Source organism: Crassostrea angulata, chromosome 2 (assembly GCF_025612915.1).
Source record: "Crassostrea angulata isolate pt1a10 chromosome 2, ASM2561291v2, whole genome shotgun sequence".
NCBI classification, from domain to species: Eukaryota; Metazoa; Mollusca; class Bivalvia; order Ostreida; family Ostreidae; genus Magallana; species Magallana angulata.
In genome coordinates, this window is record NC_069112.1 from 22,909,215 (window position 1) to 22,981,303 (window position 72,089).

Genomic DNA, 72,089 nt, shown 5'->3' on the forward strand with positions numbered 1-72,089 from the left:
AGATGACAGTTTCATCTAGATTTTTTTCTAAGTTTATACTATGAAAGAAAGAGATTTTATTATTTTCATAAAATTTGCATTGAAAAATAAAATGTTTTTCATCTTCGATCGAATTGCTTTTACAAAGAACACAATTATGTTCTTGAAGAGGTTCATTTCGATAACGACCAGTTTCGACTCTGAGAGAAAGAATACCACATCTAAATTGTGCCATTAAAGACCGTTCATGTTTGGTTATGTTCATCGTTACACAGGGTTCTAATTGGACGTTTTGTTTAAACGTTACACATGTCCTAAGTTTCGGTAGAGACCTTGTTTTCAATTGCCATTCGTCTTCATAGTATTTAAATAATTTAGATTTCACTTCGTTTATATCACAAATACGGATAAAATCAAAATAGGAACACAAATCTAATTCATATAGAATTTCTTTCACTTGTGAGCACCATGTGCTGTTGTTACGATAACTCCACAGGAAAACTTTTTTGGTAAGACGGTCATCATTTATTTGGATTATTCTGTTCCATCTCTTTAACATGCATATCCAGCGCCTCTGTGTCGGTGCTAACCATCCTACTTCACTATTTAATGTAATTGTCAATGCGTATCTGTGTAAACCTAAGAAATATCGGATAGCACAGTTTTGAACAATTTCTATGGAGTGGAATGTTTTGAATCCCCAAACTCCTGAACAATAATCTAAAATGGGTACAACACAAGAATGAAATAGTTTTTCATAGGTATTAAATCCAACATCTTTATAGTTTAGAATTTTAGAAATCATCGCCCCTAATGCTCGCCCTCCGGATTTACCTAAAACCTCCGCCGCTGTATTGAAGTCCATCTTCTCGTGGAAAATAACACCAAGATATCGATACTGGTAAACGTACTGTAACTCTTCATTTCCTATTCTAAAATTGAATTTACTTCGGGGAATGTTTCGTTTTCTAAAATGCATTATATTTGATTTGGCACAGATAACATTTAACCTCCATCGCATACACCAATCTGTAAGAATATCGAGACATCTTTGCATTTCAAGTTCATTTTCACTAAGAATGGCAATGTCTTCGGCATATAATAGAATACCAATTTTTCGTCATCAATAAGAATTCCAACATTTAGTTGTGAAATTTCAGATGCTAAATCATTGATTAATAAAGAAAATAAGGTAGGAGATAAGTTGTCTCCTTGGCGTACACCATTTGAACAAAGAAACCAGTTAGTACGGAGGTCGTTTACACATACATACGAGAATGTTTCTTCATAAAAACTGGAGATGGCATCATATATTGGACCATTGATTCCATTAAGTTGAAGTTTGTAACGTAAAAGGTCTCTGTTAACAAGATCAAAGGCTTTTTGGAGATCAAAAAATGCAACAAATGTAGACTTGCGATTTTGAGTAAGTGAGGGTGAATATATGGTCATCACATGATCTATCGCGTCGGAATCCATTCTGTGCATCGGAGAGTATTTCATTTTCTTCTAGGTATTGTTGAACTCTATTATTCAAAACAGAACTATAACATTTTGCAACGACAGATAACAAGCTGATTCCTCTGTAATTTAAAGGTATTCTTGTGTCAATTGTAGCACCTTTTGGAATTGGACAAATTAAGGCTTTCCTCCATATGGTAGGAATTTTTCCTGTTTCAAAACAAAACACATGTAGAACTTCAATAACAGGGTTATTTCTTAGGACTTCGTTATATATAAGGTAGATTCCGGGGCTCTTTCCGTTCTTTAAATTGGAGATAACTTTACGCACCTCTTCTATGGAAATAGATTTGTTTAACGTATCGTTTGGTATAAATAAAGGATCCATTGAATTATTTTCCAGGATTTTCTTATGAAGGATAGTTTGATTATAGAAAATGTCATCAAAGTTTCCATTTGGAGTGATATACAAATTCTTGAAAGCAGACTCCCAATGCTGTAAAATTTTATCTTCATCGTAAAAAATATATCCGTCATCATCTTCATACTCCATAGGAATGTTAACGTTTCGTCTCGGTCCTAGTTTCTGCAGTTACTTCCAGAAGGCGCTTGGATTCTCTGTGTTCAATGTTTCAATGTTTAAGGCTAAATCACGTCTGTATTTCCTCTCATAAAATCTAAGCTGTTTATCAAAATGTCTCTTGTGTAGCTAGAAATTGTATTCGTGCTTTTTGTCTGCCAGTTCGGCCTACAACTTTAATTTTTTTCGGTTTTGTGCAACTTCATCCATAGGTCTGAGAGTTCTTGATTCCAGTAGGGTTTGTGTACTTCATACGTTTTCGAGTATTTTTGGATGCATCATAAAAAGGTATAACGTCTTCCATTTCAGTAGTTATTACATTGCAAAGTTTGTCATAGATTGTATCAATTTCACTTTGTTTTTCCCTGCATAATTTAATTTGTCTTATAATTTCACTCAACGCTTTTTTAACGGTTTCAGAACACATGAAATTTGTCGGTATTTGCTTAAACTTTTTTTTCTAGGGGGTACATGAGAGTTTTTCTTTGTATCTGTGTGAGTTTCCTAAATTTCCTCTGGGTATTCAATTTTGCATTTGTAGTCAAACATCAAAATATCATGGTCTGGAATACGACATCTTGATCCAAAAAGGTTTTGCAATTTCCCAAACTTTATCACATCACTGTAAGGTTTTATTCTAAAGTTATAACAATTTCCCAGCTGATCATGTGGAACACAAACGTAATCGACAGCAGCCTTTCCTTTCACAGAAACGAAAGTGAATTTATTTGAGTTTTCCCCATATCGCCCATTCAAAACACAAAATTTAGAGTCCAATAAAAATTCAGAAAATGATTGTCCATGTAGATTTTGCGTATGGTCAATTATGTCCCATGATCTGATGTTGTCAATATCAACACAAAAATATCTCAGTGAGCCCAGACGAGAATTGAAATCACCTAGCAAGAGTATTGCATCTGATTTACTGTTGAGATAGATTTGTGAAAGCAAGTGCATCTCTACCCCATGGTGAGTATTCTGGTGGTAGATTACAAACAAATGCAATACATTTAAAATCTGTGAATTTGTCGTTAAACTGAATTCCCAATATACCATCAATGCATTTTTCCATTATGTTCACAACATACTGCTTCATTATATCAGTTCTGATAAGAAAACCCATACCCCCAGACGCTTTGGGGGCGTCTTTGTGAATGTGTGTTCGGTTAAACCCATACCATTCATATTCCAAGTCCTTTAAATCAAGTCCCATAACTCCTGACAAGTGCGTCTCGCAAACACTTACAATATCTTCCCGCATATATCTTATCAACTCACGCCTAAGATCGTGATTGTTTATAGTCCATCCACCCACATTCAAATGACAAACGGATTGTGAATGTTCAATGAACCGGCGCGAGTCCTATCCATCACTGTTGTCGCAATGCTCCGACTGTGGTCTCTCTAGTGTTTTCTTTACAATCCGCCCGTTTGCCGTAATGCGAAAGTCTTTTCCATGCGGCAATTCATTCTGCAGAGTATGCGCATTTAGCTCCAACAATCTTTCTGGGTGAGTTTTACTTCCACGCAAAAACACATTTTTGTATTTTCCTACCATTTTCAGTTGTTTTTTTTTTCTCTCAGAATCTTTATTTTATCCTGCACTGACGCAAAACTAATTTTAACTAAAGCTGGCTTTCCAAATTTCCGATTTCCCAATCTAGCGGCAGCAACCACATCCACAGATTCGTTTAAGGTGTTGATAAGTTCTTTAGATATTTCCAGTATGTTTTCTTCAGGTTCCTGTGGGATGTTTGAAGCAATGATTGTTATATCCGCGTTCTTCAGAGGGTTCCTATTGTTTTCCAAGATCGTGTTCGATTCGCCTGGTGACCTGTATATTGAATGTAGGTGTTTTCCATTTTCAACCACCTGTAGCCTTTCGAGTATGGACGCAATAGACTGTGACAATGACTCACTTTGTGATTGTTGTTTTCCTATTTCAAGGTCAAGGTCAGTACGGATGGCTTTCAGTTTTTCGTCAATGGACGACATAACTCGTTTTAAAACGTGTCTTGTTTGCTGTTAAACGCTGATTTTAACTAATTCTGTCCATCTTGAAGGTTTTCTATTTCTTTTGCAATTATAGTCATTTAGTCGATCATTTTAATTTCAAACCTTTCGGACTCACCGTTTGATGCAAAAAAGTCGGCCATTTTGAACATTTTGCTCGGTGGCTTGGGTGTTTGGCCATCAGACGAAAGTCTTCTCCTCTCCGGCTCGGACATGTTGAATCCTTAGAATAACACATACGCCGAAGAAAACCCACACAATACAGTTTTCACAACACTATTACTCCTATTTTACAAATATTTCACAAACTTCATCTGTTTTTTCAAGAGCTCAAATTTCGTGACCACCTTTGTTCACACATGCGCACATGCATATGACTTTAGGTTTTCTTTTCATTTAAAAAAATGAAAACGCGAATTCTTGTAAGTCACTTGTCTTGTAAGATCAATAATTGAAATTCGTTTTGGCTTCATAGTGTAAAGTGCAAACTAAAAAGGGTTAACGCAGGATGGATCAAATGATCAAATAATGAAAAAATTCTCTTAGAATATATATAAAAGACATATTGAGAATTTACATATTTGTTGACAAGCAATATTGTAAAACAAAATGCTCTATTTTTTTTAATTCCCTCCATTTTAAAAAAAAATCATTTGCAGTTCTAATAAGATGTTAACTCCCAAATGTATCTCAAAAACAGCTCATAGAAAAAGATATGTTTACAATAAGTGGTAAAATAGATTTAAATGATATAGCAGAAAATATGAATCAAAGGAAAATTATTTGAGTGAATATCTTATCATCAATATTTGCTATTAAAAAGTTGATAACTATACCTATAGTTGATTTGAATATTATACTATATAATTTTCAACAAAAATATCTAACATACCTGACGTATTATACAAAGAAAGGATACACGTAGACTGTGCCTGTTGGCAAACCCTATGGAATTTATTCTATAAATATTTTTAAATTGAAAAAAAAATTCAATTGTTGTTAAAAAGATGAATGTATATTGTTCTCATGTAAACAATGCTTACTCATTTGGAGGAAAAATAACACAACCAGAACTTGAAAAATCAGGTTTCAAATATAAATTTATATTTCAAAATCCCCGCAAAAACCAATAATTTGTTCACATGTTCATAGACACAACATTTTTCTTTTCAATAGCGTCATATCATGTGTAGAATACAAAATATGTAAATATAAGATGAATTGTAGACAACAAATCAAAAAGAGAGTGCGCTTTTATCTACTCTAAAATCAATTCTTTATTATTATTACTTTATTGTAAAGGGTGCAAAAAGTGTCAAACCAAGTTACACAATTTTGAAAACCCTAACAGATAAACTATGATTGTATTAATTTTGTTTTGCTTTTTTATATATATATATGTGTATATATGTAAATTTTAGTATATATTTTGATTTATATATTTGTATAATATTGATACAAATATTACATCAATGACTTAAAATTGTATCCCCCATACAAGTATATATATTTATTCATATTTACGTCTATTTAAGCTTTAAAAAATGGAGTTGTAAATACTTAAGAAAATATATATTTTGTACAATCAGTAAAATGCATGTTATTTCACTTCACTTCATATTTTTAAAAATTCATAGAGAGTCAAAAATTAAGATAAAAAGAAAAAAATCGATAAAACAAAAACAGAAAAAATATAATTTTCTTACCACAAACGATTCCTGATTAGTTTTGTTCTTTCCCTCTCTCTCTCTCTCTCTCTCTCCTCTCTCTCTCTCTCTCTCTCTCTCTCTCTCTCTCTCTCTCTCTCTCTCTCTCTCTCTCTCTGTTGAATTAAGGACCCGATTAATTCAAAGAAGGGACTCATAAAAAAAGAAATAAAATGTAACCTGGCTAGTAAGAGAAATATTCCTTTCCTATGCTTATGAAGTGCTGTGACCGGCAGTTTACAAAAAAACACATGATAATGTAAAACGTATTTCCAATATGAAAAGAAATCGAAATCAATACTTGTATCGATTAATTCGACGTTAGAATATAAAATGTATATGTGACGTATGACTTTTTAGTTCTAATACTGAACTACCTGCATAACACAGTTTAGAATATGTTTAGATTATCATCCAGGATTTTGTTTGCTTTCCTATTTTCTGTCTATTGTCTGCAAAGAAAAAATTGGTATTCCAGATTGGACAAAGAAATGACCACCTCATCCCTAGCAGTACTCCATGAAGAAGTTTCTAGTATTGTTTATTGTGCAGAACTCTGTTCTGAAGACGACTACTGTATGGAGTTCCTTTACAGTGATATTAATAGACAATGTATTGGATTTCACTGTGTAAAGAAGGACAGCTATTCGTACCAGTATTTCGTCCTTGGATCTACACAAATGCTTCACTATGAAAAAGGTAATTGACTTATCTGATCTAACAATTATTTATATGATAATCTATCATGACAGTTAGTTTAAGACTCAAATTTACAAGACCTTACGCATGAACCGTACGTATGACACATGTATAAAACATCCAGAGTATTGAGTGTGTCTTGCAAAGAATGTTTTGCATTGTATTTTTTATAATGAAACAGACTATTTCAGATTGTCCATTTGATTTTTATCTGAAGAAGTGTCGATATTTAAATTTGACGAATGTCCCAATGTCGTGTTTCTGGCATTTTCAGTTAATGTTCAATTCACTTAAATAATTTCTCCGTATGTCAGGCATGATATTTTGGATTGTGTTTCGGTGCAGTTCTGCCCAAATGCTATGCCTATACTATCAACCATCTAAACTGATTTGTCAACTGATTAAAATTATTCAAATGATGAAATAGTATGGCAACTATTTGAGATACAAAACCCCAGGATCCTGAACCAAGAACTTACAAATAGTATAAAATATTCAGTATAATTATATGGAGTGCAAATTGTAGATACGTTTTATTCCTCATTTTTTTTAACGAAAAATCAAGCATAATAATTTAAATTGTTTGTTAACGTTGTTTTCCCCCTCAGAATATTTAAGTAGTCCCGCAATCACATTGTAATTGATGTCATCAGATTCATTTCTTTCTAGTGTAATGTATACATCACCTATCATTTTTATGCACTATCATTTTAAAATTTAAGTATATGAAGAGTATAGAAACATCGGTTGTTGCACATCCTTAAATGCGATCACGTAACGTTAAAAACAATTCTCACTATGTTAATAATATTTGTATAACGATACAGATAACAAAGACATGGTAAACCCAAGTCTAATAAAGAAAAAGTAAACATAAGCAGTTTTTTGTGACATAGTTAAAATGACAAACTTTTATTCAATGCACTTTAAAAGAGATACACAGTATACCCTGAATTATATTAAGATATAAATTTCTATTTTTAATTTCTTCGTAATTCTATTTGTCAGAATCTATTTAGTCTTAGAATATTGTTTCCCTTGATAATTAATTTATTTCCTGGTCAGCGGCAATATTCTTTTGGTATCTTTTTTAACTTGACTACCCTTGTTTTGATTTTCAAATTACTCATATGTTAAGAAATATAAGCAAAGTGATTGTGAAGCAATGTTGGTGTCTAAACCAGAGTTGACCTCTATGGGTTTTGTAGGATGAATTTACCGATTGTAATGAACTTTTATTACCTCTTTGATTAAATATTGTTTTAGTAGAGAAAAAAAATGGTTTAATTTTACTATTTACTTTTCGTTTTAAATATATATTTTTTAGCTGAGAAATTTCAAAAATTAAAACAATAAGTAATTTAAGAGCCATATAATAAGCCATTTTATCAAATCTAAGATGTAGGAAAAATAAAAACTGTTTTAACTCATAAACATTATTTGACCTGCGTGCAAACGAAGCTTTTTTTAATAAAACGATCTGGATACTAATTCTAATGTCATTCTTTTTGATAGAGCTGAACTGGGTGGAGTATTCTGGTCACCTTTATCTCTATGGAGAAGAAAAACTCACATGGGAAGACGCCAAGGTATTCTTTGGTTCACTTATTAATGTATACATGTTTTCATTACTTTGAGTCTGATAAGTTTATTTATAATTATAACTTTTATTTCAGGGAACATGTATTTTTCGGATCACAATATAGATTAACAATTTCATACAAGTATTGCAATATTTTATGCATCTGAAAAGAAAAATAGCACACAATGTACATTTTCCTTAATGAATATGAAAATAAAACACACAAATAAACAAATACACACAACGCACTAGCTGCTGACTTTTAATTTCCATTCGTTTATACTTAGTTTTGAAAATAATATAATCGGGATCAATATAAGGTATTTTAAAAAGTTTGACAGCGGTCCTTTTTATATAATAAGTTTTGTAAACAAAAACGCTCTAATGCTATTGTTTTTTATTTAAAAAAGTGACTTGTTATTATTTAAATGGATCTGGGTTAAGTTATGTGTTGCGACTTTTTTTTTATTTGAGCACTTCGTTAAAGATGAAAAGTAACAAGAACAACTAGAGACGAGCTCGTTGCAAGCAACGATTAGGTCTTCCGTCGTAGCTGCGTCATACTTGTGACGTAATACAAAAATTGATACCTGACCATGGTGCAATATTAGATGTGTAAACACTGTGTAAAAGAAACAAATAACATGTATATAAGCAAATACAGATCTTTCAAAGTTGTCTGAAGTTTGATTCGCCGCATGTTGTTTTTTTGCATGTGCATTTTATTTTGAGAAACTTATCTAATCATCATAATTGACTCAATATACACAGAATATGGACGACGATTATAATCACACAGTGGGTATGCCCGGTATGAACGTAAAAAGACCAAACATTTTACTCGCATTTTTAATCGAAAGCAAGGGCCAATGAATCTTTTAGAATGTATGCGGAGATCCTCGAAATTTTACAGGGGGTTCTGAAGAATAATTTTGTTTTTTGAGGGGGGGGGGGGGGAGGGGCACGCGCGGATAAGAAAAATTTTCCTGGGGTGGGGGTTGAGTGTCTGAAGGTTATTTGAGTTTGCCTGGGGATGTCCGAGGCATATTTTTGTAATTTTATATTGTACATGTAATGGAAAGAGATTTTGCGGGGGTTAGGGTTGGATCTGGAACCCTCACCCTACTCTTCTAGATTCGCGCATGGGGAAGACCGATGCCGGTAATTTAACGGTAATTTTAACCCTTTTTATTTAATTAATCATTTTCAAAATTATCGGAATTCCAATATTACCTTTAAACGCAGTTAAAACTTAAAATACGAACCATTTAGTCTCGGTGAGTATTCGGCCAACATGCGTCCGCGTACGAAAGAAATGGCAACATTCAAGAAATTTGGATGGACGATCTGGGTCCTAGGTCGTCCATCCGATTCTTTTTCAGACTAAGAGCTACAGAACTGCACTTAGAGAATGTCAAACTGATTATGTCAATTTATTTTGTCTCAAAGAATCAGTTTTTTTTTTAAACAATAAATATTTACCTTAAAAACAAAAGGAATCGGGCACAATTTTCAATGTTAGCATTTTACAATTTAAAGGTCTAATAAAATTTTGAATGGAGTTTCAAGATACTACTCTTCGTTGTTTTATACGAAATATTGCATGGAAAAAAGATTTACATCGCATATATATTGTAGAACTAATTATTTCTCTTTTTTATTTACATCAAAATAAATCCAAGAAAAAATCTAAATATTTTTTTCCTTTATATGTGTTAATGAAAACGTTGGTCAGCAAGGGCCGGTTCTATGTCGTGCAAGCACCTACTTAATAGATTGTTACACGGATCTACCACGATGACAAATATCGAAAAGGCAATATTGTGGGTGAAGGATGAAAGTGTAGTTTGTTTTTTAGGTTTATTTTTGATAATTATATTTATCTGGATCAATTTCCGTTATGAAGTCAAGCATATATTTTCATATTATTATTGACTTAAAACATGTTGGAAAAAAGAAATATTGTATCAAGCAGTTAGTTATTATGCGCAGATCATGCATTCCTCCATGGTTTTCACAATTGCATGTATCAGTTACTACACGTTTTTGCTTACGGAGAAATAAATTTCCAAAGAGATGATATAGTTATCAGTTAAGTTCCAGATTGTCTTCTGCACATGCAAGCACGTGTGTAATCCTGATTTAAAAATAGGTATAATGGGGGGGGGGGGGTCATCGCAACAAAATTGTGTATTAGCGTACTAGAGTGTACATTGTTAATTAATGATTGATGTTGAATTGTTATTAACAAACAAAATCATAAATTTATAATAACATACACTTAAATGCCAGGGAGTTCTGCTGGACGCGATTTCATTTGTCTTCAATTAATAGGGTGTAAGGATGCCCGCCTACTTAATACATATGCTCACGCGTCAACCGATTAAAAATGACTGTATTTTGGATTTATAAATCGTTCTAAAACATTCGATCTGATATTTCGTTGTTAACAATTCAAAACTTTGAACGATTAAATTTGTTTTTATACCTACCCCGACCCTCACGGAAAAATCCATTAAGATCAATGGAAATTTCATTTACAAGACTCTGCGCCAGAATCAGAATGTCTCATTCATTAATTTTATCGTAGTTAAAGTGGACGAGTCCAAAATAGGAATAGAATAGGAATAGGAATACCATGTGAACATATGCCGTGAATGCAGTTTACTTTGCGTCTATTTTTTTTATGTTGAGAGTCCTTTTTATCATGTTTATCATGGCTTGAAAATGACGGAAGGCCCTTGAATGTTGTTATCTTTATGCAGGCACGTAGCATCCTTTTTGAAAGTGGGGGGGGGGGGGGGGCAGACTCATCCAAAAAACCTTGACAAGCAAAAAAAAAAAAAAAAAAAAAAAAAAAAGACTTTCCCAAAATCTTCAAAATCCTAATCCGGAAAAATTAGTTGCTGTGAGAAAAAGTGTGGTGGGGGAGGGGGGGGGGCACCCACAAGCTTGAATTAATAATTGCCTGACGATGCATCTTTAATGTGTCAACATTTATATTCATAATTGATGAAAACGTTATATGGGATGTAATAAGCAACAATGAGCAAGATTGTTCAATTAAAAGGGCTTTTCACATTCACATCGTGTGTAATCCTGATTTAAAAATAGATTGCCATATTTGAAAGGTCAAAAAAAAAAGAGGGAGGTGTCATTGCAACAAGATGATACACATTGTCTAAGTAGTACAATGTAAGTAATAGATGGTGTTGGATTATCATCATTAACAAAGAATCATCAGTTTGGATTAATTAAAACAAATACAAATTCATATAATTGGAATATTTACTGGAGGGGCTACGTACAAGTAATTCGCCGAAGTGGGGTACGTGTGACCCGATTTTCGATCAATTTGGCGATTTCATTCATCTGGAAAAGGGTTTCACTCGCGTGTACAAATGTAACTGTACATCAAACAATTGCTAGTCAATTAAGTGTGTATGTTAATTGGATAGATGTCTTCTAAAACATTCAATCCAAAGTATAATATATGTAGTTATTAGTTGACACCCTCCCAATGGATCTATGCCGATGGATCTATCTGAGATCTCAGCTGTTGCGTGAATGGTAAAGAAAGACTTCGCGCCATAATACGTCTCATTCATAATTTTGGCTCGCCGATTAGTGGGCGAGTCCAAGTAAGGCAAGAGCACATGATGTGTAGATGGTCTTACCCACTCTATTTTCTTAACTGGTCATATAATAAATAGAGATATCATGGATCTTTCACTTTTGTCGGAGCATGTAATAAATGGAACCAAAAAATAAAGTAATTCTAATTGAATTAAATTGAAGTTAAAATGTAAATACCCCCTCCCACCTACGGATTAGGATTTTCAAAATTCCCCATTTTTGAAATTCCTTGTCACGATTTTTTTTGGATAAAGCTGCTCACCTACCCCCTACCCCCCCCTCCCCCCCCCCCCCACACACACACTTTCAAATAACGATGCTACATGTACGTGTTTGAATATCCTTTCCTATATGGTTAGAAATAACAAAATGTCTTTGATTTTGCATCTAATATATAACAAATTCAATTTTCAATTTGGCTGTTTGAGATTATTCGATACATGTACATTCCTAAAATGATTTAAAATAATGAAATGATTTAATTTCCAGTGATATACAGGTACATGCACTCGATCGAAGAAAAAGATTGAAATTGCTTCTAAACTCTGCACGTTCATTTTAATAATTTATGATCCGCAGCGATAATTAAATTTAATTTCTTATAAGATAGCCTAATTGATACATGCATGCTTCCACTGAATAAATTTGGGTAGTCAGGCAAGCTTTTTGGAAAGCTATTGCTTGTATAATATTAAGGTCAGACGCGACCTTCATGTATCTTCCATTTTTTCCTATCTCCACAATGTGAATTAAGATTTCCACTTTGTTATTTCATAATTAGATTTTTAGGTAATATGATTTTTTTGGTTTGGATATAAAGTGTTCAAATTAAAATATATAGTATGACTTAACTTATAAGCATTCAAATGCATTTTGCGTGCTATTTTAAGGAAAGTTCGAAATATTCTAGCTCCAAAACGAGCCTGGTAATGTACTCTAAATTTTTTGGAATTAACAGGTTTAAATGTTAATAAATAAGGAATGAAATATCAAGGAAAATTATATAAAATTGAGGAACGTCTCGTCTGTCCTTAATTAAAATAATATAAATAGACATCATAAATTCCATATCAAACGACATATAACAACTTGAATCTGCACGTCTTTTAATGAATTTATGAACAGCGGGAAATTCTAAGGTAATGTTAGCTGCAAGTCTGTACAGCCCTTGTATGAAAAATTTCGGATGGTACTCAATTTTTCCAGACGGAGAGCTACATATATGCAGCTAAGGTAACTAATAATGCTTCCGATGAAATACTTTGTTTAGTAATGCAAGGTTTTAAGAGAGCAATACTTATTTGTTTAAAAAATAACACCCTAATACTTCGCATTTTATTCGCTGTTTGTAGAACAAGCAGAACCAGTATCAGTTCGATCCCTACCGTATGTACATTGTTCGAATTTAATAGCCCTTGCATTGCATTGCCTTGCATGTACAAAATATCTTTTAAAAATTCAACACTGAAAGTGTTTATCTATATGGCTATTAATCTATATGTACATGTACACATAGCGTTCACATGTGATTCAAAATACCCCAAACGGAAAAATTCACTTATTGAGTCTACATTTTATAGAACTTGCAAAAAATACATTGCGGGTCTGAATGTTTGTTAATGTGTCAATCTATCAATATACAGTTTGTTAATTTTTTTCGATTGCTAAGGCTACATCGTTTTTGATGAACATTGAACAACATTTTTTCCATGCCATTATTTCCACGGAAGATAGCGAGTACAATTATAAAGCACAATTTATTTAATTATCTCTTTAATATTGTGTACTAGTATGTAATAAATAATTTATAAATTGCTGCCGAAGCATGCGCGGATCTAGAGGGGGGGTCGGGGGGGTCCCGACCCCCCCCCCCCCTGGAAAATGAAAATTTATTAAATTTACATAGTAAAATTATCGCGAAAATATGCCTCGGACCCCCCCTGGCAAACACAATTATCCTTCGGACCCCCCCTGGAAAAATTTTCTGGATCCGCGCATGCGAAGGTTGTTTGGTATTTTCGTTTGTAGATGCATTGCAAGTAAAAAACGTGAAACGCGGGGCAAGTCATAATTAATATCCCTAATAACCGTTACTTAAAAATAGCGGCTTTGGATTCAAATATTATCGTATACGAATATTAAGTTCACTTTTTAAAATCATCTCCACGATGATAATATTATATCAATCGGAAATCAGTATTTTGTTTTGCTTTAAAAGAAATGTTCTATCGGGAGCAATCCCGCGTTCGTTTAAATTGCCAGCGTACATTTGTCATGTCAGTAATACACATTGTGCTTTATATGACGGCCGTGTATACGTACTGTAGAAAAGTTGAGTTTAATTACCATGCATTCGAACCATTTTATTAACACATCTCCCAGTACTGAAACAATTCAAAATGTCTCTGTTACAGTAACACAGTGGGGCGTTAAACATGTGTACGTCCAGCTCTACAAGCATATGCACTGTCGTCAAGGCGACGGCCTGAATACAGCTAGCGACTCTTCTATCGATCAGTTACCTGAGTCTCGTAATGCATCTAAATATAGAAAGGGGCACAGTTATGAAACAAACAACAAAAATAAGGTCAAAGACGTTCATCTTTATGAAATGAATATGTACATATGAATAAAAACATTTGGGAATTTTATGTAGAATTATTTTTGCGCGCTGCATGTATCAGTTAGTGCATTACAAAAAGCCCTTTCATAACCTCCTAAACGTGCGCACCCCCACAAAAATGGACCGAACTGACAACAATTGTTTCTGCAAATACTGGCTATAAATTACGAAAACATTAAATTGAATACCACGGAAGGATTCAAAATTAATTTCTTTACAACTTTGCTTCAATAATGCATGAGAAATTTTTATTCCTTTACAAGTTATTGACAAGAAACTTTTGACGCAGCTAACTCCCTAATTATAGGGGCCAGCCCCTTTTTCTGTATACCGAATGAAAGGTCTTGGTAAGACCAAGATCTTTTAAATTACATGTTATAACAAATTTTTATCAGGTAGAAAACTAACACGGAAAATACGCGAATTTTTTTGAATTTTTTTCGTACCTTTGTTTCAACATCTATACCACCCCTTTTATTTGCATTTAAATAATAAATAAAATATATCTAGCACAAATTCAATGTATTAGCTTCCAAACCAGCCCATCTTTGAGACTCTGCCAGTCATCGTTATAGCTAATCCCCCCTGGACAAAAGAAGTCGTTAAATTTTACTAAAAGGGGAATAACTCAAAACCGGATGGGGATTTTCCTCAACTAAAATATGCAACGACAACATCACGCGGCATGTTATCAGTCCTGAAAATTTCAAAACAATCGGTGAACAAACGAGCGAGATATTAAGGATCAAAGTTGGCGTCTAGAAGAAAAAAAAAAATAAGAAGAAATTTGAAAATTTTTCAGAATAATAGTAAGGTCTTCCGTTGGAAACGGAAGACCTTAATAAGGTTTCATTACAACAGAGAATATCCTAGCAAACAATTTAATAGGTGGCTTTGAATCGTTACATTAGTGTTTTTAAAAGTTGGTAATTAGATACATGTTCACCTTCAAAAAATAAAAATGCAGGAAAAATTAATAACAAATCTTAAATGCAAGTGATATATACGTGTCGAATATATTCACTTGAATTTGTCACGGCGATCAGCATGTGAAAACGGAAAGAACGACCACTGTCAGACAGCCCTCTAAATACTAAAAAAATAATGTAATATATAACTTTCGTTAGTCAGGATATATTAGATCACTCTTAATTTCTACCATTTAGTTTTTCCCGTACTAACTCGGTGTTGGATTATGTTAGACCAAAGAAACACAAAGACACTGATTCGTCGTACCATCAGCTCCGAGTTTTTACAGTTGTCTTGTTTTACAAACCTCTTTCCATACCACACACACCCAAAGGCCGTCGGCAAACAAGATGGACACGACTCGAAAGATTAACATATCTCCTCCTGACCTGGAATCAAGTATTACATGTAATATTATAAATAAAGTGATTGGGGGGGGGAGGGTTAAACCTCACAAACTTCAAATATAAACTAGATTTTTTTTATATTGCATCCCAATATCTAGTATGTTTTTATTTAGTTTTAATTAGGAAACACACATTTCAGTTGTGGGTGTTGTTTTTACGTCATTTTTTACGTCATCTGAAATACCACACTTTATTACACATTCATTAAGTACATCCTTTATTTCATTTTTTTTCATGCAAAAAAGCTGGAATGTCAGAAAAAATGTGCCCATTTGGTACTAATTGAAACAAAAGAGGAATCTGATTGGCTGGCGGCTACGTTTCTTAATGGTAATTTTGTTTTGAGCTAAATACAAAATCTGCTTTTTAAATTGATAAAAAGTGTTATAAAACTGTTGTTTGTAAGGTTGAAATGTTATCTTTGATATATTTTATCATATTGATACAGACTATATTGATTGCTAGGATATGATTATTGTAATTTCAAATTAGTGTAAAATACATGTGCAGCGAGACTATGTTACTTTACGGCGATTTCAGATAACTGTCTATTTTCTGTTACTTGTCAAGGGAGGTCTAATGAAACGCATTAAAATCATAAACATTTATTAAGGGGCTCAACATAAAGTTTATTTGCAATGCTGAACGTTGCTCTACATGCAACCATAAATCAATATCCGAAAAAGGGTGTTGTGTTTTTTTTTATTTTAATTACTTTCAAGTAAACTCACAAAAAAAAAATCCTCAGCGAACCTTCTCAAATGTCAATCAATTAAACTTTCTCAACCATGTTATTAAATAGTTCAACAGTAGTTTCTGGTATCATGAATTTGATATGACGGCACTCAATATATTTAACTTGTTTCGCAGGACAGTTAAGGCAACATTTTGCTTTTAAACAGCAGTAAAAGGAGGTCGTTTTGCTTTTGTCTATTCATTTCTGCATAATGAATAGTTCTACACTATTTTGGATGTTTTTGTAAAAATATGGGTCACCTTAACTTGACCATGTCTAAATTTGACGGTCATATGACTTTTTAGGGTCACGCGGGCTTCTTTTAGACAAAAAACGTCAATGCTAAATTGAGACAAAAAGTTCAAGGGCAAGGCAAAGAAAGTTTAGAGTAAATAATACGGCAACATATTCAAAATTATCCATACATCACAGAAATCAATGCTCATTCAGTTGTAAAGTTTACCTGTTATGTAAATTTCTTGAAAACCTGGCAACTTGTTCCTAAAATAGTGCAATTTTGTATATTTGGATTAAAATTACAAAGTAAACCTTCATCTCTCAACAAATGAGCATCAGTTTTCGCAAAGAACTCGTAAAGAGGAAGAAAACCATATCAAGTTTAATAATATCCATAGCCGTCTTGCACTTGAACTTTTGCATTTAATTTTCTCAATTTGGAAGGTCTCTCAAATCAATACACATTTCAAACGCACAAGTGATCCCAAAAGGGGAGGTAACTCTTTGAGCGATAACTCTTCTGATATAGGCGCGATGTCATTTTATCACCTAATCCGATTTAATTTTAAGATATGTTTCAACATTACATTTTGTAAATGGTTATTTAGACATAGTGTTTATGTTTTATTTATTCTAAAAGAGACAAGAAGGTTACGATGAATCGCCCGCATTTCCTCTGTCGCATCAAGGATGTAAACAAACAACCGCTGTGTATCAGTTTTCTTGGTTAACCGCATTCGCGGAGTTAATGAGTTCTTATTATTTTTTAGGAATTTAAGAAAAATATATAAGAGCTAATTGTAGACAATTATTTGAGGGGTTGGGTGTCAAATTGGCTCTGATATTATTATAACTAAATTGGTCTCATGATATCAGAGTATATATACGTCCCGGATAATATATATTAAAAAAATAAGATATGGAGTTTTCTTTCACAATGATTAGATGCCAGATGAATGCATGTGCTGCCTTTGCCTAATGACTGCAAATTCTATAGCACTGCTTGGGTCTGTAAATATTATTTTTGGGAGGGGGGTTCAAAGGTGTAACTTTATTCAGTTTGCCAGTGGCCAGGTACCATGGTGTTTTACTATGTAAATTGTGAATTAAATTAGAATTTTCCAAGGGGACTATACATGTAGATCTGCCCATGTATGAGGCTGTTTCCGATCCCCCATATTATAAAGCAAATCAACAATATTGACCTTAATTTGTGTTACACATGTTACACATTTAATTTTAACACCCATTAAAATTTACTTTTATTCAACACATGAAGAATGAATAAGGGGGGGGGGGTAGCATATCTACTCATTCACAAAATAAATTTTTATTGCTCATTTCTCATTACTGAGAAAGAAAAGTGGGTGTGTAAATCCTGCGATAAGGGCAATCAAAATACAGTTTGGTACACATCAATATATAAAATTTAAATAAGTCTGATATTCTCCTATATCTGAGACTCTCTCTCTCTCTCCCACCCATTTACATCCTTAATACATGCAGAATATAGCAATTTAATATATTAACTTAAGTATATAAATGTCCCCTTTCACTTCATAAACAAAATTATGAATATAAAAACAATTATTTTTGGTTTATTAGTTTTATTGATTCAAGAAAATAAAAGAAATTTCTGAAAAAAAAATTCTGTGACATCATTTAAACCTGATATATATGCATGCAAACTCAAAATGGCAATTTATTTATATGATGTCAATGTGTTTATTGTATGACTTCTTAGTTCTGCTCCTCTTCTCTCTTCAAAAACACAGTCTTCCTGTTCTTAAAGTTCAGGTTTTTCTTTTCGTCATTTCATCTTTTATATGACCTCAGTATAAGTGTGCAGGTAAATTGTCACCAATAAGAACATCATTTATGTAAATCCAAAAACAAAGCAGGTACCAGCTAAAATAAAAATTATACATATTTCAGAAAGTTTAACTTGTAATCAAAATGGCTGAAAGACTGAAATGGAGTATTTTCTACAATTTGATAGACAATGAATGGAATTGTTTATCTTAATAAACATTTCATTATGTTTTGATGTGCATTTAAATTTTGCACAAATTCAAATACAGCTTTGAAATATCTTTTCAGTTTGATCGATTTGAAATTATTAGCATCCTCACCCTGATATGTGCATGATAGTTTAAATGCACCTTTTTATTTTACCTGGCATGACCTTAAAAGTGCACCTCTCTCTCTCTCTCTCTCTCTCTCTCTCTCTCTCTCTCTCTCTCTCTCTCTCTCTCTCTCTCTCTCAACTGATTTTTATACAAGACTGATATTATAATGCTGATATGTTGATGAGCAATTTGTAAACATGAACTATTCAAAATTGTAGATTTATAAATAAAATATGTTTCTATCAATCATATTAAAACATGAAACCAATCAAACATGGAAATGCTTTTTCTAATTGAATTGTCTCATAGAATTATCAGATTTATTTTTTTATTTACTTACATTTTCTTCAAGCCTTTTTTTCTCAAATAAGTGCGACACTTTTCAAATTACTCTGCAAAAAAACAAAAAATAATTATGGGAAGTCATACAATTTAATTTACATGCACATAAGAACATGTCAACAATAATGTGAACATTTTTGTGAAAGGTCTACACATATTTTGCATGGTTGGGTAAAATGACAAACACTTCAAATATTATTTGAAAGTTACACATGCACATTCTACACAAACAATACCATATATGACCATGAATGTAGATTCCTCATTTTGAGAAAATCAGATGGAGAGATGCAGTCATTTGTTTATTATTATTTTGGTGGTTTTTTTTATTACCAATAGTACAGCATCATAAGTATGAAGCCGGGTGACAAGATTTCAAACAGTGTTATGATAGTAATATACTGAGTTCTAAAAACTAACTAATAATAATTAAGAATTCATGTGCATAAACATCTTATATCAACTGGATGAATGTGCAAAATATGTAAATGAACTGTCATAAAAGTATATTGAACACAGTAGAAAGATGTTATTGATCAGCTGTTCATCAATTTCCAGAAAATGAAATCAGCATCTTTTAGCCTGTACTGTTCTGATTTTCAGAAAATCAAATCAGCTGTTTTCACACAGTCTTTGTATTGTTTACTTACATTTGAAAAAAAAAACAACTAACAGTTGTGTAAAGCTAAATATTGTCAGTACAAGTACTATGAACTGATTCGTGTCGATTGGTGAAAATAATCAACAATTTAACGGACTGGCAATAAATTTAAAGCTACATGTAGCCTACTTTGTATAGGCCTAAATGTAAACAGTGCAGTCTCTCCTCATGTTTTGAACGAAACAACACAATAAGTCGATCAGAAATGCATCAACAGTATAGAATCACAATAAAATAGTTTTTAACCTATCTGGTACATAACAAATACACTGTATATCTATTCTACATACCTGACAAATCATAAAAAAATCGCCATCATCGGGAATACCAGCTACACGTTTTTACATCGTCTGACGAGCGCTTTTGGGACGCATATTCACACCCATACGACAGATGCGTTGTGGAAATTCTTCGTATATTCTGAATGTTGTAAACTTATAAAAACACACATGAGTGATTCGTAGTTATATTTTTCTTATGCAGTATTAAATCAGCCGTGTTTTTTGCTTAAACTGCTGTTTTCGGTATATTTTCTATATATGGAAATACAGAGGCGGGGCGTATATTATGACGTCATAACTCATTATCCCTTCATTAGCATATCAAAAGAATGTGTAGCCTTATCTGTCCTGCGTTGGCTGTAAATGTATATCAAAACTTCTTTCATATTATACATGTTCATGACAAAATATTTTCTTTTTATATTTATTTTCCATATTTCAAAATGATTTGTTTATTTACAGACGATTGTTTGTCGGATATTTACTTTTATTGCACAGCATGGACGGGAGGTAACGACCTTGACATTGAAGGTCAATTCGTGTGGGGCCACTCGAACACGTCCATGGTCTTTACCAACTGGTACGTTACCGAGCCGAGCATTGGTAATCCGTCATTGGCCGCCGTTCGTGACTGTATTGACATTCTTAGGAATGGTAAATGGAATGACAAATCTTGCTTGATGTTAACTGCGTTCATTTGTGAGAGAACTATTATCTAACATGATGTGACAAGAAGTATCGAGCAACTCAATTATTGATCTTTTAGTGAGCTCACTATGGATTAACCTTACCAGGTTCCGCCTAGATCGTGACAGCATCTACATGCTTAAAAGTTTGACATTAACCTTACATATATGTTAGCACCCAAGTATTTCAATTCAAATACTGCTGTCTTTACAGAGTTTTACTCCAAATAAAAATGATTTTGATTTAATATGTGTTTTGTTCATTAGCCCCTGTCTGATTTTAACGCTGCCATGGGACTTTAAAATATTGTGTCGCCATATTACTTTTTATCGTTCTTAACGTTTACAGGGGTATTTAAACATTTCTGTTTGGTCACTTGCTTTCTTACTGGGAAATCCAGTTTAATCGGACTTCTGCAAGAACTATACTTTTAAATATTAAAATTAGAAAAAAATGCAGTTAATATTTAAAGTCTTTCTTGTATATCGAACATGTGTTCAGAATAACTTTAAGTGTATCACATTGTTGTTACTAATATTTTATTGAAAATGATAAATAGCATATTAAAATACATAACCTAAATAACAAATTGTGATTATTTTTCACACCTTCAAAAAGATCTTTTTCTTTAAAGTTAATTATGTCTATGAACGATCGAGAGAATATATTCTTCGCATGTAAGAAGTCTGTTAAGTCCTGCTCAAGGGAAGTGTGTGTTTTGAATATCAAATGTCGGTTTGGATTTTAATTTGTTTTCTATGGTGTTTTAATTCAACTTTACCAAAACAGTGGGCAGTGATCATTTTTTCTTCAAAACGCGTTTCTGTAAATCTATAAGTATAATGTTATCTGTGTAGGAGATGAAATTTCTAAATTTAGAAGAGGATTGATACTGCTTTTGTTAAGAGTTGTGGAGCGATGAACGTACTTCAAAACATAAAAAATACGGCGAATATTTTCAAGCGCAAACGGAGGTGCCAAAACGTTGGCGCAGTTACATTTTAGCCCAAGCATCTTTTTTTGGAAAACTTTAGAATAAATGATATATGTTGTTTTGGCCACGCCCAAATTTAATTCTGTGCTTAAGCAGGCATTAATTCCATAAACGTATACACGGTAAACTGTTGTTGAGAGCATTACACATGTCAAAATTGTCAGTAGATAAGTATAACAATTTTTTTTTGGCGATGGTGGGTAATATTTTGTTCGGAAACAAGTTTGAATACAAAAGGTGATGGTAATAGCATGCTCCCTGTGAGTTTCGATCACCACATTTTGCACAGTAATTTTTTCATTAAAATAAAGCAAAGAGGAGTATCGTCTTTTTATTTTCATAGCCGCTAAGCAGAGAGCTAGATTTTGTCAGAGTGGACAAACGCCACACTTGATCCCATTTTCAACTCAAGACGAATGTAGTGACACGGGGAGAAATCCAATTTGATGAAGGTAATGATAGATACTAATAAGAAATGAAATAAAATATATTTTTTCTCGTTTTACAGTTTTGAGTAACCGAAACCAAAATTGAAAATTAATATGGTAGTATGCAAATAAATGAATCAAGGGATGTGAAACGTCGAGTAATAAAAATGAAATTGTTTTATCTTGAATTGATTGTTAAAAGCGAAAACTGATTAATGATGTCTTGTCAATATACATAAATCCTTGGTTTTTTAAATATCCCGCCAATTAAAAAAAAGAAACTAAGATTGGCAACTTTGATTACTGTTTAAAATATCATAACACGGCCATTTTTTGCGCCATTTTCCAAAACGGATCACCTAAATAAGGGAAGTATCTGCAAATCTTTAATTTGTATAAGTCCTTAGCTGCAGGACTGTATCTTTCGTTCTGGAAAAAATAATTGGATGGACGAACATACTGCTAGTACGCCAATCTAATACAAAAATTTTAAATTTACAGCAAAGGAAACGTTCATCAGGTGGCACACGTGTTACATGTTTCTGCGCAGAAGCTTATCATTTATACCTCGTTTTGTTTTGATACTATTGGGGAAACTATATCATAATCAAAGTACTGAAGAACTGACGGGAGTTTATTTTGTCGATGTTTATTTATTTTAAAATCAATGATGTGTTATTTTGCATGACAAGTACATATAGTTTTTAATTTGTATTTGAATTACGCACATTTTTATAATATGAATTTTTGGACTTTTTCGACAAGAATGTCGAGAAACCCCCATATGAATCATGTTAAATAAAATTTAAAGATAAAATTAATTCAATCAAACTATGTATCTCCGACAAGCAAGAGGGACTCTCTGCTTGTCGGAGATTTACAGAGACAACCGAGCGTCGAGTTGAACTCTGGCGTAGGCATACATAAGACTACAAAAAATATTTAACTTGTTCGTACCATTTAAAATCTGACTATTTTCAATGTATTTATAAATAAGTTTCCCTGAAAAACAATGCTTTAGCATACATTACATCGAATTTATCAACTATTTTCAAGAGCTAAGTCTTGTCAGCAGCGATGATTTGTGTTGAGGTCCAAACACTCTTTCACTTTCGGTTTGTCTGAGTAAGTGCATAGGAGAGTTGACTAAAATCAACTCCCAAAAACGGGAGCCTGTTGCATGTCAGTTACTAGTCAGTTTGTACAAAACCCTTGATTCTTTCAAAATGATTTTATTCCCTTCTTGTGACATTCATTTATCCCTAGTACTTTTGTATCTGTCGAAATTTAATATGGTTGGGTTTAAAGAAACAGTACTTTTAATTATCTTCATCATGATTATTGATTTGTATTAGACAAGCAAATCAAATTGATATGATATACGTTAAACTAATTATACAATTACACAGGGAGAGACAGAAACAAATATAACACAGCTTTATATTTACATCTACCATGTATAATTTCCTCTTTTTCTTACGGAAAAATATAATATAGTCAATTCATAGCTCTATAGAAACAGCCAAACTGAAATTTACACGCCCCATTTATCGATTGGTCGAAATCTACAGCAGCTGAAAGTGACAGGACTGAAATTGACACCCCCTGTTTATCGATTGGTCTGAATCTACAGCGACCTAAGTAAACTCACGGACTGCAAAAAATAATCATGATGATGATAGACTCAAAGTCTCACAAGAGACGATTTGGCTGTTTCTTTTAGCTAAGGTACTAATGTAGATTGACAGCAATTTAGTGAATTTTACTAACTTTTCATAATCAACTTATTAATTAGTTAAAGAAAAATAATGCTTTCTTTGATGATTAAAGCGGGTTATGACGGTAGCGATCATTGCAGGAAAAATTAACATAACCCTCTAATGCGGGTTATGTATTTTTCCTGCAATGTCGCTGCCTTCATTTCCCGAATGAATCACCAAAGAAAGCATTCAATTGTTTAAATAACACTAGAAAAACAGTTTGACTCAAGTCCATATGCGAGAACAATAGCTGACAGTTCACAACAGACATCTTACACGTTCCGAAACGCCCTCGTCAAAGTCTTTGAGAGCATAGTGTAAATAGTTATACTAAAAAATCACATTTTCTGCATCTTATGTGTTCCTAAACACCTTTTTCTTAAATGGCAATAGTAAGAACTATAACATTTTAAACCCTGCATGAGTAAAGATACAATCATACCAAAAAAAGAATTACATTAGCATAAAGGGAGATTTAAAACGACTAACATGACACGATAATAAATTCAAAACAAATCGTATTACATGCTTTGTTATGAGGTTTATCAAGTGAATTAATCGATTCGTTCTAAAAACCAATTGACAAACCACAAAGTCCGTGTATTAGTTGATAATCAGCGACTTACAAAACGTCACCAGTTAAAAAATAAGGAATTAAACTGATAGTATTATTCCTATTTTATATTTTGCAAGCATTGCATGATTGACAATATTGGAATTTTGAAAAGAATTTTAACTTCTTTAAAATAGTATTTTCTATATATTGATTTTCAATTGTTTAGCTTATCGAGTTGTCGTCTGTGTTAATTTTTTTAATGTTGTAAATATTGTTATATTTGGTTATGTGATGTCAGTGACAGCACTTACCCAATGGAATCAATGTCTACAAAGATGACGTGATTTATTTTTCATGACAAACACAAATAACAACATCTACTCATTGTTTCTGGTTCTTCTGACACATTAATATTATTCATTATTTACAAACAAGGATACCTAAATTTTAGATGTTGCTCTTTAATGAGCATTTTATTTAGTCTGTCAACTCAACCAAGAAATTTACGAAAGTTAGTATTCCTTCAATATTCATGAAGCATTGATGAAACGGCACTCTTGCAATGCATGGGAAATTGTTTAACAGACATATAGATAATGATTGTTGGCAGCCTAAAATCTAAGATTACTTACATGTACACACATTTATTGATCTTCTATATATATGTGGGATTTAAAGTCCCTAATTAAAAAGGATGGCTGGCATTTTTTTTTTATATATAAATGTGTTTGGCAAAGAATTATACTCTAGGTGTCTTTCTTTTATTGGGAGATTTTTTTTTAAATTAAAGGATATCAGATAAAAAATTATTATGAGTTAACACGTTACAAGAAAACTAGCCATGCAAATTAATGGTTTGGAAACAACCTATCTCTCTCTCTCTCTCTCTCTCTCTCTCTCTCTCTCTCTTTAAAAAGAAATATATTATGAACTTGTTACCTTACTTAAAGGACAAATAGAATATAAAGGGGACTGATGTACATCCCTCTGAGATAGGGCGCATTTAATCCTGCAGATTTTACATTGATTATATAACCCTTATATTCATTAGCTTAAGTCTACTTGTAAAGTGATATATTTACTGCATTTCAATGGTGTATTGTAATGATTGTTAATAAAAGAGCCCATTTAGCCAAGTAAAAATGTTCATGACACGTTCTTTATATTATTTAATTGTTTGTTTAATATGACTATCTTAAAAAAAACCCCACATATACACCATTTCCAAACTGAGTATCATCATACGTTTCTAGTCACTTTACATACAACTGTTTCTAATTAGAATCTTATAAAAATTTTTTTGCCCTTTTAAGATGCATGCATTTGTACATTGATCGTCCAACCGGTGAAAACAGTTGCTAATTCGTGTTTATTTGTTTATATTTTCTAGATAATATATTATATAAGTTAAAATGTAATTGATATCTACTTCTTTTCCTGAAATTTGAATTTTATATTCAACATTAATAAATTTGAATTTAACGTCTTTGTGTGGTTTGTAATCAATGTATATAACGTAACATTATCAATTTTATCCTTCCTGGACACAAGGAAACGTTTTGTAACGGTATTTTATCAAAACAATAAGACAATATAAAATTTTAAACATTGGTAGATCAATTGTGTGGTTTGTAACCAATGTATATCACGTAACATTATCAATTTTATCCTTCCTGGACACACGGAAACGTTTTGTAACGGTATTTTATCAAAACAATGAGACAGTATAAAATTTTAAACATTGGTAGATCAATTTGTGTATCGTGATGTTTGAGCTTTTATTACTGATTTTAGAGTGTGAAGGCAAATCAATAACTAGTTTTGTGTAATTGAAGAACAACTGGAAGAAAAATAAGAACATGTTTTATTAGTAATGGCAGAGCGAAAGCGTTTTGTTGAAATTAAATTATGTGTAGAATGAAGTGTAATAATATGTTTGGTGGTCCCATTTCAAACTAGAAACATGTCAACCAATACGTCAATCAATACCACAATCGATTGATTCGACTCAAAATTATAAAATGTTTAAACTATAACAAAATATGACTATTTTAGTTTGTACATTGAACTATAACACATATCAAACCATGCTTAAAATATCGCTTTGGTGTCTAATTGTTGTCTTCTTCTATGTTCATTGTCTACAAAGAGATACTTGGTATTCCAAACTGCACAAAGAAGCGACCAACTCATCTCTTGCGGTGCTTTATGGAGAGGTTGCTAGTTTTGTTCATTGTGCTGGACTCTGCGCTGGGGACGACTATTGCATGGAGTTAATTTACAGCGAGATTAGTAAACAGTGTATTGGACTTCACTGTGTAAACAAGGGAAGCCAATCGTATCAGAACGTCGTCCCGTCAGTTCCTCAAATGCTTTATTTTGGAAAAGGTAAATTTTTATGGATAATATTTTTTTTTACAATCATTCAAATCATATGATATACTAGTATAATCAATTAAGATTGATGCCTTTTTTCTCAGAGTTCAACTGGGTAGAATATTCTGGTCATTATTACTTCTTTGGAGCAGAAAACGTCACATGGATAGATGCCAAGGTAGTGAAACAAGTATTTTTTTTTCATTTCAAAACTTAATATGAATATAATAATTGTGATTTAGAGGGGAAAAAAATTCCTATAACTCTGCGCAGTTTTTATTTAACCAAAATGAATATGTTTAAGTTAACAGAATTACACTTCTATCTAATACCTTTAAAAGCATAAAATAGCAAATGACTTCCTGATTTGATTCAGTAAATGCAAGGGAGTTTCGTTGAAATGTGTCATTTCCATTTCAAGAGATTGACTTTATCGGCCTTGACACGCGGCAATGCTTGTTTCAAATCTGAACCAGTTAACCAACAACTTTGTAAAATATACAGACATAATAAAGAAATGCAATGTTAAAGTGTCATGTATAAAAGCGTCGAATGCATTACTGGATTTAATGTCACAGAACATGACAAACGTCAATGATATGATGTATGTTGACTTTGATGAACTTGATTCTAATAAAACAGAGACATTGCTTCATTTTGATAACTCAGAGTTTAACAATACTACACATCGTCCTTCAGGCTATCATTTTTTTTAAATATGAATAAACTCCTATATCAGGAAAAACAACTCTTATTCTGAATTATAACAAACTAGGTGCCGGTTAAATCTATTTCTGGTTATTTCATCTCATGAGAAACATACTTCTCATACATGGGTTTTGTTTAGTTTGCTAAACTATAACATTGTTTTTTAAAATCGTTTTTCTATTTCAACCAAATAAAACATACTTTATAAAATAGATGGAATGCCAAAAGATGTGTGCACATTTGGCGGAGGTTGAAACTAAAGAGGAATCTGAGTGGCTGGCGGCTACATTTCTCATGAAAGGTAAACTGTCCAAAAAATTCATTAAACTAAAATTATACCAGATAGGGAAATTTTATGCTACAATCATTGAGTGGACGTTTTAAATGTTTAAAAAACTATGAAGTGTTCATTTTGATATTTTAGAAACGCTACTAGCTACACTGATGATTGAATATTCATGTTTCATTCTGTTGCTTCTTTAACATCATGACCTTGACCTTACTCTTATATTGGTTTTGGTTTCATATTGAATTAATCTCACTTTAGATTGAAAAAAAAATGTTTAATTTCAGATAGTTGTACTATCCTTTCCCGAACCTGTACGGCTTGGATAGGTGGTAATGACATTGAAACTGAAGGCCAATTCGTGTGGGACAAATCAAACACAAAGATCGGGTTTTCTAACTGGTCCCCTGGTAATCCTAGCATTGATTTCCCCGACCAGGCTCCTACTCGTGACTGTGTTGACCTGTATCGAGATGGGAAATGGAATGACAGACGATGTACTTATTTAAACCCATTTATTTGTGAAAAATTATTGTAATGCTACAATTACCGTAATTTCATGCATATCTTTTTACAATTTTACGCTATTATGGTAAGCGATTATAATGATATGCTATGAGATTTTCATAGAATGCTATGAGATTTGTATGTTTTGCTATGAACAATAAATAAAGGCCTAATGATATGGAATGCTATGGTACGCTATGCTATGAGTTTTGAAAAAAATACCATTTCGCATACAGAAGTGTTTCGAACTAAAATAATAAAAAATAAAGTCTACCACACTGCAATGTTACCTTTTTTTTAATTAGCTCAATCAAAACCGAGTTTAAACTATATGCTGTATGAATACTATAGCATACCATAAGGAACGAGAATTTAATGATATTCTATGAGATACCAATGCTATGGTATGATTTTTAATGGTATGGTGTAAGATGTAAATGCGTCGCTATGCTAAGGTGTATGTTGTTAAAGAAATGCCTGACTGACTCTAGATTCTACGGTATTTTTATCCAAGGGTACTTGTCATTGTTTAATATGTGTTGATAACATGCCTATTGATTGATTGAATTTTTGGGAGGGTTGGATTGAAGTTTAATTGTCTTTTGTGGGTTTTTTTTTTTTGGGGGGGGGTGGTGGTTTTTTTGTGTTTGTTTTTTTTCTTTTTTTTTGTACATGTAAGTCATAATGTTTATTCTTCGATGCAGAGATGTTAAAATTTGCATATTATCAGCTAGTTGTAACTTAACTTTACACTCAAATATTTTAAACTGAGTCTGCTACTTTAATTTTTTTTAAACGAGAGAGAGAGAGAGGAGAAAGAGACAGACATATATATATACATAGAGAGAGAGAGAGATAGAGAGAGATTAAGAGATGTTTGTGTTTATATTTTTATTTACATATCCGTTCCTCAATAATAACAAATGGACACCACTTGTAAAAATATTCTTTGATTTGAATAAATTTTTAAAAAGTTAAAAATTGAAAAGATTTATTTTTTAGTTTGACTGTTATAATGGTAACTCGAGATACATTTTTTAAGCCTTTACCATTTGTTTAACAATAGCGAGAGACACTGAAAGAGTTGGTAATATTCCTATTGCAAGCAAAAAAAAGAGGTCACTAGTTATACGTTTCTTGAGCCATATAATTGATTATGTGACCCATCTAGAGCACTGATGACAGTTTGTAAATTTGTAGTAATATTTTCTTAGGTACCAAACAGCAGGATGTCACGGTTACATGTCCGGATACAACCTATCTGGTCTTAGTGCATGTTAAACATATCTAACAACGGTTCCTTCCTGATACCAAATATATTGGTACACCTTTTGTCCAAGCTTCGTGACTCTGTGGCCATACTATTGTATCTATGATAAATACAGTCATAATTTGGAATGAGTTGTTATTCAGCTATTGTTAATGTATATAGGTTGAAAGAACGAAACTCTACTGATGCTAAGTTGAACAAACAACAAAAGCATGCGGTGCATGTTTGTTACAGGTTATCATTTGAAGTAAGTGGTACCTAGATAGGACAGATTTTTGTAAGTTTTTCTCACTTTAATATACCTGTGTTAATGCGGGTTTGTGTGTTCGGAAAGTTCAATGTACAAATTAAAAAAAAAAACCTGTGCTGAGATTCAATATTTCTTTAAACTTGGATTAATATTTCATAGGGATAATTTAGAGCTTACAATGTAACTAAAACCGATATTTTAACTACTCTATTTTGTTCCGCCGCAGCATTTCATAGCACTTGTTGAGAGCGCATGCGTAATATATATATATATTTTTCCTTTATATTTCTTAATACTTCGTACTCAAAGACAACTGCCTCATTACTTTGTTGACATTGATAGAAACAACAGTTTTGGAATAATAACAACTCGGAGTGATTATTTTAACAATGTTTAGTTTTTTCGTTAATTTTCTAATGATACTATCAGTACCGATTGCCCAGATCAAGGCTCAGGTGAGGGACATTTTCTTCTCCCAAAACAACACACTTTTCTTTAAAAATGATGATGTTGCACTGTTTGAAGTTCAGCATGTAAGTGTTATGCAATGTGCAGCCCTCTGTTTTTGCAAAACTTGTTGTAAGGAGTTCATGTTTAACACCGCGAGTCATCAGTGTATTGGCCTCCATTTCCCAGACTTTGAAAGCAACGTTAATTTGATTACTTTTCCATTATATGAAGGATATGTGACATATCAAAAAGGTAAATTTCAGCAACATTATTTCAATAAATGTTTTATTTACTTTTTTTTAATGTAGAGTCAAAATTGATTTTGAGAATGTTTTCAGGTTGCTCACTACACATTAAAAAAGTTTCTCAAATTAGAAGAAAATTACTTGGTTGTAAAAGATAATATTATGGATTAAACGTATACAAGTCAAATATGCAAAAAGATATAATAATTTGCAATTTTGGATTAAACATCATTTGTTCAAATATTTAATTAGGTAAATATAAACAAAATTCCAAGGCGAATTCGAGCTCCTCTGTGGTTCACAAGTCCGACATTTCTATCAATGAACTCTGACAATATACAAGCAAATTGGCTAATACAAACAATTTAACAAAACATTTAAATCGCAATCGTGTTACGTAGTATCTTAAAAAATAAAATTCTAGATGTAGTGAAGTACCTCAAGCAATTACAATGCTCTTAAAATTGTGAAATATTAAACATGATATAGCAGTACTTTAAAGATCAAAGATCATTTGTCCATGGTTAGAAAATGCATGTAGATGTGTATCAATTTAGCTAATGATAATCTCGTCAAATTGAAAATGAATGAATAGATAAGGAAATTGTAGATAACTGCATTTATTGTAAAGAGGAAAAAAGCAGAAGTCATAAAACATGCGATGGTCGTTTAATGAATAGGCTTATAGGCATATCTAATACACAAAATGATACCCTGGTTTATACTGCCAAAAGGGCATCAGCATTAAGTGTGAAAATATTGATATATATATGTTAACCTATATGATTCAAAACAATGATGATGTTTGTGTGAAACTACATGTATTATGCATTGTGACTTTTTAATGCATCACATGAACTTAACTTTTTTTTAGAATGTGAAAATGACTGGTTAGAGTTTGGTGGACATTGTTACACTCTACTTGAAAAGAAGTCGTCTTGGGCTGAAGCACGGGTAAAAAAAAATGTCATTTGTAAATTAGATTATTTGTTTTAATTATCGTGGCACATCTATATATGTCACGTGTTGTATGTTCCTGTCCAAGGGCAGCCAACAAATAACATGATAAAATGTCTGGAAATAAACAAAAATAAAATAATCCAAAATATGACTTAGAATTGTAAAAATGAATAAAAACACCAAGTTTAAGCCTTCTAATGTTGTTTAAAGCAATATTAATGAGGTATTTAAATTCAAATTTCTTTTACTTTTTTAATCATTTATTATAACTCTCATATGAAAATTATGTTTAATTAAACAGAAAGCAAAAACGTATGCATATATCATATTATGTGGGTAAATGTCTTTGTTAAATTATTTGCTTTGATTTGTTGTTTCTAATCGTTTACGCCAATACCGACTAATTTAATAAATACCATATTTTTTTGATTACAACAAACTATTAAATAAATATGACACTTTTTACACAGATGGATTGTCAAAAAATGTGTTCATACTTGGTGGAAATTGAGAGTACAATGGAAGCTGAATGGATCTCTAAAACATTTATTGATCAAGGTAAATCATTCGTATGCGAATGTGTGCAACGGATTTTCTTGTATATACATGCATAGCGTCAATCAGTTGTACAGCATACTGTTTTGTCTTTCTTTCTTATAGTAAAACTTTATATAATCCAAGATCAGAACGGTGTTTAATTTATTAATTATTGCCTATGTACCGATTTTTGTTGGAAGGAGGGTTCTGTACGCCTTTGTTTTTAACCCCAATGGGGTTAAAATAGACGGCATGGTATAGTACGAATGTTGCTTTAGTAGAAATATAACAAGAATTGCATTGCATTGACAAAAAACAAAAAAACAAACATGAAAATTGCAATAGTTACATCAACTGGTATTTTAATGTCATTAACGTGCCTGTGCTGCAAACACATTTATTTAACATGGTATGCATCGTTGAATCTGTTTGATCATTAATTCACTCTAATTTTCAGCAAACTGTGGACGAGACCCTTATGCATGTACAGCGTGGACGGGTTTAAATGACCTACATATTGAAGGACAATATAGATGGGACCATTCGAATACATTTTTGAATTTCTCCAACTGGTTTCCCGGCGAACCAAGTTTAGGGTCCCCAAGCAATGCTTTTGATAGGGACTGCATTGATATGTTGAGGAATGGTCTTTGGAATGACCGACCATGTTCTTATCTTAATTCGGTTATATGTGAAAAATCCTTCAAAACCTGATTGATGAATGTATATTTTATGATATAGAATTCGATTTTAATGGTCGGAAATTATCAATCTTTGAAAATTATTGTCTGTTGACTTCAAAAACATATTAAAAATTGCTAGACGAAATGGCATTTGAAAAAAATCCGTATTCTTTTGTTCTAACTCTTAAACGCTATGAATAGCAAGCCCATTGGTATTACAAATTCATTAGTATTGTATTCAAATGAATTTGCACCAACTATATTAAAACCATTTTGTAACGAGAAGGTGTATCCATCATATGGCAAACAAATCAAGTATGACATATATATTTGATAGAGGATCTATAAATGTCAGGTTTGTTCTAAATTATCGCATTATTGGTTAGTATTGATTTATTCCATTATAATGTGATTTTTTCTTTGTGTCAATTGTCATTAAAGATGGGTTCTAAAATTAGGATACGAATTTAATTGAACACAGGCTTGGTTTTGGCAATTATTTCGAGATATATTTTTTCTTTCTTTCATCTTCATTGTCATAACTCATTTTCACTAATATGATTTATTTTGAAAAGCAACCAACATTATGAGTTAAAAATAACGATACTTAGAATTTCATGGTTCTAAATTAGTTATTATTATTTTATTTTACTTCATTAGCAAAAAACTTAATGAAGATTGACTTTTTCTGTTGCTCAGGCTTTTCGAGTAGATTTTTTTTATAGTTTAAAGGGTACAGTTTGGTTAGTCATGTGATCATGACCTTTCTTTTTTTACCGGGGGGGGGGGGGGTTGAATTGTGTATTACTTAATAACTTAATAGATTTGATCCTCGACATTTTAGAGTCTTAGCTAATTGATTGAGTGAACTGAATAACATGTTTTGTAAATTCTATATTGTTAACTTCAGCAACTTCCTACTGTGTATGAAACAGTGTAGTACTTGCACGTAAATATAAGCTAGATTTGTAGTGTTTGTATGATCAATAAGTGGTAAACTCTGTTGTGTTATATATTTATAAGACTTTGTTCTAAGACATTCTTAACAGAACAGTTTTAATCATTGTCGCTCATTGTTAAGCGATCCCAAGCAAAAGTGTAAAAAAAAAAAAGAGTTTTATATAATTAGACTATGTTTTTTTAATTACAACCAATTAGTTCCTTCAATACTGAGTCATCTTGGCCACGAATTTTGTTTATTGGTTTCTTGCAGATTGTAGATTAATTTTTTCTTTCTCTTTCTTTATTGCCTAGTTGCAAAGGATTGACTTTGCTTACAATATAGAACGCAGGCAAAAGAAAAAAAAATGAAAGTACTGAATTATTAATAGTTAAAAGGAAGGAAACTACACAAATTACCTAATGATCAAAGGATAATTGTGTTTTTATAACATTCTTTGAATTAAGACCTTTCTTAACTGCTTCTGTAATTCAATAGTTCATGTTTTGATTATATTAAAAAAAAAAGGGATAAGTGTAGAATTTGCAAGCAAGGTGTACATTTGGAAATAATTCCATAAGATGAACTTTCTCCATTTCACATGGTCTTCGATTATGGCAATGTGATTAGAACGCAGGCAAAAGAAAAAAAATGAAAGTACTGAATTATTAATAGTTAAAAGGAAGGAAACTACACAAATTACCTAATGATCAAAGGATTATTGTGTTTTTATAACATTCTTTGAATTAAGACTTTTCTTAACTGCTTCTGTAATTCAATAGTTCATGTTTTGAATATATTGAAAAAAAAAATTGGATAAGTGTAGAATTTGCAAGCAAGGTGTACATTTGGAAATAATTCCATAATATGAACTTTCTCCATTTCACATGGTCTTCGATTATGGCAATGTGATTTGTATTGTATCATTAGAATAAAGAGTTTTCCATCATTTTGATTTTATGTGCGATTTTTTTAATTGAAAGTAAAACGTAAATGGTTTATTTTAGACAAAGTATAAAAGTTTAATTTTGATATTGCTCCTACTTCCTGAAACGGTTAAAGTCAGGGTTATTGGAGTATAGACTTGATTTGAGATATCTGCAGAACTGTAGCTATACCAGAATTCCGTGTTGACGGACTGTAGAGCTAGTTCTATCTACTGGCATACTTAAAAATCTGCATACTTTTTGCGCAAGGTTTTGGACTTATTGACCAAATTTAGGAATAATGCTACCAAAACCTGAGACATTTTATTTTTAAGTCGTTACTTTACTTGCAAATGTATATCTTTAAGACCAGAAATATAAAATGGTTTGTATTGTATACAGGTTAATATGGCGACCCTTGAACCCGACGTGAATTTTAAATCTCTTTTTTTCCAAGTTTGGTAAGGCTGGCTGTTTAGATTAAACTTCAATTAAAAAAAACGACTTCGGTCTTGTTATATGTATGCATTTAAAATCCCAATATTTACCTAAGAAGTATTTGATTATTCATTGAAATTTTGACCTAGGTCTTAAATCTTTTATGATCCTCCTCCCAGGTATGCGTTGCTCTTTGCCACTATTGTGACTTAAATCGTTTCACAACATTGTAACACAGTATACAATATTATTGCAATTCAATGGAATTGCGTAAAAAATATGTGTTTTTCTTGACATGACGTTATGATAGTAATATTTTAATAGTAGTTTAATATTATGTACAAATATGCATATCATTAATTTGCTTTATTAGTAGGGAAAATGGTTAGGTAATAAGATCAAACAAATTCCTTTTAGTCCTAAAAAAATAATATGTTTTATGGTGCTACCGTTGTAGCAAGCGCAGCACGAATAACACATATCTTGCATCATTGTCAACTTAGTGTTATTTAGGTATCAACGAACTGCAAAGAAATTGATTCTGAGAGAGAGAGAGAGAGAGAGAGAGAGAGAGAGAGAGAGAGAGAGAGAGAGAGAGAGAGAGAGAGAGAGAGAGGGGGGGGAGGTGTGTCTCTGTTTATAGGTGTGTAATTTCCCACTTTTGAATTTAATGGTTTGACGATATGCAGTATCTGCATACAATTTTTAACTGTTTATTTTTTTCTAGTTATTTTTTTGGTTTTAGTTTAAAATGTCCTATTGTTTATTTCCTCCCTACTAATATACTAACCTGCTTACTGTACATGCATGCACAGTTAGCTTAAACTGATTGGATCGATATTACAGTAAAATATGGTTCTCGCTAATATATATTTTAAATCTCTATTTAAAAAAAAATTAAAAATCATATGTCTGTGAGGCAGGAATCGCAGTCTATACTGAAAAAGTTAGTACACGCATTATGTACAGATGTTTGATCCACCTCTAAATTTATCGCGGGAAATATAGCACGAGAGCCCTGTGACGTCATTCATGACTTTTTTTTGTCTTTGCTTACGTATCTCGACTCAAAACAAAGGTATGGAAGCATGTAGCAAATCTTTTGGGTATCGCCAAAGCTTGTGCGGTATTCAAAACGTGTCTTTAAACCTCAAGACACCGTAAATTACGAGTTAGATGTCGGCCATTTTTGGCATAGCACCACGGGTTAAAACATTAGAGAGCATTATGGGACGTAGACAAAAAAAATTGTTTGATGAATCTGTAGGTTTAGCTCGTTCTTTTTCCGTGCACACTGGTTCCTAGAGCTCGCTTCGCTCGCTTTTAAGAAAATGTCATAGACTTTATAAAAAGTGATTCGCGTTATCTGATTGTTTAAGGTAAGGTTTGCGGCTTGCATTTTTTAGAGGTTGTAGCAAAGTTACATACCATTTTGTTCACTATACTAAAGTCTTTTTTGTCATGAAATTCAAATGAATTTTGCCCGTCCCGTTTTATAACTACAAAAGGTCAAAGTTCACGATTTCCAATTTTCATTTTGATGAAATGTAAACAATTTTGTGAAAATATGTACATTTTATATGTGACTATTATGGGGGTTATTTATGCTTGAAATGTTCGAAAATAATATCACTATTAATATCATGATTCACTTTTATTAATTTCTGATGAACTATCTAAAAATAGAATAAAATGCAACAAAAGTCTTCATTTTGCACTACTATTATGTAAACGAAAACATATTATTTGAAACCTTTCCAAGTCCACCGATTTCAGGAAAAACGTATCTTAGAATATGTGTAATCTGATGTTTCTAAAGCACTATTTAAAACCATATGATGCGGATTTCGTTTTCGTGGAAATTGATAAAATGCTTGTGTCCTCTTATTTTTTCATTGAAACTAAAAAGCCCCGCGAAATAAAAAAAAAACTGAAATCAATTATGACGTCATATAAATTTTGACGTCATAACTGAAATAAAGGGTAGTTAGTGTTACGTCACAATGAAAATGTGTGAGTCATCTTCCTTTTACTGCAAACCTTACATTAAAGAGGTTCGTTTCTCTGTTTTTGGGTAGCCATTTTGGGTCACCTTTATTTTAGAAATTATGCATCATATATTGATTCTACCCATAAATTCAAATTTTATAATGCTAATTAGACTATCTTAGATAAAATAGTAATGGAAAAATTACATATTTACAGAGTTTAGTATGGGACTATATTTTGTGGCGGAAGGTTTTTAAGAAGAAAATGAACATTTTTCATAACATTTTTCATAACTTTCATAACTGTTTTAGAGTACCGTCATTTAAGCTTTCTTTTTTTAAGTCCAAACAAAATTTCCAGATAGTTTGTGCATTAGGATATCTTCATTTTGTTACGAAAAACATAATTTTACAATTTTTTTTTTGTCTTTGCTTACGTATCCTCTTTTGGCTCTAAATGAGGAGGTTAAATGGCTCCCAGCTACGCAACGACGTTAGCTGAATATGTTCCGGGTGTGGAACCATCTGGTGATGATGAAAGAGAACCGACTTACCAAGCAGACATTCTACTTGGATAACAACAACCGTGGGACGTGGCGCACACAAATTGAGAGTGTTTGTGAGAAACTTAGTATTATCTAAGTGTTTTTCAACCAATTATCAGTCGATATGAAAGATATAGAGAACAAGGTCAGTGAATACACACAGAATACATGGAATGAAGGACTACCTGCTTAAAAAAACAAAGAACATTCATAACCTTTAAATCTAATTATAAGCTTGAACTATGTATCGAGTCGAAATTAACGAAATGCGAGACATCAAGTTTTGCCCAATTCAAATGTTGAACTCTACTAATCGGTATTGAGACTGGACGTTTCCGTAATGAACGTATCTGTGACCTTCTTTGTTTATTCTGTTCAAAACAGTGTACTGAAGATGAAGAACATTTTCTTTTATATTGCACTTAGCATAAAAATCTACGACAAAAATATCTCTATATGGTATTTCGAAGAGTTTGATAATAGTCAATATCTATTTCTTTAATTGATCAACAATTTCCCATTACAAACTGCTAGATAAAACTCTGCATACCAGCTCAGGAAAAATAATATTCAAAAGTAAATGTGTTAAAATATTGTACATCAGAAATGTAATTTGTCAACGTCCAAAGGTTAATATAATATAAATTTGAAACCATGCATGTATAAAGTTACAATTGTATAAAGTGGCTTACAGGTCCAAGGGGCCGGTAGCAAATTACGATTTTTTGACATATACTTTGTATATTATAAATGTCATTCTCAATGTCACTATGATAAACAATTACTTATTTTGAGTAATTTCATCAATGATATCTATTTTGATTTTGACATAATGCACATCGTCCTTTAAGGCTACTTTTATTTAAATATTAATAAACTCCAATATCAGGAAAATGTAATCTTACTTTTAATCATAACCAACTCGGTGCCGTATAAAACTATTCCTGGTTATATTATAATATGAGAAACACAATTTTCATACCTTGGATTTGTTGAGTTTGTACTTCTCATTGCTAAACAAATGCAGTTCTTTAAAATCGTTATTTCTATATCAGCTAAAAAAAAAATAATGCTTTATTATAGCTGAAATGACAAAAAATATGTGCACATTTGGTGGAGAGTAACGCTAAAGAGGAATTTGAAAGGATGGCGGCCACATTTCTCATTAAAAGTAAACTGTCTTCGTAATTCATTAAACTAAAGTATCAGATAGGAGTGTTTCGATGCTAAAATCTGGTGGACGTTTTAAAGTCTTATAAATGGTAAATTTGGTGGCTTAGAAACGTAACTAGCAATGCTGATGGTTAAATGCCCATTAACAGTTGCTTTTCAAAATATATGTGTAGTAAGGATACCAGCTTCAGGCTTTCCTTTTTACTGGCTTTCGTGTTAGTGTATATAACTCTAATTATATGATTTAAGGAACACATTTGCTTGAGTTAAGAGAGTATTTACGTAACCAGTCGGTGTAGTTCAGTAATGATATATAACGAATTATTGAGATATCTGCAACGAAAGTAATTCTCGGAATTATACGTCTATACGAACATTTTTTTCTGCATGAAATATATCTCATAACCTTTATTTCCTGTAAATCAGTCATAATAGCGCAGGGGATTGCAATAAAGGAATTCTCTAAATTTAAAGTAAACAAAATGTTTCTGCACAAAAAAGGTTTAAAAATAGACCAGTCCATGTACATCAAACATATAGTGCAGGGAATAAAAAAATCTGTAAACCAATTAAATTACCGCAGGGGATTGCAATAAAGGAATTCTTTGATTTATAAGTAATACATTTTTGTATCGGGTTTTTCTTTCATAATGTTCCATTCCAATAACATCAATCAAATAAATTGCAATACAAAATATCTTTACATCAGATAAATTAGCGCAAGGGAATGCAATAAAGGCATTATATGAGTTTTAGAAAATATAAAACGTGCGTTTTCTCTATAAGATATTTATTTTATAATGTATTATTTCGTGTATATCAATCGAAATAACGCAGGTAACTGTATTAAAAAAAATCACTAAATCAATAAATGCAGCAGAGGGGAATGCTATAAAGGAATAGTTTGTGTTTTAAGTAAAACAGAAATGTGTTTGCTGTATAAAATATTCATTTTAAATATACCGCTTCGTAAGAATTAATCAAATAAATCACTAATGATGCAGATGACGTCAATGAGAAAATTCTCGGAATTACAAATAAATAACCATATGTTTCCTCTACAATAAATGACTGCAATGAAGAATAAAAAAATATCTACAGAAGAAGACATTTTGTACAAATTAAGATTTTGTTATTCATACATTATAATGAAAGCTTTCATCTAAACAAGAACACATTTCAAATTTAATAGATTAATACTTCAATCTGTGTGACGTGTTGTTGAGGTTTATATTTGTGATGTAAAGGTTGATATGAAATCAATAATCTGTTTTGTATAATTAGAGAACACCCGAAAAAAGTTTAACATGTTTTAATAACCATCATCAGAAATCTGTTTAGTGTTTATAACGGGAAACAGGCTACTGACACACCTGAGTGAGGAATATATATTATCAGTTTGAGAAAAATCAACACCAGGTGTCTAGTTTAAAATCATCATAAGACCAAAAGATTAAATATAGCATTATACAAAGTCGTTATAATACATAGAATGGCTATATATTGACAGATGTACAATTGGTATTTATAAACAACACCGTGGTATTTAAAACAACACCGAACTGTATCTGTTGGGCTTATACAATTACAAGTAACGCTTATTTTTTTTAAACCGCTTAGAGTTTGGTAAAGCAGCAACGAACCGCGTTAAGTTTTCAAAACTTAGAGGAAGCATTGGATTTATTATTTCAAGCAAAAATTATGCAGCTTTTATCTTTCTGAATTGTAATATTGTATGAGAATGACACGCAATAACAAGTATGACATTTATAAGGATCCTATAGACCCCAAAACAAGTTTGGATACACGCATGTTCGGACCTATTAAAGTTGGGTTTGCATATCTTAAGATTTATCTTAAAGATCTAGTAGTTTTGATAGTAAAAACATATAAACATTGATTATGGTTTGGTAACGTTTATGATATATTACAAAGAATAGCCAGGAATAGTCAGCCAGGAACATGAAAGGAAATCTACAATGTAATCGCCTTTCTGTGAGGGCAATCTGGCTATGAAAAGGGATTCCAAGTATTTAGTTTATAAAGCTACGGGTTAGGTAAAATTGATCTATAATTATTTACCTGAGGATGACTGGGGACATAACCAGTTTACTACGCCGTTTATTATGCACAAGTTTGTTTTTATCTTTTCCTCACATACATAGTTATTTCTCGACAAATTAATAGAAACATCTTTTGGTATTACATTCAACCGTGCTTTCTATAAAAGTCTGCGATATCCAACTTTATATTAAATTTAATACACACTTTAAAACGGTGGATTTATTAAGTAGGTGCATACACGTAATAATAATATGCATTGAAGTCATCTTTACAGTCATTTACATATAATGAATATTGGGATGGTAAAATTATATATATTTTTTTTAAACAAAACATCCTTAACAAAAAAGAGTAACGCATTATATGTTCCTTATTTAGATACGCCATCGATTCCGAAGCCGGTATGGTTGTAAACACGACTTTGTCATTAGCTAACAATAATGGATATTATTTTTTTTTAAATATATGGCAAACTAGACGTACGCATGTGTAATCTTTAAGTAATATTTCTGAAGTTTTTTTGTGTTTTAAATCTACATCAGATGCGGGCATAACAATCCCAAGCAATCGGATATGTAAACAAATGTGTCCCCTTCTATAACACACCCATATTGCAATGGCTCTGTTCTTATATATATTGTGTTCCTATGAATATCTCTTTTTACTTTCTTTAAATATTTCAGTATTTGAATAAATATCGATTCTGCTGCTGAAAAGAGGTTATCAATAACATATTTAAATTTGAAAAGATAATTAGTTTCTATTCAAAATCATTTTGTACTATAATTGCCAAAAATCGGACCAAGTAGCATTTAGCGTTTCTAATTTGTTGAATAATTTGTTGAAAAATCAGTATCTGCTAAATGTAATAGTGTAAATGATAATCTAACACCTACAATGTGATTTATTAGGCTTAAAAATGTTCAATGTGCATATTTATAAAACATATATAACGGTAGGAAACAAAATCGTCAGTGTTGAAATTTGATATTAGATTGGGTTAATATTTAATAGGGACAATTTATAGCTTAAAACGTAACTTAACCGAATATTGATACTGCCCTTTTTTGTTCCGTAGCAGCATTGTGTAGGCGTTGTTGAGAGCGCGCATGCGTTAGCTTATATTTTTCTTTATATTTCTAAACACTCCCTACACAACGACAACAGCCTCATTACTTCATCGACTGTCCTATAAAAACAGTGTTCAAATAACAACCAGGAGGTTTTTTAAAAAAAATAATGTTTAGTTTTCTCTTTAATATTCTAATTATGCTATCGGTATTAACTGCCCAGATCCTGGTTCCGTTAAGGGACATGTTCTTCTCCCCAAATAACTCCACTCAGTTAACAAATTACAGTGTTGCATTGTTTGAACTTCAGCGTGTAAGTGTTATTCAATGTGCAGCTCTCTGTTTTTGCAACAATTGTTGTAAGGAATTCATATATAACTCCAAGAGTCGTCAGTGTATTGGACTTCATTTTCCATACTTTGATAGCAGTTCGAATTTAATGACTATTCCAATATATGAAGAACATGTGACATATAAAAAAGGTATAGTTCAGCGACATTTTTTCTCTCTTAATAGTCTATTTACTTGGATTATCGGGAATACTTTATATGTTAAGGTATAATTTAAGAGTGTTTTTAATGTTGCTCACTACAGCTTGAAATAGTGTCTCAAATCAGCAGAAAATAAATTAATCTTTGTGATAAATAGCATTATGGATATCAGTTATACTTGTCAAATAGGCGGGAAATTGCAATTTCGGATTTGAAACAATTTAGCATTAAAATGTACAAAAGCCCCAGGCGGATTCAAACCCGTGATCTGCGGCTTAAAAGCCCGATACTCTATTCACTGAGCTATGAAGACGAACAGCTGATACAAATAATTTTACAAAACATTTAAATTGCATTCTTGTGACGTGGTGCCTTAAAAAGTAAAAGTCTAGGTGTAGTGAAGTACCTTCAGCATTGTCAAGTCTCTTAATATAGTGAAATGTTAACTATAAAATAATAGTACTTTAAAGATCAAATATTATTGTTTCACGGTCAGCATTCAGCTGAGTTTTAAATTAGCTAAAGACAAAGTCATCCAAGATTATTGTTTACGCAAAGCTAGGATAAATGAATAAACGAGTAGATTGTAGTTAATTGTATGCATTGTAAATAGAACAAGAGTAGACCCAACACTCCCACCCCCCACCCCCACCCCCCCCCCCCCCAAAAAAAAATAAAAAATAAATAAATTATAGCAATGATAATAACGTTAATAATGTAAAAAAAAAATGGCGATGGTCATTTATTGTATATGCTTGTTTAATACTTGAAACAAACAATGTTACCATCATAATTACTATTTAAGGGCATCAACATCTTAGTGTGAAAAATTGATAGATATATTAACTTATATATTTGGAAGGGATAAAACCGTTTTTGTGAAACCACTATACATTGTGACTTTTTAAAGCATCATATAAACTTATATTGTAGGATGCGAGAATGACTGGCTAGAGTTCGGCGGTCATTGTTATCTTCTACTTGAAACAAAATCCACCTGGGCTGAAGCACGGGTATAAAAACAGTGTCAATTGAAAGATAAGATAATTCTATTAATATTATTGTGGTACATGTATATGATCACCTCATGTATATACCTGTCTAAGTGTAGTCGAAATATTGCATTGTACGTTAAAAAAATATGGATTAAGAAAACTTACACCTCCTAAAATATGACTAAATAAGTTAGAGTTGGTGGAAAATATATACAGCTAGTCTAACCCTTTTAATATCATTTATAACATATTTTATGAGGTATTAAAACTATAATTATTTTCTTTTACGTTTTACATTCTCAATTTTTACCATCATATCAAGAGTCTGCCTAATTAAATAAAAAGATATCTTGATATCATATCAAGCGTGTAACTATCCTTGTTAGATATATATTTTTTTAATTTTATTGTCTCTTTATTGACCAGGGAAAGAGTCAATAACATTGGGAAGTAATTAATTAAACTACAACTACTTGCTCAAAACCTTCAATAATATAACCATGACTATTACAGGAATTTTCAAATGTAATTACAATGTATTTAGATTACTATTAATTTGCAAATAATGAATTTAATTACAAATTACATTTGAAAAATACATTTATTGAAATTCAAACAAAGCATAAACATGTATAGCAATCTACAAATCTGTCTAGAACCCATTAATCAGTTACAACAGTTTTTAATTATACGCAAACAAACATAAGCATGTATGAAAATGTACAGTATGTCATGAACCAATTTTTAGTTTTTACGGTATTTGTTATATATTTGAAGTTTGAACATTCTCCTTCTTCGTTACAAATTCAGACATTTTTTATCTTTTTCCTTTCTCACATGAAAATCTGATCCCCCTGCATTTTTAAAATTAAGAATAAATTACTTTGTGGTTTATTTGCATCATTTAAGGGAAGTGATGAGATTTTTTGGAGAAATAAGTAAATGATACATATATACATACATACTTTCTTATGTGTTACAAAATTTGATCTCACTTCAAACTTCATCATATTTTTATTAAACAGTGGATGCATTTGGCCTTAAATTGTCCTTTTTCAGAATTTTGAGGTTTATCAAATGCTCTAAAACATTTAAACTTGCCATATTAGCAGTTTGTGTAAACTACCACACAAATATTTTTGAGTAAAAAAAATAATTCAAAAATATTTAGCAAAGTTAACTGAAGAGTTTTAGGTCTACCTGTATATGAACCTAGGGCTCTTATTTGTACTTGTTTATAACAACTAACCCAACCTGTGAACAAATAAATGACAAACCATAATAATAACCAGAATAAAAACCATATTAAATGCCATATCCTTAGTTATTTTAACGGTCAATTCATAAGAATGATATAGTAGTTTAAACAACATAAACATGTTAGTGTGTGGACAATGGGTTGCAGACAACTTTGTAATCATAAAGAACATGTATTTTTATTGTAGAATAATCATTTATGATTCAATAAGTACAAGAAACATTACCCCATCCCTGATATCGATATCGTTTAGGTCGATACAGTATTTGAACTCGTTACTCTCAAAAAAAAAAAATTGTGTGTATCAACAATTTACAGAGGTCAGTTGGTTTAGGAAAGCTGTAACAGAATTTTAATGATCAATTCAAAAATGTATCTTATTAATCAAGAAGAACAAATTTCTAAATGATTGTTTATTTCATTACACAGTTGAAATGTCGGAAAATGTGTTCATACTTGGTGGAAATGGAGAGTGCTGTCGAAGCTGAATGGATCGCTAAAACATTTATTGATAAAGGTAAATCAATCGTAAGTGAAAGTGTGCTACGGATTTAGTTTGTATATTCGTGTATTGCGCCAATCCTTTGTATATGATACAGGGTTGGGGTAATGGTAATTTGTAATGGTAATTGAGTGTAATTAATTACAAATTTTGATGTAATTGGAAGTAATGTGTAATTGGCCACATTTTCAATTACATGTAATGGTAATTTAATTAATTACTTTCAAAAAAGGCCTGTTATTCCAATTACTTTTCAATTACTTTCAATTACACACTGATGTACATAGAAATATGAAGCTGTCCACTACCCATTTTGCCCCACACAATGGTACATTAGGTCTAGTTCGAAGAGTAGTTAAAAAGCATTGAACTATTATTATATATATCATACTAAATATTTTTCAAAATGGATTTTTTCAGTGATTCAATATTTAATGATAAGTTTCCCAAATTTAATTCAGAACATGTATTTGATGATTTTTTTGATCTCTTTTTTCTTAAAAAATACTTATTTCCCTTCTTATTAGAATAATTAGTGTGTCAATTATCATTGAGTTAGTTTAAAACATCACTGTTTAATTTACAAACAAAATCAGTGTTATCGAAATTATATAAACTATCAAGTCATGCTTTGTAATTGATAGCCTAAAATACACAGAGCTAAAATGCATGGCTTCAAATGGGTATTAGTTTTTAATGCCTAACATGCGTTTTACATAATTTGCAAATCGATTGTAAAAAGAGACACGAGTACCCATAAGACTGTCCATGTAGTTTTCCCCATTATCATATAATTATCCATTGAATAAGCTTCCAATTGGCTTTGGACCAGCAATTTTTCCTGATTCATTTTGTTTTATATTTAAGGTACATGTAAATGGACAAAAATTTGAAAGTCAAATCATCTAATCATTATTTTTTTTATCAGTGTGCGGAAATTGAAGACTTTTTAAATATATCATTATCTTTATTTTATCAAACGAAAAAATGGTGATAGTTATTAGACCTAAAACACAACAAAATATCTATTACTTCTTGTTTTATCGTTAAGGTGCTGATAAAACACAGGTAAACACCCAGGTAAAATCTTTGACCGAAAGCAGACTATAATTGCTATCACAACATAAATCACACCTATTGTTATATACCCAATTATCAAATGTGTGCAAAACGGGAACACACCCTAACATGTCCACAGGGTGTGTTCCCTTATTGCTAACATTTTGATAATTAGGTAGAGAACAACAGGTGTGAATTGTGTTTTGATAACAATTACATGTGTATAGTCCGCCCTCTACCTGAGATTAACCTGTACTTTGGCATTGTATTTACAAAGAAAAAAATTAGTGTATAAAAATGCAAAGGAGAAAGTTTACATATAATAGTTTTGCATGCAAGAAATACTTTAGTTGACATGGTAGGTGTAGGTTAAGGGATATGACTTCTAAATGTTTATTGAATATCAGGGTGTATGGGACACCTCCACATTGTGACTACCAGTACCTGCGTTTTAAAATTAACAATAAAAACCAAATATAAATTTTTCTTTCCAAAAATTGTAACAAATTATCAGAATAGTTAGCAAATTCTCAAACAGTGAAATCATTTTGATTATATGAGGAAATTCTATTCATATTATAAAAATACCTCCTTATTATAATGTTTATGTGTTGTAAATAAATCATGGTTTTAGTAAATGATGAAAATGTAATTTGTAATTTAATTAATTACATCTGCAAAGTAATTGTACTTTAATTAATTACATTTGAAAACTCTTGTAATGGTAATGGTAATTTAATTGAAGAATTTAAGCAAGTAATTGTAATTTAATTAATTACTTTCCATTGTAATTGACCCCATCCCTGATATGATAGATGTATCATCTTTCTTTCTGAACAAACACCCTAAAGCATAGCTTAATGTGAATCAAGAATGTTGATTACTTTGTCAGTCATCTTTTTTTAAAAATTTATAAATAAATTATTGATTCTCTCTAATTTTCAGCAAACTGTGGCTCTAATCCGTTTGTTTGTACAGCATGGACGGGTTTGAATGACCTACTTATTGAAGGCCAATATAGGTGGGACCATTTGAACACATCCCTGAGTTTCACTAACTGGCATCCCGAAGAACCAAGTTTAGTGTTCCCAAGCCATGCAGCAGAAAGGGACTGTATCGATATGTTGAGTAATGGTCTGTGGAATGACCGACCATGCTCTTATCTTAATTCGGTAATATGTGAAAAAGCCTTCAAGAACTGATTTATAGGTGTGTATTTTTAAGATATCAAATTCGTTTTCGAGTAGCATTGTAGGAAATTTGATCACTTTTGGAAATTACTATCTGCAAACTACATCAACAGATTTAGTATTACAACTCTGTGAAATCCAAGTTTATTGATATTTGATTTAAATGAATTCGCACCAACTATAAGAACATTACTTTGTAACAAAGAGGTGCGCGTACATCACACGGCATACAAATCAGGTACATTGTATAACAGAAAACAATTGATAGACGATCAATAGATGTCTAGTTTGTTCTAAATTATCGCAATTTTGGTGACCATTGATTCATTGTTTCTTAATCATGTTATTTTTTTTATATTCTCATAATCGAAAGGTTCTGGATTATATTAATAGGATATGAATTTACACCAACAGAGACTTGAAACTTCCTAGTATGTATGTAACAATGTAGTGTTTAGACGTAAATATACCTTTGATTTTTTTTTGTATGATCAATAAGTGATAAACTGTCGTGTCATATATTTGTAAGACTTTTTAAAAATTGAAGAATAGAATATGCAAGCAAGGTGTAACATTCTGACATTCTAAAAAAAATAAACTTTCTCTGTTTCACATTTTCTTGTAATGGTAATGTGTTTTGTATTGTATTATTAGAATAAATAGTTTTCAATTACTTCGATATTTTGTTGGGTTTTTTTTCGAATATAAAAGTAAAAAGTATATGGTTTAATTAAAAAGTTTAATTTTGATATAACTCTTACTTGCAAAAAATAAATAGTAGTTATGGTTATCTACACCATCAACTTGTTTTTAGATATCTGCAGAACTGTAGTCATGCCAGAGTTCCGTGTTGACGGACAAAAACTCTGCATACATCTTGCGCACTAAGTGTTGTGCAAGATTTTTGGACTTATTAATTTAAATTTTGGACTAATTTAGGAATGTTTTGTATAAAAATGTTAATGTTAATTTGGAGTCATTAAATTTTTTGCAGTTATCTGAAATGGCATTCCTCTGAAAAGATCCCGTTTCCTTTTGTTCGTAATCTTACAACTCTATGAATTTCAAGTTTATTTTATAAAAATTAATTTGCATCAAATATAAGAAAATTAGTTAGTTCTAAATAATCGCATTAATTAGTACGCATTGATTTATTTTATTATAAAATGAAATTTTTTTCATATTGTTCATTGTCACTTTATATACGTTCTGGAATTTATTTGAACTTCCTCAAACAATAACTTGGTTTTGGAAATTATTTACAGATAGGTGGGTTTTTTTTCTCAATTGTCTAACATTTTTTTTCATTGAATATATTTTATTTTTAACAGAAACAAACATTAGCAATTGAGTAATAAGAATGATGATATAAATAATTCAATGATTCCATAGTAGTAACAGTGTAGCAACAGTTTATTAATTGCACTTGCACTCAAGTTTGAAGATTGACTTCTTACGTTACAGTCAAAAAAGTGATTTGATAAGTGTAGACCTTTTTTACCTGTGTTGGGAGGGGTATGGCCGTTCCGATTTTTACTTAATTACTGTACATATTAAATCATCGACATTAGCTAATTGAATGAACTGCATAGCATTTTCCCTCTTTTTTTACTTCTTTTGTACAGCAAACTCATATGATGTAGTGTTTTACGTAAATGTATCATAATTATATTTGCATTGTTTTCATGATGAAATCATTTTTTTTCATTAAAAAATCTCATGTATTTGTAGGACTTTCTACTAAGGCATTGGTAACAGAAAATCATAATTATTTGTTCTGTAGTATGAAGCAATCCCAAGCAAAAGGTGAAATTAAGTGTATTTTGACAATGTAATTTTAATAACATTTTAGCACTGACTAATGAGGTCTTTATAAATCGATACCAACATATTTACCTACGAATTCCGTTTATTAATTTCTTGCACATTGTATAATAATTAATGTGTTTCGTTTTAGTGCAATTAGACTGCTTATAAAGAATATCAAACAAAAATCCTAGAAATAGAGCATTTTGAGAGTTTTATAGCCATTCTACGCGGGGGTTGGGGCTAGGGAGGGGGGCTCTGAGAGGGGGTTGCTCTCAGGATATTGCTAATCACCAGTGACATCTAAGTATGTGGAAGTCTCACTACAAGTCACCGGTACAATGATGGCTGACTACTCTACAATATCAAAAGAATCCCACTTGGTGTGACGTGTTGAAATAACGTGCATTAGGATAAAGGTCTGTGAAATAAAAAGCGTCATGCGAGGAATAATGATTTTCTAACGCATCAACCTAGAATATACATATGTTGTATGCAAATTACATCATTGGTCACAATATACGGCGAGATTTTTTTCTTATCATCTATGATTTTCTGTAACAACGAGGATTATTAGCAAAGCGCAAGAACTCGCACATTGGAGCCGGCTTTTCGTATTGTTTTGAAATTTTATTTCTCGGGTGTTTTCTTTCGTTTTGTTATGTTTGTTTGTTTGTTTGTTGTTTTTTGGGGGGTTTTTTTGTCTTGAGCTTTAAAGAGTTTGATTTTCGAATCAGCAATGACCGTGAAAAAGAACTAAAAAAAACTCAGCATGAAAGAAGGGCTATACTGTCATTAATAAATAAAATAAGAGACTGCTGTAGTAAACATTCATTAAAATAAATCGCGGTCACTTTTACATCAAACTTGTTTTGGGGTTCCATATAGATAAGACGACGTCTTATAATTTTGTTTGAAAATAGCTTGACTATAAACATTATTAAGAAAACTTTAACTTAAATCTGGCTCCAGGATCATGAAACTGTCTTAAATCTTAGGTCAAACTAAAGTCAATAAATTTGCACTTAAATTTTAAGATTGTTCTTAAAGTGGATCACAAAAAATGACTTAGGGTTAAGTCTGAAATATTATCTTAAATCTTAAGACTGCTGTTAGGCAGACCTAAGTATATAGATTGTTACTAAGTAAGTTCAAAATGGTGACACTCGTTGAATTTTTTAGAAGAAATGCTCAGCAAAGAAGGCGGCTCCCTCGTCCTCGGGTTCTCTTTTTATAGTTTAGGTTTTTCCCTTCATGGACTTGCTATTGAATTTATTTCCCTTTGTTAAAGTGAAAGTGTGTAAACACGTCTCTATAATGACTGACATGTTATCCAGTAAGAAACTGTGCTAATATTTGTGTGAAGCATCTTTTAAATATATTTTTTTTAACTTTGTGATAAATAATAATGTTTACGATACAGCCGATAGTAATCTCCAAACGAAGAAGAGTTCCACTTTTAACGAATTCGGTCGAAAACTCGCGTGAGTTACTATGACAAATCTAAGAGAAAATCATTTTATTGTTAGAATATATAAACGTATTATACCTAATCTAGCATTAATAACCTTTCACAAAATGGCTTTCATTAAAGGGCTATAGATGAAATACTTTAGAGCCCTTTGATCCCTTAATTTAAGGGGCCAGCCCCTTTTTCTTGAAATCAAATAAAAGGACATTTATTTCTGAAAACATTTTGTCAACAAGTGTTTAAAAATTCGTTACCGTTCTGGAGATATATGAGAAAGAAGGTTTAAGGGGCTGATCCCTTATCTCCTTATGGTGGCCGTTTGGCGCAAATTTGAAGATAGCATCTGGTTAAGAACATCTTTTTGAACAACTTTTCTTCTGTACTGCATTTCAAAATATTTTTCCCTTCTGAGATATGGGTGATCAAAAGTTTGGACTTTTGGCCCCTAAAAACCCTTAATCACGTGACACATGATAAAATCATTACATAACCTAGATACATAACTGTAAGATAAACACATTTGCTTCTATAACCTTTCACAAAATATCTCGCAGTAAAGGGCTACAGATAAAAGACTTTAGAGCCCTTTGGTCCCCTAATGTAAGGGGCTAACCCCTTTTTCTTGATATCGAATGAAAGGTCCGGTAAATATAATCCTTTTTTACATTACATGTCTTAACAAAATATTTTTTAGAAAAGAGATAAACAAAGAAAACCAGAAAAAATACGACATTTTTCGGGTCCAGGCGAGCTTCAACGCCTTTTAAGCTAGATCAAAATGAAAATAAAATTGCAAATCTACAATCTTTTGTCTACTATCCCTGAAAGTTTGAACTCGATATCTTTTATAGTTTAGGAGAAGTTAGAGGAACAAGCCACCCCTCTAAAAATCGCTAAAACGTTAATATCTCAAAAACGGAAGTGACGTCATCAATATAATAAAAAAACTATAAGGTTCTGATGACTATCTATTATATCTGAAAGTTTCATGAAAATCGGTCAAGTCGTTTCTGAGAAATCGCGTGCACAAAATTTGTAAGAAAAAAAAAGAAAAATAATAATAATAGGGAAAAAGAAACCGAACGAAAACAATAAGGTCTTCCGTTGGAAACGGAAGACCTTAACTAGACTCTTGTTGCAAAAGCAACAAAAAGGTCTTCCGTTTTGATATAAATGTATTAATTTAACTGTAAGACGTTGCTTCTCTCACATAGAAAAAATAGTGGATATGATAATTATTTTAAATGATATATCCAGACGTTACTTAAAAGTAAAACAACGAGAATGAAATAGAAATCAATTGTTGAAGTACTTTCTGTGACAACCGGAAGAAACGCCGAACTAAACAAATCATGTTAACCATTTGTACAATCATCAGTCAATCTTTCCTCAAAGTTTGGTTGTTCACGTCTCTGCCAAATCTGAGATCTCTTTGAAACAATATTTTTTGTCTGGGGACCGGAAACGGAGGAATGTTGACAAAATAAAACCCGTTAAACACATTGCCAATCAAATTTCTATAAATCATGAAAGCTTCGTGTCTAAATCACTTACAGTGACAAAAATCTCGCGGACATCAAATTTGTAAAAAAAAAAAAAAAAAGCTACATAGAGATATTTGAGATATCTCACCGGAAGTAAAATTTGTTTGCTAATTTAACATTATATAGATAACATATGTAAAATTGTATACTGATATTTTCATTTTATGCAAAATGAATAAAATATGAAAAAAACAAATTTTTGAAGTGCTTCCGGTGACGACCGGAAGTTACGCCGAACAAAACAAAATAGTGTAAACACATGTACATACATAAGTCTATCATCTCACAAAGTTTGATTGTTCCAATCGTCACCATTTTTGAGATCTCTGGGAATCAAGGTTTTTTGTCTCGGGACAGGAAACAGACAAACGGAAGTGCTCAATGTAAATTTTATTTAATTTTTTTTTGTACTTCCCTTTCTACTTATTTATTCATCAACTTCATTACAAATATCAAAGGAAAACAGATAAACTGATAAACAGCTCAATTTGTTTGAACTCTTCCTGTGTGGACCGGAAGTGACGGAAGAAAAAATGAAACCGGTTAAACACATCTTCAATCAAATGTCTACCATCCATGAAAGTTTTTGGGCTTGATCATTAATAGTTTCCGAGATCTCGTGGCTACAAAATGTGTTTCCAAAAAGCTTCCTGAGATACTTGAGATATCTCACCGGAAGTAGAATTTTTTTGTTAATATAACATCGCATACACAACCTATGTATAGATTTATACTTATATATTTATTTTATGGAAAAGAAATTTAATGCGTAAAAGTTTTTTAAGTTATTTTTTAAGTGGTTCCGGTGACGACCAGAAGTTATGACGAACAAAACAAAATAGTTAAACACATCTACAGATATAGGTCTATCATCCCTTAAAGTTTGGATGCTCAAGTCTTTATCGATTCTGAGATCTCGAGGTGACAAGCTTTTTCAACGCGGTACAGGAAACGGACAACAGGAAATGATTTTTATCAAAATGAAAAAAACGCCTAGAGATATTGTCATTATCTTTCATTCCACAAAATTTCACAAAAATTTGTCCAGCCATCTCTGAGAAATCTTGTGGACAAAAAAAGGGGGAAAAAAAATAATAAAAAACATTACAATCACTATAAGGTCTTCCGTTGGAAACGGAAGACCTTAATAAAAAGAAACATTACAATCACTATAAGGTCTTCCGTTGGAAACGGAAGACCTTAACTAGAGTTTTGTTGCTATAGCAAAAAAAAAAGGTCTTCCGTTCCTCATGTATTAATCTGCACAAAAAAGCCAGTTATCTTGTAAACGGAAAATGGATATAATGTATTAATGTTGTCTTTCCTCAAAGTTTGGATGTTCAAGTTTTTGTCAGTTATAATAGTTAAAATGAAGGCTACCTGAGATATTTGAGTTGTCTCACCAGAAGTAGAACTTTTTTTTTACCATGTGTACATGTAGATGACCTTTTGTATTTCTATAGCTAAAATGTTACTTCAATGCTAAATAACTAGAATATTTAAAAAAAATCAAAATTGGGTGTACTTCCTATGACGACCGGAAGTTATGCCGGATAAAACAAAATAGTGTTAACACATGTACATACATAGATCTATCATCTTACAAAGTTTGGTTGTTCAAGTCGTTACCGTTTCGAGATCTCGTCGAAATAAGGTTTTTGCTCTCGGGACAGGAAACGGACAAACGGAAGCGTTCAATGTAAATTGTATTGAATACTTTTTGTATACTTGCCTTTTGTACATTATTTTTCATTTATCTAACTAAAAATATCAACGGAAAACAGTTTAACTGATAAATACTCAATTTGTTTGAACTCTTCTTGTGTGGACCGGAAGTGACGGCAGAAAACATGAAACCAAATTAACACATCTTCAATCCGATGTCTATCATCCATAAAAGTTTCGTGTCTTGATCACTTATAGTTTCTGAGATCTCGCGGTTACAAAGTGTGTTTTAAAAAAGCTACCTGAGATGACTGAGATATCTCACCGGAAGTAGAATTTTTTTGTTGATGTAACATTGCATAGATAACTTATGAATAGATTTATACATATACTCTTATTTTATGGAAAATGAATTAAATGCGTAAAATAACTATTTTTGAAGTGCTTCCGATGACGACCGGAAGTTACGACGAACAAAACAAAATAGTTTAAACACATCTACATACAGAGGACTATCATCGTACGAAGTTTGGTTGTTCAAGTCTTTACCATTTTTGAGATCTCGAGATGACAAGCTTTTTCGTCGCGGGACAGGAAACGAATGACCGGAAATAAATTTTGAAAAAATAAAAAAATCCTCCCTAGAGGAAATTCACATTTATTAATAATAAAGAGGACTTCAGTATGACTTCGAAAGATCAGGGGTATTGAGAGATTAAGAGTCCAAGAAAGCAAGCGTTAGTTTTATAGGGAAAGAATTCGGGACTGGATACTCACTCCGAGAGACCGAAGTTCGAGCCATCAAGACGGTATGCGAATCAGGTGTAATAGGTTAATATGATACACGGTCAATAACTGTCTAGTTTTCTAAATTATAGATTTTATCGGTGCACTTTGAGCATTCAGTACACTTAAGGGTAAATTGCTGTTATGAACAAATGTTGCTGCTTATTTTTGAATTTTGTTGATATCACAAAACGCATAAAAAACATAACAAAATGGTTTAATTGCTTACAGAAAAGTATTTTTTCACCAACTTGACTGGCTTGAATTAGAAATGTAGTGTTTGTATAACTTGTAAACAAGGTGAAAGAAAATTGAAAATGCATATGGTTCTTCGTTTTACTTGTACATTTTCTTTAATTTAGTTTTGCAAAGAAATATTAGAGAAACACAAAATTCAAATAGTTTCTTGAGTTTACGAGTGTATTTTTTCAAATATACTAGACTTTGACCCATGCACGGATTGACATTAGATATGATATCGGACATTTACGAAATAGATACATCGATACACGTTTTGTTGACATTTACATAAGCAAGCTTTAAGCCTACAATAATGCTATTAATTTCACTACACTCTGCTTAGTTACAATAATCTATCTTTGTCTCGGAACAGGCCTGCACTACAGTTAAAATGCCTCCCATATACCCGTAATGTAGCAAAAAAATATAGAATAGCTCAAAAACGATTTTGAGGAAAATTAATGAAGCTGCATTAAAATAACCGTCAAATTATTCATAACAAACCATTTTGAGGCTGTAAATACCTTTCATCTAAAATTCAATTCATATTAAAGAAGAATTCGACATTTTTTCACCAAAGTAAACGTATTTTCTTTGCTACAGAGACAATACACGGAACGCATTCGTTCCTTACTCGCTTAAAATTTACACGGCACTTTCGGGATTTTTCATATTAAATGCTCTGATTTAGAGCTATCTCCAGTATTTTTTTTATGAATAGAAAATATAGGAAATTTTCAATAAAAACGTACACGTATTTGTATCATCGTTTCTGAGTTAATTCATGCAAATGTGAAATTGTGGAAACATAAACTAAAGAGCCTCCAGTGATTTAGCGCCAATGTAAAGCGCATGCGCAAGATTGTAAAATCCAAAAAATCCAGATGATATCAGGATTTTTAAAAATAATTTTCGTTGATAATTAATTGGTGAAGCTTGATTGAGAAAAAATAATTTTCAAGTACCAATGATGTTTTGAATATAAGTACTCTTCCGATTTCTCTGTATGAAAGCCCAAAAGTTCGAGTCTATTATTTTAATATAGTAATATAGATGTAAAAAGCGACCTGCGAATTATCAATACTTTCATCGTCGGTTTCACACGATCAACTTCTATCAAGGGGAAGTTTGAATCCATATCCGTTTCATCATTTCAGTTTCATTACAGGTACAAGTGATAGCTTTTGCATTGTTCGATGAGGTTTTGCGCATTGACTTGGTTTGATATTGATTCAATTCTATTATATGATCAATTTCAAACTGATCAATTTTAAACTAAAATGTCTAACAAAAGAGACAAGTTTCCCGTGCGTGACCACACCTGTAATAATTCAAAATCCTAAAGTCCATCCCAAGATATTCATGCCGCACATAAATTTTAATACAATTACACATACAAGTGAAAAAAGTGCAAATAAAATTGATGAAGAGGACAATTACCAAGATATCTCCATTAAAACATTATCACTTAACTCAGGAAAATTCACAAGAATGGAAGCCGTTTTCTTACTTAAATTTTGATGAGAAATGTTTACATTTTTTTTTTCTATTTGGCAGTCACTTTGAATCCATTGTACAGTTTTTAAACCATAACATCCGGATACTTTCATCTCTTCTGCATAGACAAATTCCCGTATATTTTTTCTCAAGCCGGGTATTGAAACCTACAAGCTAGAAGGGAAGTTTCAATGAGGAAATCTTAAGATCTCTTCTTCTTAAGATTTGCCATTGTTTTAAAAATGGGATTAAAGTAACGAAATGCTAACTCGAGTTTTCCTAGACAGCAGACTACAGATTGCTAGATCTTAAACTACGCTTCTATTCATTATGAATCATATTTGTATTTCTGCATTTATTAATCGTCTGAATGCCAAATGTAAATCACTGAATTAAACAAAAAAAATTAAATGAGCAAACTATAACACAAATGCTGTGTCTTTTCGCGAAGAATCGAGGGAATTGCACAACCATGTAAATGCATCTGCCCCCTCCTTATATACACCCTAGAGCGTGGGAATAATGCCGTGTTGTAAGTTTTGAATTTGCCGGTTGGCAGTAAATATAAAATTTACAACATGACAACAGTCTTTGTGATCTCAATTACATGATGAATCCCCGACACCACAATGTCTCATATTACGAGGGGGATGTTATTCTTTTCGGTGTTCTTGTATTAATATTTTCTTGATTTCTTATATATCAGAGGCTCTCTTTTTATGCCAAAGAAGGTCAACTTCTACGAATTGGGTGTTGACAAGGAAAATACAAAAAATTGGTGTTTGGAAACCCTTTATTTTAGAAATAAGGATGTTATCAAATTTTTTAAGTGCCTTTCATTTACAGTTATTCAGTTTGTGGCTCTAGAATTTGTCAAAAGCTAAAATTAAGTCACGGAGACAATAAATTATGTTTGTTAATTGCTTTACTGTTGCATTGGTTTTGTGTATTTCCTCATTAAACTGAGATATAGTCACGAGCTGTGGGTCGCTTGGGAGTATTAGCTTGGTGAATAAAAGTATCATTTGAAATACGATTTATCTGATTCTAATGTTACCATCTTTCGCATTGTAATATGATTTATATTCCTCTTTGACATTTTAAAGATGTAAATCATTAATGTTACCATTCCTTCAGAATATTTTTTTCTCTGAATTTAGATATAGCTTGTTATTATATGGTTAATTAAGTCTGCTTAGTCATTAAACATACCACGTGCCGTTACCAACATAAAAGGAATTCAAATTCAGGAACTTCATTTCAGAGTGGAAAGTGGAAAGTGAAAGAGATACCTGAATGCATAAAGTTTACAGTCATTTCTATTTAATGAGGTTCAAAAAGGTTCTTTGAAATGGTAGCAGAGGTGTTTCTTTTTTTTTTCTCGAGAAACTTGTTATGCTTGTTTCCTTAACTACATACAAATAAACCCTATATATACCACATAAAACCTATGTGGTATATAAAACAACAAATACGTTATTGTCAAAACTTCTCTATCATTCCTAAATTTTATTAGTCATTATATTGTAGTAACTATTATATATACGGAGTATAGATGAAGTGCAATGTTTACTAGAACACATAACACAATTAAAATTATGCTCTCTTGGTGCACTTATTGTTCATGAAACAAAAAACACGGATATTACACATTTTAGGAAAACGTATATAATGACAAATTTTAGAAATATTCTCCTAATTTAAAGTCCAATCAAAAAAAAAAAACGAGGTTTGCCTTTGTTCTGTCTTTTTGTATGCATAATCTATATTCTGTTCAATAATTTTTTTTCTGATATTTAACAGCTGTGCAGTTAGTCTTCCATATTAAGTTATTTTCGTTTACATTCTTTAATTACAATAAAAAAAATTACAAAATGCATGAGTTTTATTGTTTAATCGTATGCTTTTTTGAAGTTTCACACTATAAAGGCATTGCCGTGAAAAAGAAAAAATTTGAAAACGTAATATAGAAATGATACCACATTAAATTTTGTATCCACCCACGTGGCCTTTGATTACATTCCCATTATACAATGACCATTAAACTTTAACCAACTATTTTCACATCCAGGAAACAGAAGGTTCAATTTGTATTTAATTCGTGCTTTTTTAAAAGTTTTTATATCCTTTTTTAGATCCATTATTTAATTTCGTTATATCTAGTAGTATGTTCTCACTATATAACTTTATAAAGACGAATAGTCAATAATTGTAATATAAGCTCGTCCAAAAAAATCACCGGTCAATATTGTTTAAATATTGACCGACTACGAATAATATCTAGAGAATATTCCCTCCATTTCAATCAATATCTTCTAATTTGTTGACTCGTAAACAATGGCATAAATAACTCTTCGCGACTCTAAAACAAGGTAACGGCGAATTACTGTGAAGTAGAATCAGTTAAAACATCTTACGGGTGGCGAAATATCACCAGTGACCGTTTGATGCCGAGGATATTTAAGAAATGAACTTTGCGCAAAATTGAATTCGTGAATTCTATGTTGAGTTGAAAAAATTATCCGCTTTGCGTCGGGCAATGTTTTGTCTCTTGAAGACTTATATAACCAATGTTGCCATTTACCCCAGTCAATATTTTGTAATATTTTTGACGAAACTTTGAAATATGATTAATCATGTGGAGATATGTGTCAGCAGTGCGGCATATAAACACTAAACATTTAACAAAAATTATTTCTATTACCGTATGCTTTTATCTCCCTACATTGAAAGTAAACAACAACAAAAAAAACAAAAAAATTGTCCCCAAAATCATTTTCTGTAGAAATGTAAATATGAGTTTTAAAACTATTTGTTCATCTTTGATAATGTCGTTAATTGTTTATTAATAAAATGTTTAATGGCCATTTGCCAAGCACGTAAATCCCTACGTGCCTATCAATATATATATAATTTAAATTTGTAAATAAACAAACGTTTGGCTGTTCCATCAGCATTATTAATATGAACCATCTCAATTTAATTTGATTGACATTCTTAACCTGGAAAATGCACTTCTAAAGATAATTTAATTATAATAACCTTTTGCCTAACCCGTTCTCGATAATTTAGATAAAATTCATTAAATGGAGTAAACTCCGCCTCCTGCAACAAAATCGATGTCCATTCTGACTAATCAACGTTTTTTTCGAAACATTAGAACTACTTTGCTTTATCAATAACTCTGCACTTTATAATAGAACCATTTAAACAAAAGCTTGGACTTTGGGTAGGTGTGTCAAACAACAATGTGACGTAGGCCTGTCTATTTCACTGCTGACCACTCAGCCATGGCTCTTTGAAGTCAACAAGATTTGTCTGGCTTTTAAGCTAAGACTACGCAATCGGTGCATATTTCGCTTGAGACTGCGTCTTCCTAAGATGTTTTGACGCAAGAAATAGATAGCTGAGTCCAAGGTCTTGTTTAATTAGTTCTACTTAATTGCTATTAAACTGTTCATTCTTATAATCTATCTTACCAGTCCTTTTTAAAGCTCTTGTGACAATTGCCATATCCTTAATTTTAAATCTACTGGGTAAATAATAAAGACTTTACGACGGGACATGTGTACTTTTCACGCACATTCTTTGCTAACAGAACTGTAGAAACACTATTCATACAGAAAACTAATACGGATCATCGGGTTTTTTTTATTGTGAGAATGATATACTGAAACTAAACATTTTTCTAATGATGGACCTAATTTAGACGTTCATTTTCAAAGACATCATAAACTCGTTATATTAAACTATTAATTAAAAACCAGATTTTGATATAGAATGACAATATAGTACAATTCTGCTTTAAAAGTCTCTGAACCAATTAAATTAACAAAAGTGTATCAATCAAATTTGCTACCATCACTGGAGTGATTCATTATTTCCGAAAAAAAAAAAATGAAATTCTCAAGGAAGATAATCCAATTATATAGATGTAGATGATAGAGCTTCCAATAGATTTTGAGAATCATATCAAAATTAAGCATATGTACGCGTTTGGCAATTGTTTTGTCTGACATGACAAACATTTGTTTTGAAAATACAACAAGAGTAAAAAAAATAACAGTTGCTTATTTCTTTTAGAAATGAATTCAATAGTCATACGTTTTATCCGACAAAAATTGTTTTTGACAGCGACGCTTTATAAAAGCGTAAACAATCGTAAACCATTTTTGTATAAAAATTAAAAAAAAAATTGAAATCATTGTTGAAAAATTATGATTTTTGCTATTAATTGTAGAAAAAACCCAGAAAGACCTTTCAAATAACGTCAAAATGTTCAAACCTCAAACGTAACGTCATGCGAATCGTTGCGTCTTTTTGATTAGTCTTACTGCAACAAAGACAACATTATTCATAAGATTTTTTTTTATAGTTTCTTAGCCAATCAGAAAGCGCGTTACAATCGAAATTAATTTTTCTTGCTGCTGATATGGGAATATCCTGACCTCTCAGAATAAGATTTTGTCGACTTGCCTAATAAGAAAAGTTAACGACCAGTATTTTATTGACATATGAGAAGTGTATATCAAAAAAGTGACAAACATTGAATTATTAAAAATTATAATTTTTGCCATTATTGTAGAAAAAACCCAGAAAGACCTTTCCAATTAGGTCAAATAGTACAAACCTCAAACGTAACGTCATGCGAATCGTTGCGTCTTTTTGATAAGTCTTACTGCAACAAAGACAACATTATTCATAAGATGTTTTTTTAATAGTTTCTTAGCCAATCAGAAAGCGCGTTTCAATCGAAATTAATTTTGCTTGCTGCTGATATGGGAATATCCTGACCTCTCAGAATAAGATTTTGTCGGCTTGCCTTATAATATTACTTATTAGGTTTGTTACTGACTGTTTAAAGAAATTTGTGGGGTCGGTAAAGTCCATAGAAGGCGAGGCGGAGCCGAGCCTTCTATGGACTTTACCGACCCCACAAATTTCTTTAAACAGTCAGTAACAAACCTAATAAGTGTTTTGTTTTGTCGAGGACCTAAAATGTGATATGTAAACAAACGTTTGTGTAGAAAATCAGTTCAAATAACGTTACGTCCGCCATGTTGCGCTATAAATTTTGACGCTTGCCTTTTAAAGAAATTTGTAAGGCAGCCACGTGACGCGTTTCATCCAATGACGTCGCGACATTCTAGTCCGAGGCAAAACAAGAAAAGTTAACGACCAGTATTTTATTGTCATATGAGAAGGGTATATCAAAAAGGTGACAAACATTAAAAAAGACAATATTTGGTATGGATAAATATCTGCCCCCAATTTTAACAAATTTTTAAAGAGTGTCGTATAAAAATCAAATATCCATAAATCATTGTACAGAGAATGCCTAACACTTTAATCTTGATTTTACTCATCATTATTCTATTACGTCACATAAATGACACAATTCCCGTCATTTTGCAAACAAATAAAAATAAAAATAATATCATTTTTTCTATATATTTTGCATTTGGAAGTATAGAGCGCAGGTTTGCTTAAGTAGGATTTTAACGTATGTTTTTCTTCCCATAATTATACACATCATACTAAAAAAAAATCATGATGTCATTTCTACATTATGACGTGACGTAACATTTTACACACTTATTTTCAATATGATTTCAACTATCTGCCACCTTATTTTTAAAGCTCGTTAAAAAATACTTAAATTTTGAGGGCGAAAAATGCAAATTACTGCACATATCTATCAAAGGAAAGTGGAGGTGATGGCGGTTATTGAAATTACATTCAAACTATATACCTTTTTAGTACTTTGTTCTAGTATACTTGAAAACAAGTAAACTTTTTCCTTTTAGGTACGTATTAAGATTCGAACAGTTAAGAACAGTAAAAGCTGTCTTTCTTAACCTTCAAATGAAAACCATGCCCTTAAAAATATGGGAGTCTATCATGCATGTGTGTCCAAAAGATTAGCTAGCCCGACTTGCCTGTTCCATCCATAAGGAAAAAGTCACCATATGATACAGAACTCATAGTTCTCATAAAAATATATAATGTAATCGTACAAATAAACATTGAAAAAATTTCATGCACGTCGGCGTATGAGAGAATTAACATTTTAAAACTGGGACTTTCACTTTTCAATTCTTATCATTATTCTTTGTTACATAACTGAACGATGATTTATACATTGTTTCCTCGAGTGTAAATTCCAATTTAAATTCGATTTAAAAAGATCTTTTCAGAGTTTTGTGTTTCACCATATAAATTCTATGACAATTTAAGGCCAGTTGGGTAAGATGATGCCGAAATCAATTTGTGCGTTTGTCATAAAATGGACCAAAATGGAGTACATTTGAAATGATTTCACTTGCAAATTTGTTAAAGATTAAATTTTAAATATTATGGTTCATAGAGAACGGTTAATGCATAAATGAATCTATTAGATTCAATTCTGCAATGCATGATTTGATAGACTGACGTTATACTGGGGTGTGATTAAACAATCTAGCTTATGCAGTCGTCATTATAACAAAATGTCAGACATTCAAAAAAATTAATGCTTAATTTTATTTGTGCTTTATCTTTTTGTATGAGTAAAATTACGTTTTGTTTTTTATATGGATTTATCATTTTTCTATTATTCATATGCAGTAAACGTTAACAGTCTTTTGCACGACAAAATAGTATTTAAAATTCCATCACGATATTAACTGGTACCAATTATCTAGGCCGATATTCTTGTCCGTTTTTGTTTCCATCATTTCTGTGGATAATAATGTGTTGAAAAACCTTTACCTATATATAACATTTTAACTCAGTTTTAATAGACTTTATGGATAAAACAAACAATATTATGGTTCATTTTGCAGCATTTTTAAGCAAAGGATCCTTTTCACAGAGAGAACTGCATGTATCTTTTGACTTAGATCTATCTAAAGACCAGAATTTGTTGAAAGATATTACAATAGCTGTTTCTCAAAACGGTAATATCTTATGATTAGCTTAAGATCTGTCGTATTTTGTGATATCCAGATACATTTCTCGATAGCTTGAAGTCCACAAAACCGAGAAATAGGCACGAGAGATAAAGATTTTGAGTTTTCAAGAGTTTGGAATTTACTGGGTTGACCGACGGGTGTTTTTAATTTAGTATTACCGGAAATATCTTAATACCGAAATATTTCAGTGATAAATGAAATTTACTGATCTGGGTGGTTTAAATAAAAACACAATTGTTAAAAGTTATATTGTTTTCCCTATTCATCATAACATGACTAAATTGCTGAGTACTAATGCACTAAATAAGTACTAATGACTTAAAATTGTCGTCTCGTCTCATAATAAATATTAATAATTGATTAGGTAATGCTGAGAACAATCAAGCATCGATCAAGTATCACTACACAAGACACGTGTCGCCTGAATAAACATCCTGTTACACGGGTCATGCGTTTTACGCGTTAAGCCATTTAAAAGACCAAGTATGGCTATTAATTAGGTAATGCTTGCATATATATTGCCACTTTGGAGTATCGAGAGAAATCCACATTTATTAATGATAACCAGGACAGCAGTATGACTTCGAGAGATCAAGGGTATTGAGAGATTAAGAGTCAAAGAAAGCAAGCGTTACTTTTATTGCGAAAGAATTTGGGACTGGATACTCACTCCGAGAGATCGAAGTTCGAGCCATCAGGAGTTACCTGTTTGAGTGACTGTTTCCTATCATAATTACAAACTGTATCGCTTGTTATGATGAATTCGATAACAATCTTAGTTCTCAGAAATCAACATTTTTTGTCTGGTGTAAAATCGACAAAACGTAATACTACAATTTGTTGTGTATAGCAAAGACATTTTCAAGGCAAAACTTTTATAGCTTTTTAAAGGCAATACATTAACTTAAAATTGACTGCAAGGTGACAGATACATTTTCATTTCATGAAAGACTAAAACTTCAAATCAAAATATCATCGAAACTGTAATTTTGGATAAAAATACGAACATGTCTGTTTACGAGTATTCATGAAACTAAAGGAAGGCGATTTTGTTCATTTCAAATCCACGGATATTACACACATTTCATTTTAAAACAAAGTATTGCTTTTACACTTGTTCTTTTGACGCTTTCATTAAGTTGTGTTTTGCATATAAATTATTTGATATTCTCTTGACTATAAGGCAGTGATCAGCAGTTTTGGCAGGTAAAACAAAACAAAGCATACTGCGAAAGAATTAGGGGAATAAAACTGCAACGCTGATTGTAAAAGGAGTGATGTTTTATCGATAATATATAAACTTTAACCTTTTTTTTTCTACTTTTTTTTTGTTTTGTCATTTTACTTCTTATATTTATTATTATAGATATTTTTATGTGAGACAAATACGTTTTACGCGTTAAACCATTTAAAAGACCAAGTATGGCTATTAATTAGGTAATGCTTGCATATATATTGCCACTTTGGAGTATCGAGAGAAATCCACATTTATTAATGATAACCAGGACAGCAGTATGACTTCGAGAGATCAAGGTATTGAGAGATTAAGAGTCAAAGAAAGCAAGCGTTACTTTTATTGCGAAAGAATTTGGGACTGGATACTCACTCCGAGAGATCGAAGTTCGAGCCATCAGGAGTTACCTGTTTGAGTGACTGTTTCCTATCATAATTACAAACTGTATCGCTTGTTATGATGAATTCGATAACAATCTTAGTTCTCAGAAATCAACATTTTTTGTCTGGTGTAAAATCGACAAAACGTAATACTACAATTTGTTGTGTATAGCAAAGACATTTTCAAGGCAAAACTTTTATAGCTTTTTAAAGGCAATACATTAACTTAAAATTGACTGCAAGGTGACAGATACATTTTCATTTCATGAAAGACTAAAACTTCAAATCAAAATATCATCGAAACTGTAATTTTGGATAAAAATACGAACATGTCTGTTTACGAGTATTCATGAAACTAAAGGAAGGCGATTTTGTTCATTTCAAATCCACGGATATTACACACATTTCATTTTAAAACAAAGTATTGCTTTTACACTTGTTCTTTTGACGCTTTCATTAAGTTGTGTTTTGCATATAAATTATTTGATATTCTCTTGACTATAAGGCAGTGATCAGCAGTTTTGGCAGGTAAAACAAAACAAAGCATACTGCGAAAGAATTAGGGGAATAAAACTGCAACGCTGATTGTAAAAGGAGTGATGTTTTATCGATAATATATAAACTTTAACCTTTTTTTTCTACTTTTTTTTTGTTTTGTCATTTTACTTCTTATATTTATTATTATAGATATTTTTATGTGATACAAATACTGCCCTTAGATATTTTTTAAAGAATTGTGTCCTTAGACAAACAAAAATCAATGATTTTTTTCTATTCTACTCTACTTCAAATAGAGTGTCTTATGTTAAAAAAAAAAAATACAATCAGTTTGCAATCCATGTTTTTATATTATTCGGATTTTGTAGGATAAATTTCTCCTAATTCCTAACATATCTAACAAATTGATATAAAGACCATTTTCCAAAATTTAAAACTAATTTTTTTTAGAACTTAACCATTTCGGCTTAATGTGTTTTGGTTGTTGGAATGAAATGATTAGAAAAAAATGCATTTTCTTTTTAATATTTTCAATAATATTTCACCAAAACATAAAAATAGTTAAATGTAAACTATATTATTTCTACGAGTGTTGCGTCATGTTTGAGTTTTCATTATTGATGTCTGAATGCCAAAGTAAATAAATAATTTGTTTTAATAGAGTCCAACTCAAAATAAGAATAAAACATGCTTCATGTTAGAATGAAAAGAAATACCGCTGAAATTCTACCTTATGCATTATATGTATGAAATCGAACGTTATCTTTTTTATGGTCCCCTTTCATGAGAAAGCAATCAATACTTTTATCAATTTGCTGAATGCTTAAATATAGAAAATATGCACGGTTATTTCATTTCAAATATTGAAGTGTATGCACAGTAAGGACCATGTTTAGAACATTGTCGTGGTTTTTTGCTGCTCTCCTATTTTCAGTCCATTGTCTGCAAAGACAGTTTTGGTATTCCAGATTGTACAAAGAAGTGACCAACTCATCCCTAGCCATCCTTTATGGAGATGATTGCAGTCTTGTTCATTGTGCAGGACTTTGTTCTGGAGACGACTATTGTATGGAGTTCCTTTACAGCGAAATAAGTAGACACTGTATTGGACTTCACTGTGTAAAGAAGGACAATTATTTGTATCAGTATATGGGCCCGGAATCTTCACACATGTTACGTTATGAGAAAGGTAACTTGTCTTGTTTGAATAAAAACACATTCAGATGATAACCTATTATTTTAGTGGGGTTTTGTTTTTTTTTAGATACGTAACCACACACAGGACCGTTAGCTTCAACCGAAAATATCCTGTAAAACATTCAGAATTATTGTTTTCAAATTCAAGTTTTAGGTACGCTATAAGTATTAAATATTCTTTTGAAAAATTAAACAGACTATCTATTTTAATTTTTAATTTGAAGAGTAATGTCAATATTTATTTTCGAATTTTGTCACAGGTCTTGTTTTCAGTAATTCCAGTTTAATGTAAATTTCACTTTAGATATTTTTTCATATGTTTGTGGTGTTTGTAATTTATATGAAAGACAATATGAGAATTATAGCAAAGGATAGATACTAAAACATTCAAGAATCGATTATTGTCGTATTTGTGCTATGTTTAATATTTCTTTTAAGTAAGACTAAAATAAAGTAAGTCTAACATTATATTTGATGCAATTAGCATTCTTTTGTTAAGTACTACTAGTGTTACAGTACCATCAGACCAAACCTAACAAAGAGTAAACCCCAAATAAACTCAGTGTTTACTTTTTGAGGTTTATTTGGAGTTTACTATGGATTTTTCTTTTGAATATTTGGGTCCACTCTGAGTTTACTTTGGATTTACTCGTTGTTTACTTTGGGTTTACTTGGACATTGCTTTTGAGGTCAACTATACGCACTGAGGTGTGAAGAAGATCTCTCTTTTATCTTAACAGCTTACTGCCTGTAATTCCTGGCTCTGGTTTACTTTCTGTTAGGGTGGGTCTGATCAGTACTGTATGAATCTATGTAAAAGACACCATAAAAATTAAAATGCATAACCTTATATCAACAAAGGAAAAAATATTAATCATTGCAAATTTTTGGATAAAGTGAACACGACAATCTTTTGAGTGCTTTTCAGTCTTTTTTCAGTGCACTTGAAAAAAAAATAAGATTAATGTCCTAAGATTTAATTCGTTTTTTTATTTTCTTCATAGTTCTATATATTAGATTACATTTAGTCTGTTTTAACTATTTTAATGACATTGTTTCTTACAGAGTTTAACTTGGTAGAGTATTTGGGTCACTATTATTTCTATGGAGAGGAGAAATTCACATGGGAAGACGCCAAGGTATCATCCTTAGTTAAGCATTGAATGTTTTTTTTATATGTCCTGTAACACACCAAGAGTTGCAGACAAATTGAATATCGCGTGTAAGGGCGGTATGATAATTTATTAACTGAAAAAAAAAAGTAAATGTTCAATTGCTTTCGTTTATACTCATTTTAAAGACACATGAAAAACTCAATAGTATGCACGGGGTCAAAATTAGATTAGCTCTTAACTTTAAATAGTTTTCTGCAATGATCGCTATTTTAATAGTCCGTATGAATTATGATAAGCTTTCATTGTTCATATTTACAGCCTTCTATGATTGTTCTTAAGTTTCGTTAATGGTACATGTACAATAACAGTAGAAAAAAGAAAATTAGCGTCTATGTCGATCAGCATGTTACATGTATTTAAGGTTAATGAGTCCATACATGTTAAGGTACACTCGGTGCTGAGAAGCCCGTTTACAACCTTTTTTAAGTCCTTGATCTTTAATTGTACCGAAAGTATTGATATATCTTGATGTATCACACGCGCTCTTAACGTCAAAATATAGACCAATACAAAAAAGACGTAAATAAATTTAATCGTATGCTATTTGAACTTTGGAAAGTTTAGGCTTTATAAACCGCTACGTGAAAGCCTCTTTTAAATAGAAGAAAGAATATTTACATGTACATTTATAAACGGACAATCTGATTCAAATATCTAAATTATAGTTTGTTAACATTACGATACCAATCGAAGTTTGTAAGAGACAGAAGTCAAACTTTTAAATAGTCTATATCAAAATATTTGTAAACAACGATAGTTTAAGAAAGTGAACTCAATATAAATCATATTTCATACAGTTTTGTTAAATGCTAGGAAAGCGCAGTGACGTTCACTTTTTAAAGTACAAAAATGACCACTAACATCCATCCCTCTAAATATTAATGATAATATCAAAACATGAATTTCGTAAATCAGGAAAAGTAACTCTTTTTTAATCTTTTTTTTATTTACAAACAGCTGGAATGCCAGAAAAAATGTGCACACTTGGTTGAAATTGAAACGAAAGAGAAATCCGATTGGCTTATGACTAAATTTCTTTTGAAAGGTAAATTGTCTTCGTGTTACATAGAACATATTTCGTTTAGTTAATACTTAAATACAGTGTAGACTGTAATATCATTATAGGGTTGAATATCATATGTAAGCATTTTCAGTAGATAGAACAACTCGTTTTTAACCAATTCTTCCGAAGTACCATTTTCGCCAGTGCAGTGTTACGTCACTTTATCAGCACAGAAAATAATAAATAATATAATGACGTTACAGTGCACTGGCGAAAAGGGTAATTGGTAAGAATTGATCCTAACTCAGTATTGAATACTTCAACAATTCGAATTTAACGTACTGTAAAAATGTATGACCAGCAAGTCTAAATAATTTTATATCAACTACAAATCCTCTGTCTTTCTCTATCAAACGGAGATTATTCTAATCAACGTTTAATCATGAACGTTTCTGAGGGAGCTGAATATCACCAAGAAATTATTAAAAAGGATTCTTTTTTCTCATTCATTCCCTACACTTCTTCGTAAAGTAATAAAATAAAATATCCACAATTCTCTGAAAAAAATCTAGGAAAATGTTATCCTTAAGCACTGAATTAATTTATTAGTACCTTGTGGCCAGAAAAACTGATTATGACACTATAAGCGTATATGATTTAATTGTGTTTGGCTTTATACTGTATTAAAACTTTATTTTACACATATTGTTGTGTCCAATATTGATTATACATTAATTGAAATCATTTTTTTTTCTTTTCTTGAAGATTGCCGTTATATTTTTGAAACGTGTACAGCTTGGACTGGACTAAACGATCGTCACATTGAAGGTCACTACGTGTGGGACCATTCGAACACGTCCATGGTCTTTACCAACTGGTACAAGTTCGTGCCAAGCAAGGGTGATGCACGGGACTGCGTCGACATTCTGAGGAATGGTGAATGGAACGACAGACCATGCTCGTTCTTAAACGCATTTATTTGTGAGAAAAGTATTCGGCAATATTTGGCAAAATGGTGCGTGGAACCGCTCATACAGAACAATGTGCTTCTCTAATGGACTAGATATAAGCCCAACATAGATTTCTTTATTCATGTTTTAAATCATGCTTTTTTTTCGACCAATGGATTTGTGAAAAATTACCTAATTAATTTGAAAACATGCTTTCACAGCTCTCTACATTGAGGTTACAATGTATATTCGTAATTTTAAAAAAGTATTGGTATTTATCGTATGTTGTTAAACTGCATGAATTCTGTATTAAAGCTTAACTGCAGTCATCAAATTATTTTGTTTTAAGCATTCTTCAGTGGCTTCAGAGGTATATCGAAGGCTCTATAAATTTACGGCCGGTTGTTTTCCAAACAAGTCACCTTGCAGAGTTCATAAATTTATTCACAGCGAATTGGCATTTTACAAACGATAGTTAATAGCCGTAAAAAAAACCAAGTAACAAACTGTGTTTTTTTTTATCAGAGGTTTCTCAAAAACTAAACTATAAAAAGTTTAAAGAAAAGTTCAACTTTGAATTTAATGTTGATTAATGAGTGAACACTAGGAAACATGTCAACTTAACCTAAAATTAGTAGCAGAACAATATTATATCCCATTTCATTTACTTTTGTTTGGTTTAATCATTGCGTTCCGAAATTTTAAAGATACATTGCGAGATGAATTTACAAATAATCTGGAATAAGGAATATCATAAATTCTCAAGGAAACAATCTTCAATAATTATGGATGGGAATAATGCAATTTTTTTTATGAAAACGAAAAATATGTATATCATCAAAATACAACTTTTTTAAGAAATAGGATATCGATATGTATATGAGGATATGAATAGTGATTAGTCAGTGATCAAGTTTGTTAATTGTCCAGAGGACTTAATGCTACAATATTATAGCACCCGTATTAAAATCCTAATAAACAATAAAGGGATACTTGATTTCTACATTTACATTTGTGTTAAGTTAAAACAAATAAATATGTGCATTGCATTACTTATATGCTGCACTAGAAAGCCGCCTCATTTAATTTGACGTTACAAAATAAAAGTTCCACAATGTTGCAAGAATCATTTTAATCTACATATCAAGACAAAATATCTGTCTAAATTGAACGAAAAAATGAAATGATTTAAATTCTAAGTTTCCCGAAAAAAATGAAAAAAATAGAGGTTTGAAGATTTATCACTCTTACCGTTATACAGTACCGATCACACTTAACCTAACAGAAAGTAAACCCCAACTTAACCCTGGGTTTACCCTGGGTTTACTAGACTGGATACAGAGTACACCCAAAGTAAACCCAGAGTGGACACAGAGAGTAAACCCAGTCAGAAGTAGACCCCTGAAAGTAGACGCTAACTGTGTATTTGAAATATACAGCGGGCACGAATTACAGGCAGTGGGACGGTAAGATAAAAGAAGGGGTCTGTTTCACACTTCAGTGCGTACAGTTGACCTCAAAAGCAATCTCAAGTAAACCCAAAGTAAACCCCGAGTGGACCCAAGTTTTCAAAAAGTAAACCCAGAGTAAACACCAAAAGTACAGTACCGATCAGACCCAATCTAACAAAAAGACCCTGGGTCTACTTTCTGGGTTTACTCTGGGTTTACTTCGGGTTTACTAGAGTGGACCCAGAGTAAACCCAGAGTACACCCAAATTAAACCCAGAGTGGACACAGAGAGTTAACCCCGATTAGAAGTATACCCCTGAAAGCAGACGCTAACTGTGTATTCAGAGTACACAAGGGACAGGAATTACAGATACTGTGGTTTCATCAATATTCGTTGAATACCAATTTTCGTGGATTTCGTTGTTAAGTTGATCCACGAAAATTAATGTTCATTGAAGTTCAATTTCAACTAACGTTTTGTATTGATAGGATCATTGGCCACGAAATTACGTATCCTTGAAACTGTGGTTTTCAGAAAATCCACGAAAATTGATACCCACGAAAATTAATGAAACCACAGTAGTAGGATGGTAAGATAAAATACAGTTCTGCTTCACACTTCTGTGCATATAGTTGACCACAAAAGCAATTTCCAAGTAAACCCAAAGTAAACCCCGAATAAACCCAAAGTAATCCCCGAGTGGACCCCAATTTTCAAAAAGTAAACCCAGAGTAAACCCCAAGTCAACCCCAGAAGTAAACATAAGGTTTAGTTGGTGTTTATTCTGGTGTTAGGTTGGGTCTGATTGGTAATGTAAACCCGGGGTTTATTTGGGGTTTACTCTGGTGTTAGGTTGGGTCT

The 72,089-nt window shown here is 31.7% G+C and overlaps 5 protein-coding genes and 1 long non-coding RNA gene across 7 annotated transcripts; 5 read left to right on the forward strand and 1 right to left on the reverse strand.

The window, feature by feature from the left end:
- The first annotated feature begins 6,137 nt into the window (after positions 1-6,137).
- Positions 6,138-20,943, forward strand: LOC128170579 (asialoglycoprotein receptor 2-like). 2 transcript variants are annotated; one of them, XM_052836353.1, is made up of 4 exons: positions 6,138-6,438; positions 7,954-8,027; positions 15,901-15,985; positions 20,504-20,943. In XM_052836353.1, exons 1-4 carry the CDS (start codon positions 6,138-6,140, stop codon positions 20,758-20,760), a joined length of 717 nt encoding a protein of 238 aa, XP_052692313.1. In that variant the 3' UTR covers positions 20,761-20,943. The 2 variants fall into 2 exon arrangements, with proteins under 2 accessions (XP_052692313.1, XP_052692314.1); XM_052836354.1 differs by having other exon boundaries at positions 20,540-20,943.
- LOC128170580 (uncharacterized) lies at positions 18,273-20,344 on the reverse strand. Its single transcript, XR_008241865.1, has 3 exons — positions 20,051-20,344; positions 19,098-19,149; positions 18,273-18,536 (listed from the first exon to the last, which is right to left on the reverse strand). It is a non-coding gene; the product is annotated as an uncharacterized LOC128170580 (long non-coding RNA).
- A 5,565-nt stretch (positions 20,944-26,508) lies between the features above and the next one.
- On the forward strand, positions 26,509-28,905 carry LOC128173664 (low affinity immunoglobulin epsilon Fc receptor-like). Its single transcript, XM_052839336.1, has 4 exons — positions 26,509-26,854; positions 26,947-27,020; positions 27,764-27,851; positions 28,124-28,905. Exons 1-4 carry the CDS (start codon positions 26,509-26,511, stop codon positions 28,372-28,374), a joined length of 759 nt encoding a protein of 252 aa, XP_052695296.1. The 3' UTR covers positions 28,375-28,905.
- A 2,520-nt stretch (positions 28,906-31,425) lies between these two features.
- Positions 31,426-32,769, forward strand: LOC128173666 (C-type lectin domain family 17, member A-like; the record flags this gene model as incomplete). Its single annotated transcript, XM_052839337.1, has 3 exons — positions 31,426-31,512; positions 31,989-32,076; positions 32,513-32,769. Coding segments are annotated over 3 exons (432 nt in total), but the record flags the coding sequence as incomplete, so codon positions are not given.
- Positions 32,770-42,081: 9,312 nt separating this feature from the next.
- LOC128174036 (collectin-12-like) lies at positions 42,082-47,389 on the forward strand. The gene is made up of 4 exons (XM_052839681.1): positions 42,082-42,364; positions 43,307-43,386; positions 45,056-45,143; positions 47,133-47,389. Exons 1-4 carry the CDS (start codon positions 42,082-42,084, stop codon positions 47,387-47,389), a joined length of 708 nt encoding a protein of 235 aa, XP_052695641.1.
- Positions 47,390-66,140: 18,751 nt separating this feature from the next.
- Positions 66,141-70,090, forward strand: LOC128173674 (collectin-12-like). The gene is made up of 4 exons (XM_052839347.1): positions 66,141-66,640; positions 67,714-67,787; positions 68,781-68,868; positions 69,592-70,090. The coding sequence occupies exons 1-4, from the start codon at positions 66,340-66,342 to the stop codon at positions 69,879-69,881; spliced, it is 753 nt and encodes a 250-aa protein (XP_052695307.1). The 5' UTR covers positions 66,141-66,339; the 3' UTR covers positions 69,882-70,090.
- Positions 70,091-72,089: the final 1,999 nt, after the last annotated feature.

Coding starts and splice junctions, on each gene's coding strand:
- LOC128170579 (XM_052836353.1), top strand. CDS start 6,138: ATGTTTAGATTATCATCCAGGATTTTGTTTGCTTTCCTATTTTCTGTC. Junction 6,439..7,953: donor AATGCTTCACTATGAAAAAG/GTAATTGACTTA, acceptor TCTTTTTGATAG/AGCTGAACTGGGTGGAGTAT. Junction 15,986..20,503: donor GGCGGCTACGTTTCTTAATG/GTAATTTTGTTT, acceptor GTTTATTTACAG/ACGATTGTTTGTCGGATATT.
- LOC128173664 (XM_052839336.1), top strand. CDS start 26,509: ATGACTATTTTAGTTTGTACATTGAACTATAACACATATCAAACCATG. Junction 26,855..26,946: donor AATGCTTTATTTTGGAAAAG/GTAAATTTTTAT, acceptor CTTTTTTCTCAG/AGTTCAACTGGGTAGAATAT. Junction 27,852..28,123: donor GGCTACATTTCTCATGAAAG/GTAAACTGTCCA, acceptor GTTTAATTTCAG/ATAGTTGTACTATCCTTTCC.
- LOC128174036 (XM_052839681.1), top strand. CDS start 42,082: ATGCTATCGGTATTAACTGCCCAGATCCTGGTTCCGTTAAGGGACATG. Junction 43,387..45,055: donor CCACCTGGGCTGAAGCACGG/GTATAAAAACAG, acceptor TTCATTACACAG/TTGAAATGTCGGAAAATGTG. Junction 45,144..47,132: donor TAAAACATTTATTGATAAAG/GTAAATCAATCG, acceptor TCTAATTTTCAG/CAAACTGTGGCTCTAATCCG.
- LOC128173674 (XM_052839347.1), top strand. CDS start 66,340: ATGTTTAGAACATTGTCGTGGTTTTTTGCTGCTCTCCTATTTTCAGTC. Junction 66,641..67,713: donor CATGTTACGTTATGAGAAAG/GTAACTTGTCTT, acceptor TGTTTCTTACAG/AGTTTAACTTGGTAGAGTAT. Junction 67,788..68,780: donor TCACATGGGAAGACGCCAAG/GTATCATCCTTA, acceptor ATTTACAAACAG/CTGGAATGCCAGAAAAAATG.